At 37.4% G+C, this 72,089-nt stretch overlaps 2 pseudogenes; both read right to left on the reverse strand.

Annotated features, from left to right (window-relative positions):
* Positions 1 to 12,516: 12,516 nt before the first annotated feature.
* LOC149162887 (putative inactive purple acid phosphatase 27 pseudogene) lies at positions 12,517 to 13,847 on the reverse strand (annotated as a pseudogene).
* Positions 13,848 to 17,781: 3,934 nt separating this feature from the next.
* Positions 17,782 to 49,149, reverse strand: LOC149162888 (putative inactive purple acid phosphatase 27 pseudogene; annotated as a pseudogene).
* Positions 49,150 to 72,089: the final 22,940 nt, after the last annotated feature.

Consider the following 72,089-nt stretch of genomic DNA (forward strand, 5'->3'; position numbering starts at 1 on the left):
TCGATCGCAGCCTCAACATGAAAACCAGTAACATCATCCATGGAAACCTCAACGTTAACACCAATATCATCATTTGTGGCAACCTTAACATCATTATCAGGATAAACACTAATATCATCTTTAGTGGCATCATTGGCATCATTATCAACATCAACACCAGTATCATCATCAGTGGAAGCCTCAACATCATTATCAACATGAGCACCATTATCATTATCAATGGTAGCCTCAACATCATTATCAGTAGCAACAAATAGTACATTGCAGTAAGGAGAAGCATACCAAAGTACAAGGCCCATGTTTCTTATTTTCTTTTTCGACATTTTGATATTATCTTTATTATTAGGTCCTTAGTATTCTTTTAAGTCTAACAACGGTTGAAATTTTAAGGCACAAACTACATGGATCTATAAATTGCACAATGAAAACAACATCGACCTTAACAGTTTCATGGATTTTCATATTTTCACACAACCTTGTAGACATGGTTACAAGATTAGTATTATAGTTATAGGACTATCTATGTTGTGATTTTTATGGACCAATTTGCGTATTTGTGTTGTTTAATAATAAAAGGTCATACACAAGGATACAATTTCTTTGTCTTTTCATATTCTTTTAGGTCCCTATACTACTAGTGTATTCCCCTTATTGTTATTGTTAGTGTATCCCCCTATTGTTATTATTGGGCCCATGTATCCCTCGTGTTGTTATTTTTGTGCCCCATAAAGCCCACTATTGTTATTATTGTGCACTTATATTATTATTGTTATGTAGGCTTTGATTATATTGTGACCCCTTAGACTCCTATATATACCAAGGAGGTATTATCATTTGATCATCAAAGAATTGTTCATTTATGTAATGTAAAGGAGGCTTCCCCCTTGAAGAGGAAAATCTTTAAGTCGTTAATCTATCTTTTATTCTATTCTTTGAGTTGATTGCATAACATTTGGTATCAGAGTTTTGGATTCTAGGGTTTCTCTTATTCAAATAGGTCATCTTGGAATTTTGGCTATAACTTTTTTCTATGAGGATTCAAAAGCTAAAATTGCCAGCACGTGGAGCTGAATATTGTTGAACTTCTTGTACGAATTTCAAATCTTGGTTCGCTATATTTTCGAAGATATGATCCGAGGAACTTAGGGTTTTTGCACGCTCCAGAATTCCATCTCAAATAGGTGACCTAGGGAAAATCATCATAACTTTCTCTCCGAGCATTGTATTTGAATTTCGTAAGAATTAACAGAAGAACACGTAATGTAGTTTTATAGGTATCATTTTTAGGGTTGAAGGTTGAAACATTGACACGTGGCTATCCGTACAAGTTCGCTTTACTGAACTAACCTATAATCCAGTCATCATGGGAGATTGGGCATAAATATTTCTTGAAGAATCCAATCTCTGTCTGACTTGTGGAGTTGGAAATAAGACTCAGAGGGCTACCACAAGATGAAAATATAGATATTGAAGATCCAAAACTAAAGAGATATAATAGTTTCAATATTGAGCTCCTAAAAAGTAAGAAAAATGTGTGTATTTTTTAAAATTTTGCATAAATTTTGTTTGAAAAATAAGTTTGAAGTGATTCAAAGGGCATAGTGAAGCATCAATATCATTTTTTAATTCCAAAATCTCTCGAAACAAAAAAATGGGACACATCTAGTAAGAAACCAGAAATCTCTTCCATGACGCATGAAGAAGAGGAAGAAATACAACATGATATAACAAATTTACGAGACCAAGTGCAACAAATTTCGCTCTCGCAAAAAGTAACAAAAAATGAGTTGGAAGACATGATGAATGTTAAGATAGATGGCATAAAAATCAGAATGGGAGTTAATATAGATGGTATAAAAATGGACATGGGAGTTTTGAATGATGGTTTAAAAGCTGACATGGAAGCAATGATGAATGTCAAGATAGAGGGGTAGAAGTAAGGTTTGGAAAAGTTTCTAGAAGAAAGGCTTCCCAGAGGTGACAAAGAAATCCATGAAAATAATGATGAGGAAAAAAGGAATATGAATTATTGTTTTAGAGACTCAAATGTTGGTTTTAAGAACCACCCTATTCCAAAGATTGATATGAGGAAATTTGATGGCAAGGATCTAGTAACATGGATACTACAGATGGAGCAATATTTTGATCTCCATGATGTGTGACATACACAAAAGGTATGCATTACATCTTTCTATTTAGAACCCAATCAGTTTGTATGGTATCGATGACTTTGTTTTCATAAACCACTGGTCACTTAGTCTTTTTACGGAGAAAACGATAGTAAATTATGAGGATACAAAGAGAAACACCTTCTTTAGCCAATTGATAAATCTCAAACAAAAGGGTTCAATGGCGGAGCACATTGAGGACTTCCAAAAATTGAATAGTAGGGTAATTGATATTCCAGAGGAGCATAGGATTAATGTCTTCATAGGGACTTTGAAGGATAATATCCAACATGAGGTTTGCCTTTGGGAACTTGATTCATTAGAGAAGGCATTCAAGGTGGCAAGAAAAGTTGAAAGCAAAATTATGGCAACAAGAAGGTCTACCACTCACAACTATAAATATGGAAGTGTTGTTTCTCCTAGCTTTCCACAACCTACAAGGTTGACACCACAATAGCTAGATGAAAAAAGAGAAAGGGATTTGTTACAGTTGTGGTAGAAAATACACTAAAAGTCATAAGTGTGCTGAGAAGAAATTATTCTACATAGATTGTGAAGAGGAGGAAGAAAAGGAACAAGAAACATTAAAAGAGGAGGATATACACTAGGAAACAACCCCAAAGAATGAAGAAATGAATCTGACCATATCTTTCAATGCATTGACAAGAATTACCACTCCTCAAACTCTCTGGATAGAAGGATATATCAAGAAGAAAAAGGTAATATTGTTGATTGACTCAGGTAGTACTCATAATTTTATTCATTGTGAGATAGCCAAGGAATTGAATTGCTTCCTATATCCAACACTAGAGTGTCAAGTGATGGTTGCAAATGGAGGAACTATAAATTTCTATGGAAAGTTATATAATATCAAGCTAACCATGGGGGAATATGTATTGAATATTCCAATGCTTTCCATTCCAATAGGTGGTGTTGATGTTGTATTGGGAGTCCAATGGTTACAATCTTTGGGGACAATAGCTTTTAATTTTCAAGAACTTTTCTTGAATTTTTTTTGGGAAGGAAAGGAAGTTGAATTAAGGGGTATTACAGGGAAACCATGAAAGATAATTAGCTCTAATGGCATGAAAAAGCTTATGAAGAAAGAACAATGGGGCGTAATTGCACAATTATGCTCACTATAGGTTCAAACATCAAAATCATTTATTTCTCCACATCTCCAAAAAGTATTGGACAATCATTCCAAGGTATTTGAGACTCTCAAAGGCCTCCCACCTATTCGTGATCATCATCATGATATTCATTTAATTCCAAGAAGTGTTCCTCTAAACATTAGACCTTACAAATATCCCTATGCACAAAAGAGTGAAATAGAATATATGGTTGTAGAAATGCTAGATGCTGGTATAATTCAACCTAGTCAAAATTCTTTCTTTGCTCTAGTAGTATCGGTGCACAAGAAGGATGGATCATGGCATATGTGTCAGAATTATAGGGAGGTCAATAAGCTCACTGTTAAAGATAAATTTCCCATTCCTGTCATTCATGAATTTTTAGATGAATTACATGGAGCAATTTACTTCACCAAGCTAGATATTCACTTAAGATATCATCAAATTAGAATGAAGACTAAAGACATTGATGGGCCTCTAAATTAGACATAAATTAAGGCCCATATGACTATCATTCTGCACATTAAACCTCTCTTTTTGCATTAGATAATGTATTTTTAACTTTAATATGTTCATTAAGAAGGTTTATGTATAATTTCATATTTGTGCGTAATATTATTTATTTTTGTGGAATATTGTGACAATATTGGGAAGATTATGAAGATTTGGAGGAGGAGATAATTTAGGGACTTGCTCCCTACTATAGCGGGATCAATATTAAATAATAAATCAAGAAGATATTCTGAAATAATTGCACAAAATCTGGAGCTCCAATGATTGAGAAAATCTAGGAATGTGTTCCCTGTCATTTAATGCAGATTCATAGTATTGGGAACCCGATCCACTAATTAAGGGATTTTGGTGGGGAAGCTTCCTCCTTTCATGGGGAATGCTTCCTAATAAATTTGTATAAAAACCAAGTTGAATTTACCTCTAGGGGTGGATTTTTCTTAGTCTTCTTGTGGAGAGAACTCTATTTTTGCAGCTCCATTGTCATTTCTTGTAGGGATGTAATTGTATTGATGGAAATAATGAAGATTGGTGCTATGTTCAGCTTGTAAATATTGGTCTCCTCCAAAGGACTCTGATTTTTCTTGGGTTTGGCCATCCTAGGAGCCTCAGAGCCCTTTTGCATCATTTATTTTTCTTCCTTTCACTTCTTATTCACATGCATCTATTGTTCTTGTATTTTTTCTATTTATGCATTTAGTATTGATGATTTCTTGTTGTAGGATTGGGTTAAACGGTTGAAGTAAGTTGTTTTTCAGTATCAGAAACATCATTTCATCCTTGGAATAGCTTTGGAAGGTCATAATAATCATTGAGTTACTTAGATTAGTTTGCTTATTCCCAAATCTAGATTTCTGGAAGTCTTTTGTGGCAAATAATAGTACATTTATGCTATTTTTTATAGCATGATAACGAGCTTCAATTGAGTTGATTACACTTGCATTAGATCAAAAAACATTCTAGTTAATAACAAAAACTACCCCATTGAATTTTCACTTGATTAGGTTAGGCATTTGATAGATTTACTAGCTCACTAGTTGTCTAATTTCTAAATTTTAGACTAGTAATTTTTTGCTATTTTTTAACATGGGTTAACAGGGGTTTTTTTTTAGTGATTCCACTTGGAATGGAGACCTAATACATCCTAGTCAATAAAAAAATTTCTCCCATCCAATTTGGATTTGATTTGCTTGGTCATTCGATGAATTATAGTTTCTTGTAGTAAATTTGCAGTTTCCTGTAGTAAATCTACAGTTTCCTGTAGTAACTACAGGATCTCCTATAACAACCTTCCAACATGTATATACTTTCCTAGATTCAATCAAGAAGCTTGGTTATTGTCCCTTAGGGTTGAATAAAGACCCCTAGGCTCTAAGTTAATGATTAGGGAAGAATAAAGACCACTTAAGACTTGCCTCTTTACCCATGTAAAACATTTCAATGATTTGGGCTAATGGACAAATTTATGAAATGGATAATACAATGATGATTGCCACATCCAATGAACTCTGTTAATGGACCTAAACTCTTTTAAATGTAATGATTGACATTTACTTCATGATATTTACTTTATGAAATTAGAATAGGTTTCTTTCTTTGTTTTTTAATTCTTGCAATAGGTTAAGGTTTCCATTTCGAGCATTTCATTTTCTACAATTAGTTTAGGATATGATTTTATTACATTCACTCCATTACATCATGACATCAACAGAATGACACATTGTATGCTGCACATATAGTGCCGATACCTCTTAATTTTGTATGAACCTCATGTTGATAATTAAAGTTGGTTGCCTTGAGATTTGCAACATTCTTGTTGCAATACCAAGGCTCATCACTTTTTGGCGTCGTTGCCAGGGAGGTGTCAAAGTATGCATTGTTTTCTTCCCTAGTTAATTCATTTCTTTTACTTTCTGCATAAACAAAAAAAATTCATTAAGCATATTTCATTTCAAAAACATAAAATTGCATTGCATTAGCATTCTTATTAAAAAAAAAACCTTCTCCAACACCAACCCCCCCATTTGATCACGTGGTGCAGTAAGAGCCACATCACCATTCATTTTTGGAGGTAGAAGAAGAAGAGGTGGCCAAGAAAGAAGAAAAAATGGATGGAAATGATGACAATGAAGAAAATCCTCTTGGATTTCCCATTTAGGATACTAATTTCAGCGTGCATATGAAGAACATCCCTCCATCTTTTCTTCCAAACTTTCATGGTCTAAGGTCAGAGGATCCAGAAACTTTTCTCTTTGAATTTGAAATCCTTTGTAGATCTTATGGTTACTTATTAAACACTCAAAAACTGATATTGTTTCTGGCAACATTGAAGGATAGAGCTCTTAAATGGTTCATGAGTTTAGGGACTAATTCAATAAGATCATGGAATGGTATGAAAAATATATTTCTAGAAAAATATAAAGATCATGATCTTAAAGAAGAAATCTTTAGAATGAATAAGAAAGAAGATGAGAGCCATGAGGATCTAATAGAGAGGTTCATGTATAATGTTAAGAGTGCGAAATTACATCATTGCGGATTTGACACAGTAAAAACCCTCTTACTTAGAACAATTAGGGATGCTTGGATTGATCTCCTTGATCTAATGAGTAGAGGTGATATATACCAATTATCATTTGAAGAAATTTGAGAAACATGCAAACACATATCAAGAGGAAGGGCAATAGTAAGCAAATCAATATCAAGATGGGTAAGTCAAGCTAAACTTGGAAAATTGTTTGATGTCTTTAAAATAGAAATTCTTAGCAATCTAATCAAACAAGTAGAAATGTTAAGAATGCAAGATGAGAAAAAAGGAGATGTTGTTATTTGTGTTGTCAATGCAGAATCACATGCTATTAAATATTGTCCCTCATTACCGAGGTTGAAGGAAGTTTACCAAGAGGACAGTGGAGCAAGTCAATTGCCAATGCAACTATGTTATGTAGCTCCAAGAGGACCATGGCATCCTATTCAACCTGATATGATGCAAGAACCTAATTCACAATTTCAAGCTTATGCACATCCATCTCAAAGTAATTGGAACACACCCTTTCCTTGAAAATTGTTGAGGTATTAAAGGTGTCTTTTTAACTCCTATTTATCCTACATTAATTATCAATCCAGGTGCGATTTTATATTTCAAGAGTGTACTCAGTCTGAGGCAGTCAATTCAATCCAAGAGTAATGTTTTCCAATTTGCAGTACAATGCTTCAAATAAAGAGTAAATGGATGCTTGAAATAAAACCTACTTGTAATTTAAAAGGAACTCAATGCTCTGAAACTAAATCATTCACTTAAGAAATTAAGAGCAATTATCAGTCAAGGATGCAGTAGCAATAACTCTTTGCTTTGTCAGCTGATGTAAATGAAATCAAACATAAACAAGATCCTTAATCTGAGAACTCTGACAGTGATAGCTAATGTTCTTTGCAGTTGTTGATCTTACACTCCACACTAAAACAACTAATTGGAAATAACAAGAAATTAAATCAATAATGCTGTCAATAGAAATGGAATAAATACGCTGACTGTAATGATGCTAAAAGGCAAAACCAAATACTTGCAGAAAGGAAATGAACAACAATGTTATTTAGTAGAAATGAACAACAATATGTAATGAACAACAAAGTCAGTTTACTACAATGAACAACGAAGCTTTATAATTTAAATGAACAGCATAATAATATAGTTTGCAGAAAGTAATAATCTTATTATGATGAAAAGGAAAGGCAACACAATTCAGTACAGTTACAACAATTTATTAACTCTGGAAACAAACAACAGTAAAGTAATGCAATTTAAATGAATGAAAACCAAACCAAACCATCACATGACTGCGATTGTAAAGTAATGGTACAGATAGCAAGTGGATCCACCAGGGCCAGGCCCTTAGCTGCTAGTGAAGCACTGCTGGACTACTTCAGTATAAACGAATGGAACAGCAACTGACTTATGTATTAATCATGTGAAAATGTTACAAGTAATCGTACTCTATTTTAATCAATGAGAGTCGATAACTAGAGAAATAAAATAGCGAATTTTGAATAATGATAAGTGATCCCCCAATCTTTTAAAGTGTTGTTCCTTTTATACTGGATAGGTGGATAAAATAAGGAATAATAGATAGACCGTAAACAACGATCCCTTAGGATCTCTTATGCTCCATCCTCTAACTCCAGTTGATCCCTTTGTCTTCTTGCGCTGATGTTGCCATTTTCCATCCTTATCCTTAACTGTGCACTCTGATCCTGATCTGCTTGTCTGGATACGGCTTCCTGGTGAAGGAACAACAGTTACTTTGTTTTGTCTTTTCCTTCAAAATGGTAGTTTTCCATTTCTTCTATTTTCTGCATGGAAAAAGACAATAATTAACTAATTCGCAATAATCAATAACTCCCTAGTTTTTGCTATAATTCTTTGATATATTATCATCTTAGGAATAAAAGGAGTTATGATAAAAGGAAAAGATAAGGAAATAAATGGCAAATTCATACCTTTTCCATAGCTCAACACACCCCCTTGCTTACCCTTTTTCATGGCCTCATGAAAACCATGTAATTGGCATGCAAAGCAGTCAAAGAATAGGCTAGAGAGGGATTGTCATGCAGTGGTCGAAAACCATGATTTGTAGCTAAAACTTCAAAAATGGGCCCTGTCTACCCTTCAGGCAACTCATATATGGCCTTGTACCCTTCTGTAGGATACCAGATAATAGGGCTTCGAAACCTACAACCAAGCCAATACGGGCCTTCCCTCAAAATGAGGTTACTATAGGTAACTAGGCGATTTGCAGCTAACTTGAAGTTCTTGTAATTGAATGGCTCTCTGTCTTGTATATTCCGATTGGAAGTCTTCCATCTGAATTTAGTTGCTGCCAAGGAATTGTCTTTGATAGAGAGGAAATATTCTACCCCTTCCTGGACAATTTCTTTATGGATGGGTCCGAGGGTTTGAATCACTCCTTCCTTTTTCATTAGGCTTTTATGTTTAGCCCACAGTCGCAATGGGTTTTCGGTTCACCCCTAACCCAGAGGTCTAACCCATTTTCTTGTCTCTGAAAAGTGTTATGGGCCTTGAGCCACTTTAACTGGTTAACAACGAATGAAATAAATGCTTGAAACTGTATATCACCCACAAAAGGACTAGGATTCTTCTCCATTTCCCCTTCTAATATAAAATTATGTAAATAAAACTCACATAGTAATTGTTGAACTTTTACTCCATGGTGTTTACAACAATTTATAAAATCATCAATAGTTTTTAGTTCTATAGATTTCCCTACCTTCACAGCCTTAAATTTTAATTGTAAATATCTTTCTAACAGAAACAAGGCATAGTTTTTGGCAGGTGACCTACATGCTAGAACATCTGTATATAAAGAACAGAGAGTATCCATTTGATTCCTGACTGTTTTCAGGCTGTTTTTTACCTCTTCATTTTTTGCTTCTGCCCTTCAATATTTATCGAAGGTTTCGTTCTTTGATGCATTGATTCTCTTTAATTGTTGTTGCAATTCTTGAGATTTCTTCCAAGGGACAGTTTCTTCCTCAAACTTCTCTATAGTCCGCTGAGATTTTGCCAGATCCTCTTGGAGTTTTATTATACCAGGGTGGTTGTTTATCAAAACATCTTTGGGTTGAAGATTTATCTGGGTGTTCTTATCACAATTCTGAGTGCCCATAATCTGTGTCTCTTTATCACAGAATGTCTGGGTGGCCGTATTGCTGGAGGATAGTGCCTCTGTTTGAACATCTTTATCACAGACATATACATTTTCTATTTGGGCAGCTGCGTCTGTAACAGCTGCATGTTGTTCCTTACCATCCTGAACACGTATGGGCTCAATTTGAGTCTCTGCGGCCTTTGTATCACGAGGTTCAGTTTGTATGGCTACATCCACTGTTTTTAGGGTTCTTCTTGCGATTTTCCCCTTTTTCAGTGCCTTTATCTTCCGCCTGAGTTGTTTTACTAAATTTTTCAAGTTTCGTTGTTCCTTTCGCAGCTTCTTAATTTCACTTTTCTTCTTCTTCTCAGGAGGAACAACTATCTCCCTAACTGTCTCTATTCTTTTTGGGCTCGGTTGTTCCATTGGATTTTGCTCTTCAAGGGCTGTGCCTTTGCCCTGGCTGGTTTCCATATCCTCTGTTTGGAGCATCTCTTCAGTGTTTACATGCTTCGGACTAGGTTCCTCTAGAGGAATATCCCTAGTTTGGTTTGCCACTTCCTGAGTGGCTTATACTCCTACTTCTTCCTCATTATTTATTTCTTCTGATGAATTCTTGGTGTGGGCAAAGTGTTCCTGTGATTGCTCTGCCTCAATATTGAGGTTGAGCAGACTTTGGGGTTGGATATACTCACTCATATTGGCCAAAATTTGGGCCAATTCATCCTCCTGCAATGGGTTTCGCGGTGGACTTACGCTAGGGTTTAAAGGTAGTTCAATTCCTTCCCTCTCTTCTTCACTAGAGTGTTCAATTTCTTCTTCTAATTCTGACTCTTGGTTACCTCTCCCTTCGGTTTGTGAGGGTTGCTCGTTTTCGGAACTGAGTAATTCTAAGGGTTGGCTGCTGCTACCTTGGAGGCTCTCAAACATTCCCTTGCCTATTCTTAATTTGGAGGAGTGTCTGCGTTTCAGAGGCCTGCTTGCTGTATTGGTAGTTCTCTTTCTTTTTGGGGCTGGTAAGGCTAGTCCCCCGTCTATGGAGAACACCAATTCTTCCCAACTGGTCTGTTGTTGAGCAAGGCTGTAACTTACTATTAATCAAATTAAACAATGGTGGCTCACTACAGTATCTATATGACGAGATCTTTTTATACTCTTAGCAGCATCATGCAGCAAAAAATTTAGGTATGTAGGGAGATTTATAACACATTTCTATTTTAATACTGATAATAATTTGAGGTGGCGTGGTCTTACCACATCCTTTTTTCCGTTGCATGTAATGTAGCCCTGCACTATTCTATCTAGTTCCGTCCATGGTTCCCCTAGAGATGAAGGCTGGACTCCTTTTCCTTTAACGATCAGGTTTTGTCCCTCGTCCCGAAAGGTGGCCATGGCGGTTTGAAGTCTCAATTTCTTATATGTCCATATGGGTCTTGTTAGCGCTTGGAATTCACCTAGGCTGAGATAGACAAACTCTCAAGGCTACATCAAACCATTTCACCTCGTAGCTAGCCCTACGAGGTATGAGAAGGCTCTCTCGGGTCAGATTTGATAGATCTTTCAATATGATTAGGCTGACCAATTAAGAATAAAGATTTTAGGCTAGTAAACTGATGAGGAGGATTGATTTGAATTTTTTGGGGTTTTTAATGACGGGGTTTTTCTGGGCTGCATGGGCAAAATCACAGCTTCAAACAGAGAAATATAATGAACAACACAGGTTGACGACTGAGGCAAGGTAGGCAAGGAATTTAGCATCAAATCTAGATTTTTTAAATGGGATGGCAAGACTGGTGAGGAGCTAAGGAGGGAAAATAATACTTTGAATCCTCCTTAAACAGAAGAAAACATTGAACGTGAGCAAATTTATAGGAGGAGAATACAATACTATGAATTCCTACCTAAACACTTCCTTTGCTCAACTAGAAACGATCATGAAGTGAAATGAAACACAACAGATTACATATGAAACACAAGAAAACACTTATGCTAAATTAACAAACCACAGGAATCTCAGAAGAGCTGTGAAATTTCATTAAAAATCTCTCTCAAAGACTGTACAAGAAAGCTCTGCTACGCTCCAGCAGCTCCCAGCACTCAAAAAACTCTTCCCTCTCTACTTTACAAATGAATTTTTAATACCATAAAATCAAAATGCTGCCCAAAAACAGGGGCGCTGTTTTAACTAGCACTACAAAAATCAACAAAAAAGCGTTACATCCATTCCACAAATAGAACAATGTTCCCCTAAATCTGCTGATGATTTGGCTTATTAGGAGACAAAATCTGGAGCGAAAATCTCATGAAATCAGGATTAAGGATTGAAATAGACAAATTCGTTTCTCTTGAAATCCTATGGCTAATAAACCGGAGCGCTGATCCCATTGAATAAAGTCTGGAAATAGGCATCGAATCCTATTCTGCTGTTCTGGCACCGTTTGAATAGCGGTCACAAAGCGTTCATTGCCTGTTGATTCCTTCTCTAATGATTTTCTTTTAATACATTAAATAAGTCTCTGTTGTAAAAGAAAACAAATCAACCCAAAAACTCCTGCGCTGTCTCACCTGAATTACATAAATAGAACAGGTAATAACTTTCCCCTCGAAAATCTCTAACCAAAAAGCCTAACAATTGGAGCGCAGACTCTTATGCATCTGGTAACAGGTGTCTTCGTTTATTTTTGGCTGAAGTGAAGGGCCAGGTGTCAAAGACGTGAGCCAAATTTTCCCACGTTGCTCTAGCAGCTTAAGAGCCCGGATTAAAACTAGGCGACCAATGCCAGCTATTAAACAACGCCTATCCCAAGTATGACCACGTTCCTCTGCTTCAGCGAATATTTCTCCATACATTCACATGTATCTTCAACCAACAGAGTTTCGTTTGACTTGCACATTTGATCTCATCCAGCAATGGAACTCAACGTTCACAACATTTGATTTTATTTCAAATAACAATCTCTTCACTTCGATTAGTGTTTTGATTCATTAGCACAGAGATGGAAATTCTCGCCAAGGATTTGACCACACCTTGATCACGATTTATTTGTGCGCATATACATTCCCAACTGAACTTCTCTTGTACTCAAACAACAACGTGGAATGGTTAAAAGAAGTCAGCTTTACGAAGCCGTAATCTTGATCTTTGAAGATGCTCCAAGTAGTTTGCAGAGAAGCATAGTCAGAAAGATGACTACCTCCACCGCCAGCAACTACATGAATTGTTGCATTAAACGTTCCTGAATAATGTGACTTTTCTGTACTCACACAGTAGTTTAAATAAACAGGGCATGATCTTTCATAGTTGTGAACATGACCAAAGAAAGCAATGTCCACCTTGTATTTCTGCCAAAGTTTTTGGTAAATCTCTCTTCCCATAGGCTCTCCAAATGCTCCATGAACAGCAAGCCATGAATTTGAGGAATAACCAAGAACTCGATGTGAAATAAAGATAAGCCACGGTTGCCTTTGTCTGTCAGCAGATGCTAAACATTCCTCTATGAATTTATATTGTTCTGTTCCTTCTTGCCAATCAAGTTCTGAATCTTCAATGCAGAAATGGAACATACCATAGCCGGTGGAATACCATATCTTAGCATCATTCAATGTTGGTGCATAAAATGTGCTTTTAGCTGGTACACCACATTCTCCACCTGAATCTATATTCTTATAAAATGAACCTGAATTAGGCCAATCACGTTCATGGTTACCACTTGCTACCATATATGGAACATGTGAAGCAATGGGCTCCACTTGTGCTGTGAACTGATCCCATTCCGATATGTAGCCATTGGCATAAGATAAATCTCCAATATGAAAAACTATGTCAATATTATCCCAGTCCTCTATGAGGCGATCAGTAGTATTTAGGGTGCCTGGTTGGTAGTCGCTATATGCATTAGAACCATCACGCTTTTCCCCATGTCACCAAAAATGATTACACGCTGCAAAGGATCTTGGCCAGGATATGGAGATGCTGCAAAATAATTTAGCTGGCCCCAAATATATGACCCATTGACTAGCCTATGGCCAACCTTGTAGTAGTATTTGGTGTTTGGCCATAAATCCTTCAAGATACTTGTGTATATGAAGCTTGGGTCTCGCCAGCGAACTGTGCGTGCAGGCTGACCACACATCATGTCACGGGTGTGTGTCAATGTTCCAGCTGGTGACAATCCCAATACAGTCGTATCCACCGCCATTGCTTTCAAATCTTTCCCTTTTGGTTTCTCACTGAAAAACAGAACTTGACCTTTATCATTAATCTTCATCAAACCAAAATCAGATGCACGACTGTCCTCAATAGGGATACAAGAAATTGTAACATCAGCACCACTGTCTCTGTGTTTCGGAACAAAATCCACGTAATCCATACGATACAAATGATCTCCAAACAAGATAAGAATGTCATCGATCTCTTCGTTTTTTGCATTCTCAAAAAGTCAAGCAAATTGGCGGACGGCCTCAGTAGTACCTTGAAACCAAGTCTTTCCCAGCTCTCCAGGTCTTTGAGTGGCTGCTAAAACCTCCACAAATCCATCTCCAAAGTTTACTCCATTGCCAAAATTGTAGGCCCACGCAAGGTGTCGATTGAGAGAGGCTGAATTAAACTGTGTAAGCATATAAACCTTATTGATTCCGCTGTTGATACAATTACTCATTGGTACATCAATTAAACGGTATGCAAAACTCTGTGTTCTCAAACATCCGCAATACAATGTAGGCCATATAGTCCAGCTCTCTCATTTCATTCAACAGATTGTATGCAGCTTCGTAATTCTAAAACTTAGTGACCAGCTGAACTTTCTCACGGAGCAAACCCTTTTTGCTAACTTGGATTTCATTTGTGAAAGGCCCATACATATATGCAGTGTCAAAAAACATGATGCCTCTGATTGCTGATGATGTTTTGACTTGTGTTTGTGCTTTGGCAGAGATAAGAGCTGAGGAAGCTGCTCCCCTTTGAAGAGCTGGAGATGAATTACATAATCTAGAACAACATATTAATGATTTCTTCTTCAAAACAGGGTTTTGAAGAAGAATCAATCGCTGACATGAGACGGAGTCTAACATTGGCTCCACTTGGGATGGCAGCTGCAGCTTCCTGGAGGTCCCAAGAACCGCAGAACTTTGGGAGAGCAGACAGTGCCTTATTGGGCAATGGAGTCAACTAGTACAAATATAACCATACTCGAACAGACTTTATTTGACTTGGATTATAAACTGAAAACTTTCAAAGGACTATGACTCAAACAAACTGATTCTTGCAGAAAATAAACAAACTGAAAACCTCACACCAACCAATCTTCATCCTCGGAATTATAGCCTTCACTGCGGGCCCCAAACCAAGGCTGAGAGATCAGTTCACACTTGCTGTAGTAAAGTAAAATGATATATACAATGAAGATGACTTAGAGCAGCATTGTTCAAGCATGATATCTCTTGAGAAGCCGGCCATTCACCGATCCACCGGGACATTCATCACCATTCAACTCTTTGAGAATGAAATCATTAGGACCACGATATGCAGCAATCTTATAAGGACCTTTCCATAAATTATCAAATTTACTGTGCTTACCTTTGTCCTCGTTTCGAGCATCCCATCTCAAAACAACATCCTCTAGCTGAAAATTTTCCAACTTTGCCTTCTTATCATAGATTTTCTTGATATGTTCTTGCAGCTTTAAAGAGTTTTGGAGAACTTCTTCCCTTGTTTGCTGTAAGTGGACCATTTGATTGATTCTCCGTTGCATTGGATCCATATCTTCTCCCGTTTCTTGAAGTAATTTCGCGACCGGTACACTAAGTGATGTTGGAAAGACTGCATCAACTCCGTATACAATCTCAAATGGCGACATTCCAATGGACTTCTTTTGGCTCACCCGATCAGCCCATAATGCATTGACCAACTTCTTGTGCCAACTTTTCTTGTTAATTTCCAGCATCTTCTTGATAATGTTCACTAGTGACTTATTTGATGATTCGGCCAGCCCATTACCTTGCGGATGATAAGCGGTGGAGTGACCCAAGCTGATGTTGTACTTATAGCAGAAATCAACCATCTTATTGGACTTAAAGGCAGCTGCATTATCTGTGATTATTTTGAATGGACAGCCGAAACGTGACAAGATATTAGTTTCAAGAAAAGCGATAATTACCGAATCTGTGGCCTGCCGAGTAGGAATTGCCTCTATCCACTTTGTGAAGTAATCAGTGGCAGTCAAGATCCATCTATGCTGCCCGGACGAGCTGCAAAATCAGGGTCAAGGACTAAAGAATCGAGAGCACTTTCAGATTTAGCTTTAAACAAAGATAACTCAAAACTTTCTTCGAATTCAAGATCTTCAAAATATTCAATAACAGCAGGTGATGAATTAGATCTAACAATTGGTCTTGAAACAGAAGCCAGCTTGCTTTTACGAATAAACTAGGAAAGAAAAAACCGCTCAGCCGTATGAAAACTCTTAGCCTATCATCCAAGGCTTAGAGTTCCATAATGATACTGGGATAAAGATGTCAATGAAGTGCGGATTTCAGAAGCTCACGAAGATCGACTGAAGCAGCGTTTATCTACTAATGCTGATGTAAAACAAGAGCGTGTTCGAAGGCTACCTGGCGTATCTTCAGACTCCGTCTAAGACTTAAGAAATTACACAACAATGAGCAAATAACAAATTTGTTCTCCCCAGTATGGTCGCCAATATGTTAGCGCTTGGAATTCACCTAGGCTGAGATAGACAAACTCTCAAGGCTACATCAAACCATTTCACCTCGTAGCTAGCCCTACGAGGTATGAGAAGGCTCTCTCGGGTCAGATTTGATAGATCTTTCAATATGATTAGGCTGACCAATTAAGAATAAAGATTTTAGGCTAGTAAACTGATGAGGAGGATTGATTTGAAGTTTTTGGGGTTTTTAATGACGGGGTTTTTCTGGGCTGCATGGGCAAAATCACAGCTTCAAACAGAGAAATATAATGAACAACACAGGTTGACGACTGAGGCAAGGTAGGCAAGGAATTTAGCATCAAATCTAGATTTTTAAATGGGATGGCAAGACTGGTGAGGAGCTAAGGAGGGCAAATAATACTTTGAATCCTCCTTAAACAGAAGAAAACATTGAACGTGAGAAAATTTATAGGAGGAGCATACAATACTATGAATTCCTACCTAAACACTTCCTTTGCTCAACTAGAAACGATCATGAAGTGAAATGAAACACAACAGATTACATATGAAACACAAGAAAACACTTATGCTAAATTAACAAACCACAGGAATCTCAGAAGAGCTGTGAAATTTCATTAAAAATCTCTCTCAAAGACTGTACAAGAAAGCTCTGCTACGCTCCAGCAGCTCCCAGCACTCAAAAAACTCTTCCCTCTCTACTTTACAAATGAATTTTTAATACCATAAAATCAAAATGCTGCCCAAAAACAGGGGCGCTGTTTTAACTAGCACTACAAAAATCAACAAAAAAGCGTTACATCCATTCCACAAATAGAACAATGTTCCCCTAAATCTGCTGATGATTTGGCTTATTAGGAGACAAAATCTGGAGCGAAAATCTCATGAAATCAGGATTAAGGATTGAAATAGACAAATTCGTTTCTCTTGAAATCCTATGGCTAATAAATCGGAGCGCTGATCCCATTGAATAAAGTCTGGAAATAGGCATCGAATCCTATTCTGCTGTTCTAGCACCGTTTGAATAGCGGTCACAAAGCGTTCATTGCCTGTTGATTCCTTCTCTAATGATTTTCTTTTAATACATTAAATAAGTCTCTGTTGTAAAAGAAAACAAATCAACCCAAAAACTCCTGCGCTGTCTCACCTGAATTACATAAATAGAACAGGCAATAACTTTCCCCTCGAAAATCTCTAACCAAAAAGTCTAACAATTGGAGCGCAGACTCTTATGCATCTGGTAACAGGTGTCTTCGTTTATTTTTGGCTGAAGTGAAGGACCAGGTGTCAAAGACGTGAGCCAAATTTTCCCACGTTGCTCTAGCAGCTTAAGAGCCCGGATTAAAACTAGGCGACCAATGCCAGCTATCAAACAACGCCTATCCCAAGTATGACCACGTTCCTCTGCTTCAGCGAATATTTCTCCATACATTCACATGTATCTTCAACCAACAGAGTTTCGTTTGACTTGCACATTTGATCTCATCCAGCAATGGAACTCAACGTTCACAGCATTTGATTTTATTTCAAATAGCAATCTCTTCACTTCGATTAGTGTTTTGATTCATTAGCACAGAGATGGAAATTCTCGCCAAGGATTTGACCACACCTTGATCACGATTTATTTGTGCGCATATACATTCCCAACTGAACTTCTCTTGTACTCAAACAACAACGTGGAATGGTTAAAAGAAGTCAGCTTTACGAAGCCGTAATCTTGATCTTTGAAGATGCTCCAAGTAGTTTGCAGAGAAGCATAGTCAGAAAGATGACTACCTCCACTGCCAGCAACTACATGAATTGTTGCATTAAACGTTCCTGAATAATGTGACTTTTCTGTACTCACACAGTAGTTTAAATAAACAGGGCATGATCTTTCATAGTTGTGAACATGACCAAAGAAAGCAATGTCCACCTTGTATTTCTGCCAAAGTTTTTGGTAAATCTCTCTTCCCATAGGCTCTCCAAATGCTCCATGAACAACAAGCCATGAATTTGAGGAATAACCAAGAACTCGATGTGAAATAAAGATAAGCCACGGTTGCCTTTGTCTGTCAGCAGATGCTAAACATTCCTCTATGAATTTATATTGTTCTGTTCCTTCTTGCCAATCAAGTTCTGAATCTGCAATGCAGAAATGGAACATACCATAGCCGGTGAAATACCATATCTTAGCATCATTCAATGTTGGTGCATAAAATGTGCTTTTAGCTGGTACACCACATTCTCCACCTGAATCTATATTCTTATAAAATGAACCTGAATTAGGCTAATCACGTTCATGGTTACCACTTGCTACCATATATGGAACATGTGAAGCAATGGGCTCCACTTGTGCTGTGAACTGATCCCATTCCGATATGTAGCCATTGGCATAAGATAAATCTCCAATATGAAAAACTATGTCAATATTATCCCAGTCCTCTATGAGGCGATCAGTAGTATTTAGGGTGCCTGGTTGGTAGTCGCTATATGCATTAGAACCATCACGCTTTTCCCCATGTCACCAAAAATGATTACACGCTGCAAAGGATCTTGGCCAGGATATGGAGATGCTGCAAAATAATTTAGCTGGCCCCAAATATATGACCCATTGACTAGCCTATGGCCAACCTTGTAGTAGTATTTGGTGTTTGGCCATAAATCCTTCAAGATACTTGTGTATATGAAGCCTGGGTCTCGCCAGCCAACTGTGCGTGCAGGCTGACCACACATCATGTCACGGGTGTGTGTCAATGTTCCAGCTGGTGACAATCCCAATACAGTCGTATCCACCGCCATTGCTTTCAAATCTTTCCCTTTTGGTTTCTCACTGAAAAACAGAACTTGACCTTTATCATTAATCTTCATCAAACCAAAATCAGATGCACGATTGTTCTCAATAGGGATACAAGAAATTGTAACATCAGCACCATTGTCTCTGTGTTTCGGAACAAAATCCACGTAATCCATACGATACAAATGATCCCCAAACAAGATAAGAATGTCATCGATCTCTTCGTTTTTTGCATTCTCAAAAAGTCAAGCAAATTGGCGGACGGCCTCAGTAGTACCTTGAAACCAAGTCTTTCCCAGCTCTCCAGGTCTTTGAGTGGCTGCTAAAACCTCCACAAATCCATCTCCAAAGTTTACTCCATTGCCAAAATTGTAGGCCCACGCAAGGTGTCGATTGAGAGAGGCTGAATCAAACTGTGTAAGCATATAAACCTTATTGATTCCGCTGTTGATACAATTACTCATTGGTACATCAATTAAACGGTATGCAAAACTCTGTGTTCTCAAACATCCGCAATACAATGTAGGCCATATAGTCCAGCTCTCTCATTTCATTCAACAGATTTTATGCAGCTTCGTAATTCTAAAACTTAGTGACCAGCTGAACTTTCTCACGGAGCAAACCCTTTTTGCTAACTTGGATTTCATTTGTGAAAGGCCCATACATATCTGCAGTGTCAAAAAACATGATGCCTCTGATTGCTGATGATGTTTTGACTTGTGTTTGTGCTTTGGCAGAGATAAGAGCTGAGGAAGCTGCTCCCCTTTGAAGAGCTGGAGATGAATTACATAATCTAGAACAACATATTAATGATTTCTTCTTCAAAACAGGGTTTTGAAGAAGAATCAATCGCTGACATGAGACGGAGTCTAACAGGTCCCACTGTTGATAGTCCAGATACCTTTGCAATCACTGTATCTGTCACTGTTATTCGCCTTCCTCTTACTATGGAATGATCGTCTAGAAAATCTACAAAAATTCGATAGCCACAACTTCATGGGGTTGCTGTAGTCATGTAAAATAGGCGATCCATCCTGCTCTTACCAAAATTCCTTGTGCAACGTCAAAAATTGTTAGTACCTGTGGCTTGTTGTGTACTGATCAACCTCCCATATCGTCTAAGTTCTGCACATTGTTAATTTTACACAACAATACACAGAGATAACAATGGAACAACAAACTGTGCATATCAGATAATATCCCTTTTTTAAACATCAATACTGTTAAAACTTGCTATTAAGGGATCTGATGCAGTCTAGTAACTCTGAATAGGAAACTGACATGTATGCAGGAGTATTTTGGAAATCACCCACGCCCCCCCTTGAAATGTGATAGGTCATCCTCGACCGATTAAATGGAGGAGCAGCATATTGGATGGCAATCGTACAATATAAAAAGGAAAGGTGTACATATTTATGGCAAGATCACAAAAAGTATCGAGTTGCTGAAATCGAGGCTTATGATGAAAATTGTGAATAGATATGGAGATGCTATGTAATGATGTGAAAAAGGGAGAAGGACAGCGAATGTAGGTAAAATGATTATGCGATCCTCATCCCACTTAAACCGTTTATGATTGATTTTAAATGATATTCATGCATAAAAGGTTCAAAAAGGAATTTGGGAACATAACCTCTTTTGAAATAAATATAAAGAAATAAGAAAAGGGTCTATAATTACTATTGATGTTGAAAAATATGACTCCAATACCATCAGTAGAGCTCTCTTGCCCACAGGTGTTTATAACCTTGACAAAGTTGCTTTTTCACCCTTGGAACCATATTCCTTTATGTATGCCTAGGAAAGTGCTTTGTGATGTCAGAATGGAGCCCGTTGTGTTGGCCTGGTAACCAGTTGAATCACAATGCCATTCACCAGGAAGGAGTGAAATGTGGGCAGGCCGACTCGTGATGAGACCTCCTGTTCCAAGGACTTTTATTTTTTCTGATGTGCCTATTGAATCATATCCTTGGTGTGGTGGCCATAGTGGGAATGCCACTTCACTGCTTCCTTATGATCATGATAGGATGGCTCTTGATGAGAACCCCTATCCTTCATTTGACAAATCATAGGATTGTTAGTAATCATATAGATATATTTTTTCTTTCTCTTTTCTTTCATATAGCACTTCCTATTTATATATAGAGGATGGCTCAACACTCCTTAAGAGTAGGGATGGTGGAAGAAGTCTGAACATCTCAATAGAGGAAAGTATGCCCTTATTCTTATTCAATAATAATAATCAATGAGAATTATGAAAATTAGGGAAGAACCAACATGATAAAAATAATCAACTAATTTAAGTTTAAGTGAAGATAAAGACAACAAAGTGATATAGATAGTTGTGCCCTTTCCTTTTCCTTATCAATACAAAGCAATCTCTTTAAAGATGACAATTTTTATTTAATTTTCTTATTTCAGTAACCTCTAATTTTTGTATCTTTGCATAAATTTGTATCTTTGCCTTGGAAGGATCATGAAGAGTGAAACATTATTCACAAAAACTCTCAAAAAATATGTTGTTCTTTAAGAGAAACAACGAAAAATGCACTCAAAAAGTGTTGTTCCTTAGATGGAACAGTTGCTGTTCCTTAAGAGGAACAACAGAAAGAACATTTGCACGCAAAAATTGTAGTTCCTTTAAGAAGAACAACAAAAAAGAAAAAAAAAATTACACGCGAAACTGCTGTTCCTTAAGCAGAACATCAAGTAAAACAAGCGCAAAATAAAGTGCTGATCCTTCGGCGGAACAGCCAAAAAACACTCCAAATCGAAACTGTTGTTCCTTAGAAGGAACGATAGAAAGTAAAAAAAATAGCAAAACTGATGTTCCTTTAATGGAACAACTAAAAAAAATGCACGCGGGGTTGTTGTTCCTTAAGAGGAATGACTACTGTTCCTTAAGAGGAACAACAACTGTTCCTTAAATGGAACAACAAAAATATGAATCACACAGAGTTGTTGTTCCTTAAGAGGGATGACTGTTGTTCCTTAAGAGGAACAACAACTGTTCCTTAAGAGGGACGACTGTTGTTCCTTAAGAGGGACGACTGTTGTTCCTTAAGAGGAACAACAACTGTTCCTTCAGAGGAACAACAAAAAAAATAGAGACACACGAAGTGCTGTTCCTTAAGAGGAACAACGAAATAGAAACATGCGAAAATGCTGTTCTTTAAGAGGGACGGTTGCTGTTCCTTAAGAGGAACAACAACTGTTCCTTAAGAGGAATAATGAAAATACAGTCAGGTAGAAGTGCTGTTCCTTAAGAGGAACAACAAAATACAACACGCAGAAGTATTGTTCCTTAAGAGGAACAACAAAAATGCAAACACCAAACAGAACATACAAAAAAGCTGTTCCTTAAGAGGAACGACTGTTGTTCCTTAAGAGGAACAACAACTGTTCCTTAAGAGGACCAACCACTGTTCCTTAAGAGGAACAACAACTGTTCCTTAATAGGAATAGCACGAGAATATTAAAGAAATCATCTGTTGCTCCTTAAATGGAACGACTGCTGTTCCTTAAGAGGGACGACAACTGTTCCTTAAATGGAACAACAATAAAAATCTGTACAAAAAAACCAGTTTATACAAGCGAAAAAGAAAGAAAGAAAAGTTTATCTACAAAATTCAGAAACAAAGGAATTGTTCAGTGAATCAATGTTGAGGAGGGGTTATCTTCCTCAGCAAGAATCTGCATAGTGGAATCTTCCCGTAATTGCTGGTAAAAGGATTCATGAGTAAGCAGTTTGTGATAAAGTCCCACTCGATGACCGCTTGCTTTGAAAGCATGTCCATATCCATCAATGGTAGTTAATGTAATGGTGCCATTTTCATGCACTTTCTGTATCTCATAAGGTCCAAGCCATTGTGTCTGGAGTTTTCCAGGAAAATCCTGAAACCTGGAATCGTATAGGAGTGCCCAGTCTCCTTCGTGGAAGATTTTCTTTTTAATCAAGGCGTCATGCCATTTTGCTCTCTGTTGTTGAATTAATGCAGTGCGTTGAAGAGTTGAGAGCCTTATTTCATCTAACTCATTGATTTGCTATAATCTATTAGTCTGGGCCTCATTTAAATTCAAACCCACCTCCTGTGCTGTTCTTAATGTTTGAATTTCGAATTCGATTGGAAAGATGGGTTCTTTTTCAAATACTAATTGATATGGTGAATACCCCGTGGTGTTTCTCCACGTTGTTCCGTATGCCCACAAGGCTTCTAGCAATCTTGCAACCCAGTCACGTCTGTGTGATGCAACTATTTTTGTAAGTATTGCCTCAATTACCTTATTAGTGCTTTCTACTTGGCCATTTGCTTGTGGGTGGTATGGAGTTGTAATTTTGTGCAGAATGTGGTAATTTTTTAATGTTGCAGCGATTTTATTGCCTACAAATTGCGGTCCCCCATCTGTAATTATCTCCCTTGGGAGGCCATATCGCACAAATAATTGGAAAATAAAATGTATTATAGAATCCTCTGTAGCTCTTGGCAGTGCCTCTGCTTCAACCCATTTGGTAACATACTCTGTTGCAACCAGTATGTATGTTTTCTGATTTGATGATGGGTTAATAGGACTAATAAAATCGAGCGCCCATTGCTCAAATGGCTTAATTACTAACTGTGGGTTTAGAGGCATTTCATTAGATTGTCCAAGGCGCCCTGCCTCTGGCAGCTATCACAGGCTTGAACAAACTTTTTAGCATATTTAAAAATAGTGGGCCAGTAATAGCCTGTTTGTAGAACCTTGTGACCGGTCCTGCGGTCTGCGAAATGTTCACCACACGGCCCATCGTGGCATGCTTTCAGAATGTCAAATATTTCATCTTCTCGGATGCATCTTCTGATGTGCATATCTGCCCCTGTATGAAATAAGTAGTGCCCAATCCAAGAGAATCAGGTACTGCGCTGCACTATCTGCTTTCGTTCATTAGGCGTTAAATGCTTAGGTAATTTGCCTACTGTTAAGTAATTCGCAATGTTAGCATACCATGGTGTTCTGACAGTAACAGTGAACAAACATTCATCCGGAAATTGATTTTTGATTGCTGCTGCGTCCGCTGGCTTTGGCATTCGTGAGAGAAAATCAACTACAAGATTCTCTTTTCCAGGTCAATCCTTAATTGTGATTTCAAATTCCTACAAGAGAATCAACCATCTTGTTACTCTACCATTTGTAACTGGTTTATTTGCTAAATATTTTATGGCAGAGTGATTTGTATATAAAACTACAGGATACCAAGTTATATAATGTCTAAACTTATTTACAGCATGTATTACAACTAAAAATTCTTTTTCAGTCATAGTATAGTTTAATTCAGCAGGAGATAGATTCTTGTTAATATAATAAATTGCATATGGATTTTTATCTTTTTCCTGCCCAATAACTGCTCCAATTGCTGTGTCTGAAGCATCAAATGAAATTTGGAATGACAAATCCCAATTGGGACCCCTAAGCACCGGGGCTGTCGATACGAGCTTTTTCAGATCCTCAAAAGGACAGTCACACTTATCTATCCAAATGAAATCAACATTCCCTATTAGTGCATATAAAGGTGCAACAATTTGAGAAAAATGCTCTATAAATCTTCTATAATAACCAGAAAATCCCAGAAAACTGCGTACCTCTGTTTGTGTGGTAGGAGTAGGTATTAAAAAAATTATCTGAATTTTAGCCGGATCTACCTGTATTCCAGCTGCTGAGATATAATGACCTAATATGAGTCCCTCAATCATCATCATATGACATTTTTCATGGCTCAAGTAGAGCCTGGTGGCAATACATCGTTGCAGCACCTTTTCCAATGTTTCTAATGCTGGCTCAAAATCATCTCCATAAGGTGTGAAATCATCCATATATACTTTGAGCCCTTCATTTATTAAATCTAAAAAAACGCTGAGGATGGCCCTCTGAAATGTGGCAGGAGCATTGCATAACCCAAAGGGTAAGACTTTGTAAGCAAATTCTCCCCAAGGATAGGTAAAAGTGGTTTTATCATGATCTTCAGGGGCAATCTGAATCTGATTGTATACACTGAAGCCATCTAGGAAATAAAAGAATTTCTTTCTTGCTAATGTGTATAATACCTGATCAATGAATGGAAGGGGGAAGTGGTCTTTTTGGGTTGCTTTGTTCAATTCTCTGTAGTCTACACATATCCGCCACTTTCCATTCTTCTTTGGCACCACTACTACTGGAGAGACCCACTTGTTGTCAAATATTGGGTAAATAAAGTTTACATTTAAAAGTTTTTGTAATTCAGCATTCACAATATCCTTAAGATGAGGGTTTAATCTTCATGGGGGTTGACGAACGGGTCTAGCATCCTTTTCTCTATAAATGTGGTGGCTACACAACTGGGGATCAATGCCTTTCATATTGGGATAATCCCATGCAAAAGCTTCCTTATATTTTCTCAGTAGTTGGACCAACTTTTCTTCTTGTTCAGCAGTCAAATTTTTGTTAATGTTCAAAGTTTTTCCTAGCTCAATTTCTATTGTTTTTCTGTTGTAAATAGAGGTGGTAGGTATTGATTGATCATGAGTGTCTTTCAGGGGATCTTCTTCTACATCATTATCGAATGCTGCCTCAAGCATGTGACATTGTAAATGGGTCTGGTTTCTGGTTGGTTAAGCAAGCTATTAATAATGTCGTCCTTTGTTTGGTCTTTAAATTCGAGGGCATATTCAATGGTTAATGGTGATCTAATATTTTCTATCAGGTATGATATAGGTTGTTTCTTTGTTTTAATTATTGTGAGGCTTGGCTGGGCTAGAGGGTATAAGGCTAAATTCTTGGCATTACTCCCTCTTACTATAGTCATGTTGCCTTGTCGACAACCAATGTAAGCGTCAGCAATTGCCAGCCAGGGTCTACCTAAAATTAAACGATGTCAATCTAGTCAGTTTTTGGGATTAATAATCAGAAAGTCTGCAGGGTATTCCCAGGAATCTACAAATACCATTACATCATGTAGTGTACCTTTTGGTCTGACTACCGATCGGTCAACCAACTCCAAAAAGTTGTGGTTGGGTCTAATGATGTAATGCCAAGCTTTTGACAAGTGGTGGTTGTTAAAATGTTTATTGCAGCTCCTAAATCAACCAAGGCATTTGGGAAGGAGCATCCATTGATTTGCACCGTGACTATAGGATTCCCTGGGTCCTCATATTTTACAAGTGCTTCTCTTCCTGATAGTAAGTCAGATAGGGTGTCGACTACTTGGACAATTGGGTTAGTTGTTATTCTCCTCTTGGGCTTTTTTATACATAATTCTTTAATGGTTATTATGTAAATTGGGATATCTTGGATAGCTTGGAGGAGAGGAATTTTTATACACAAATTTCTTAGTTCTCCCAAAAAATCAAAATCAGGATGTTTTATTGGGCGCGGTATGATTAATCGTTCTGGGAATGGAGGAGAAGAGTTGGTTGCTTGTTCATGAGTTTGTTGTCTAACCACATTCTCTTCTTGTAGTGTTTGTTCTAAAGGTAACGAGTTTTAAACTTGATCATTTTTGTCTCCCTCTGTTTCTATAATGCACCCAGATCTTAATTGAATGTCGTTGCACTCCCTTAACTCGGTTTCTAGTTTTGGTCCTTCAATTATTTGAATAGATTGAACTAGTCTATTGTTGGGGTTCGAGTTCGGTTGGGATGGGGTTGTGGTCTTAAGTTGGTCTGGGGATTTTGTTGCAATGTATAAGGTGCTGGAAGTGTACGTTGAGGGAGAGGAATCGTTCTAGTTGGCTGATTTATCGGTCTCTGCCAGTTTGACTACCAAGTTTGAATCTACGAGGTGGAGGGTGACCATTGTGTTGGATATGCATTGTTTTTCCAAAATGGTGGACAATAAGGAAAGTTTGGCCAGTTGGTTTGATTTGGCCATGATGATATGGGAAATGGCTGTTGTGACTAGTTAGGGAAAGGTGGCTGATTCTGCCACATTCCATTATATTGCTGAGCATTATACTGAGGAGACTGAAAAAAAGAGGATGGATCAACAGGCATACCTGTTTGTCGTGGCTGCCACTGACGGCGCTGATTGAGTAGGTAAACCGGTTCTGTTTCTTCTTTTGCTTTCTTGTAAATTGCTTTCAATCCCGGGAGTGAGGGGTAGCTTTCTGTGGAGTGATATTTCGTGCAGATGGTGCAAAATTGGACTGTATCCAATGGACACTCTTTGTGGCTATGTTTCTTTCTGCATCTGGGAAGAATATTGCCAAATTTTGCTCTACTTCTGCTTGTTTTTATCTAGCTTGCATGATGTCGAACTGCATTGACAGAGTCCCTAGAATATCAATTTTGAAATCTTCTAGTAGATTGCTAATTTCTGCACGGGTTATACCTCCACTGGGGACCTTACTATCCCTTGTGATCATGTCACGTTCTGCTGGCTTTAGTCTTGTGCTGCCTCTCGAACTCTTGATACACAAATTAATGATGTCAGCAAAATTTTCCTGATATATGTCACCTTTGCCCATAATATTTAATGTTTCAACCCATTGTTCTTTCATCCCTTTAATTAATGTAGTTTTTAACACATTGTCTAGCAAGGGTAAAGATGCATAAGGAGATCTCTAGAGATTTTATTGAAAGTGTTCTACATATTCCTCCAGTGTTTCATTAGGTCTTGCTGTCATTTGAAATATTTCATCCTTTAATTCTCTGGACCTATAATAATCCTGATATTTCTTTAGAAAAGCACCTTTCATCTGATCCCAATCATTTATAACACCTCCACCTAACCCCATAAACCATCATAAAGCTGCTCCTTTTAATGTGGAGGGAAATAGTTTTAGTTTTTGGGATCAGTGGTATAGTCATACCCCCAACATAATACATCCAATTCAGAATGCATCTGGATCTTTCGATGTTAGGCCATGGAATGTAGGAATATGCTGGAGAGGAATGGCCTTCATAGGTGCATTAACTATAGTGTCCACAATGGGATATTGCAGTGTAGAGGTTTGAGGTGTTTGCTGGTTCTGGGCCATTTCATCAAATATGTGCCAATATCCTTCTGGGATTTCTAGGGAGTTGTTCCTAGGCTGACTAGAAGGAGTAGGAATGACCTTGACAACACTTCCTTGGTTTGGGATAATGAGCGGTCCTTGCTGAACTATTATCTGGGGGGATCTTGGCTCTTCAGGTTCTTCTGCTTTGTTTTGGATGATCTTGACAACACTCCCCTTATCTGGGCTGCTGAGTGTTTGAACTATTTCGAGAGGGGATTTTGGATCTTTTATTTCCCTTGTTTCTCCTCCTCCTTCGCAGAGATTACTAAAGTTCCCTTCTTGAAAAGAAATTGGGCGAGAATTCTCAATTTCTTGAAAATCTTGCTCAGTCTCTTCTGTTTTGCTATGCACCTCAGCAAAGGCTACAGATGGTGAACCTGTGGCCCGAAGGGAGCCAGTAGGTTGTCTAGAAGCAACTTTTCTAGGGCCCACTGATGGCTGAGATACAACTTGCTTAACGATATCGTCTATGAAGGTTGATCGACCAAGGGTCATCGGTCCCTTAGCTTTGTCAGGTTTGGGTAGCAGTTTTGGAGTATTTTCAATTTTTTTCTTCTTAGTCATACACACAACTCAAATGTTTATTTCTACCCACAAAAAAATTAACAAATCTATTGGAAAGCGGGTGGGGGAGCAGGGCTGTTACATGCTCCGTACGCAGGTTCTTACCTTTTGTTTTTAATACCCAATTCTTTCCTAGCAGGCACTCACCAGATGCACACTACTCTCTAAAAAAGAAATGGCTACACTCTCCCCGGCAACGACGCCAAAATGTTGAGGTATAAAAGGTGTCTTTTTAACTCCTATTTATCCTACATTAATTATCAATCCAGGTGTGATTTTCTATTTCAAGAGTGTACTCAGTCTGAGGCGGTCAATTCAATCCAAGAGTAATGTTTTCCAATTTGCAGTACAATGCTTCAAATACAAGAGTAAATGGATGCTTGAAATAAAACCTACTTGCAATTTAAAAGAAACTCAATGCTCTGAAACTAAATCATTCACTTAAGAAATTAACAACAATTATCAATCAAGGATGCAGTAGCAATAACTCTTTCCTTTGTCAACTGATGTAAATGAAATCAAACATAAACAAGATCCTCAATCTGAGAACTCTGACAGTGATAGCCAATGTTCTTTACAATTGTTGATCATACACCACACTAAAACAACTAATTGGAAATAGCAAGAAATTAAATCAACAATGCTGCCAATAGAAATGGAATAAATACGTTGACTGTAATAATGCTAAAAGGCAAAACCAAATACTTGTAGAAAGGAAATGAACAACAATGCTATTTAGTAGAAATGAACAACAATCTGTAATGAACAACAAAGTCAGTTTACTGGAATGAACAACGAAGCTTTATAATTGAAATGAACAACATAACAATATAGTTTGCAGAAAGTAATAATATTATTATGATGAAAAGGAACGACAATGCAATTCAATTACAGTTACAACAATTTATAAACTTTGGAAACAAACAACAGTAAAGTAATGCGATTTAAATGAATGAAAACCAAACCAAACCATCACACGACTGCGATTGTAAAGTAATGGTACAGATAGCAAGTGGATCCACCAGGGCCGGGCCCTTAGCCGCTAGTGAAGCACTGCTGGACTACTTCAGTATAAATGAACAGAACAACAACCAACTTATGTATTAATCATGTGAAAATGTTACAGGTAATCGTACTCTATTTTAATCAACGAGAGTCGATGATCAGAGAAATACAATAGCAAATTCTGAATAATGATAAGTGATCCTCCAATATTTACAAGCGCTATCCCTTTTATACTAGACAGGCGGATAAAATAAGGAATAACAGATAGACTGTAAAACAACGATCCCTTAGGATCAAGAGATCCTGAGGGATATGCTCCATCCTCTAACTCCAGTTGATCCCTTTGTCTTCTTGCGCTGATGCTGCGATTTTCCATCCTTATCCTTAACTGTGTGCTCCGATCCTGATCTGCTTGTCTGGATATGGCTTCCTGGTGAAGGAACAACAATTACTCTATTTTGTCTTTTCCTTCAAAATGGTAGTTTTCCATTTCTTCTATTTTCTGCATGGAAAAAGACAATAATTAACTAATTCGCAATAATCAATAACTCCCTAGTTTTTGCTATAATTCTTTGATATATTATCATCTTAGGAATAAAAGGAGTTATGATAAAAGGAAAAGATAAGGAAATAAATGACAAATTCATACCTTTTCCATAGCTCAACAAAAACCTTGGCCATCTCAACCCCAAAACCAATCTTGGCAACAAGGTTGGCAAGGAACTTATGGGATCCATCCACAATATCCTCAATATTTTCCTCAATATCCTCCATACCCAACTCTATTTTATCCCTACCATTCGCCTCCACCACAACCACATCCATCTCAAATATCCACTCCCACTCAACTACCTGTACCACCATTTTTGAACCCACACAATGAAGTAGCTTAGCCCACTTACAATGTTGAGGTACAAAACTTCCAAACATCTCCTCTTGATCTAAATGGTATTCATCTTAGCTCAGGAAGAGTATCACAAAAAATATATTCTCTTGATATCATTGAAGGACCACATCCAAAAGAAGAAGATTCAAATGAGAAGACAAAAGGATCTTGGGCTACACTTGATGAAGATCAGACATTAGAATCAAAGATTGAGAAAGTTCCCTCATGTTCACCATTAGATCCTCTATGTGTTCAAGAGAATAATCAGCAAAAAGAAGAAGATCTGAATTTCATGGAAGAAGAAGACATCCAAGATGATCCAAATCAGCAAGTGGACCAGGAGCATCACAACTATATTGAAATATGGTTCCAACAAAGTGTCAAGTTGCAGCAACCCACTCTTCTTCAACAATTCTTGATCTCATCTCAATCAAAGAAGTTGGTCTCTCATATTCAGGTACCTATCAAAGCATATATTTCAAGCCTACACATCAGTTTATCTGTCATCTCGATGTGCACTTGGCTTCATTGGAAGTATTCCTACACTTGAAAATGATTTTGTTTTTCAAGTAGAGTAGGATAGGAAAAGAAATAAAAAATGAAAAATAAGAGAAAAAGGTAAAATCTCAAGTGAAAACCTCCTTTGAGGCGCCTGAGATTGGCTCATTGATTGAAAACTTCCATGAGGCGGTCAATGGGTTGGGAAAAAAGAGAAAAAATGAGAAAGAAAAGATCCTAGGTGAAAACCTCCTTTGAGACACATAGGAAAACCTACTAGTTGCAAACCTCATTGAGGTGGATAGTAGGCCTAGAAGAAAAAGAAGAAGAAAAAATAAAAATCTTTGCTCCATCTATCTCTCTCTCATGAATGCAGGTGCTCTCCAACCTTTGCAAGCAACAAAAACAAGTTAGCCACCAAAAGAAAAGTTGATCACAAGCCTAGTCAATAGAAGTCAAATTTTGACTTTATCCTCCTAGGCTCAAATGCTCCAATAGGACCAAGGCCATGCCAATCCATCACCCTCATCTATTTTCACTATCTACTTATCATTCCCAAGATTTTACCACTCGGTTTCCTCACTATCCTGAAATACTACAGAAGATCTTGTAGTTACTACAGGAAACAAAAATAAATTGAGTAGAAATTGTTTTTGTCACATCTTGAAAATCATGTATCTATTTGCCAAGTTGTTTCAGGGGGAGATGCATATGGATGATGGTAACATGCCCAAGTAATTTCAGCAAATTCTAGTGCATAGTTTTTGAGAAATCGACCTCCATCACCTACAATCATTTTTTAATTTTCTCGATATTCGTGCATCCATTTGCAAAGTTGTTTCATGAGGAAATGAATATGGATGATTGTAACATGCTCAAGCAATTTCAGCAAATTCCAGTGCACAATTTGTGAGAAATCGACCTCGACCACCTACAACCATTTTTAATTTTTCCCTAGATTCGTGCATCCATTGGCCAAATTTTTTTATGGGGAGGTGCATAAGGATGATGGAAACATGCTCAAAAACTTTCAGGTCACTCCAGTATACCATTTTGGAGATATGGATTTAAACAAGCTACTACATGGTTTCCTGTAGTTACTATAGGAACTACTACAAGATGTCTTAGTTTTTTTTACAGGAAACTAGATGAAGGCTATAGGAAGGTAGGGACGGTGAAATTAAGTGTTGGGAAGGGGTATGATAGTTGTGAAAAGTGTGGGGAAGGTGAACATCAACCATGGCCAAGCCCATCACTCCAAGAAGGTCGAATTTGACTAAGATAGCTTGCCCATGGTAACTGGAAGACAAAGGTTTAGAATCACCAAGCTATGAAGACTTGTGCAGACGCAAACAAATGAAATTATCACCTCCAGGGGACCATGGATCGATCATTAACTCAACAACAACATGCATGCCTCTCCAACAACCATCGAGTAGGTAGATGTATGCAATATTCTTGACCTCTTCTCTTGAGCATATTATAATTAGAAATTTGTTGTCAACGCATGAGAGGTGAGGTTTTATAAATCTAATGATGGGTCAACAGTCTTAGCCACCCTCAACTAGTTAATTGCAGCTAACTCCCTCACTCATGCAATGTGGAAAAGAGAAATTAGGAAGGGTGATGATTTTGAGGAGTGAGGACAACAGTTAAAAGAGGAAATTTGTGCAAATGCCTAGTCACCACAACACTCCAAGCCCTCCATCCACTTCATATCCATTATCTATCCATCATTCATCTATCCCATTTCATAAGAAAAAAATAATATTTTTCAAGAACAAACTCTACACTCTGTATCACCCTGAAAATTTCTGGGGAAAAAAACACATAGAGCACATCCTCTCCATTTTCACAAACCCACACTACTCCCTTTGGCCCTATCATCATCCTCCAAACCCTCTACATCATTTCTCATCTCTCCCATACAATTATAGGACCCTGAAAGAGAAGGAATGACTGCTACAGGAAGGCAGAATGTTGCTACAAGAAGGAAGAAAGGAACAAATTGTGCTAAAACCCAAAATGGTAGTGCCTAAGAGAGACCTAATCAAAATAGATAACTCCAAGGCCATTAGGCAATCATCTAGGCCACAAAAGAGAAGAAGAAGGCAACAAAAGGCAAGAAGGCATTCACCATCAAAATAGAACTCAAACTGCAATGATGAAAATAGGTTTTCCAAGAGGTCTCTAATGTCTTTCTATCTTTTTTCCAAGGCCTAAAATATGTTATAGAAAGGGGAGAAAGGCATGGAAGTCAAGTTGAGGGCCTACCCTAGGCTCAGACTATCATTTCTGCTCAAAACAGGTTTAAATAGGCTGCTACAGGGTTTCCTGTAGTTACTACAGGAATTGCTACAGGGTTTCTTGTAGTTACTACAAGAATTACTACAGGATGTCCTAGTTCTCATCTAAAGGTGTTTTGAAGGTTTCATAGGTGTCCAAATGGTGGAAAATGTAGTAGGAGGTTGGAAAAGGATGTGGAAGACCTTGCCAAACTGAAAAATATTCAAGAACCCATCTTGAATAAGGGGAAGAAGGCAGACTAATGGTCTCAAGAAACACTGTGATTTTTCTATGCACAAACAATTTTGGAAAAATGAGTGAAAATGGAATGAAGGTTTCAAGGGAGAGGATATGAATGAAATGGATCTACAAGCCAACATAGTTCACTTGCAAAGAGGAAAGTTATGTTTTTTTGCTTGAAAGACTATTAAACAATCATGAAAAGAACAACTACATTTTTGTGCTTGTCCTTGTAGAACTTACAACCAAGATTCTTAAGAGAAAGGACTGAAGAATGCACAAGAGAGAGGTCACCAAGGCCATGAATGAGGTACAATAAGGTCACTAAGTTGCTCAGAGGATGAGCAATACTTTTAGCAGGGGGTACGATGGGCCTCTAAATTAGACATAAATTAAGGCCCATCTGAGCATCATTCAACACATTAAACCTCTCTTATTGCATTAGATAATGTATTTTTAGCTTTAATATGTTCATTAGGAAGGTTTATGGATAATTGCATATTTATGCTTAATATTATTTATTTTTGGGGAATATTGTGAGAATATTGGGAAGATTATGAAGATTTGGAGGAGATAATTTAGGGAATTCCTCCCTACTATAAGAGGATCAATATTAAATAATAAATCAAGAAGATATTCTGAAATAATTTCACAAATTCTGGAGCTCCAATGATTGAGAAAATCTAGGAATGTGTTCCCTGTCATTTAATGCAGATTCCTAGTATTGGGAACCCCGCTCCACTAATTAAGGGATTTTGGTGGGGAAAGCTTCCTCGTTTCATAGGGAATATGTTCTAATAATTTTCTATAAGTACCAAGTCGAATATGCCTCTAGGGGTGGATTTTTCTTAGTCTTCTTGTGGATATCTCTCTTATTTTTTTAGCTCCGTTGTCATTTCTTGCAGGGATGTAATTGTATTGATGGAAATAATGAAGATTGGTGACATCTTCAACTTATAAATCTTGGTCTCCTCCATAGGACACTGAATTTCCTTGGGCTTGGCCATCCCAGGAGCCTCATAACCCTTTTGTATCATTTAATTTTCTTCCTTTCACTTCTTATTCACATGCAACTCTTGTTCTTGTCTTTTTCTATTTCTACATTTAGTATTGATGATTTTTTGTTGCAGGATTGGATTAAATGGTTGAATTAAGTTCTTTTACAGAATCACAAGCATCATTTCATCCTTGGAAAACATTTAGAAGGTCATAGTAATCATTGAGTTACTTGGCCTAGTTTGTTTATTCCCAAATCTAGATTTCTCGAAGTCCTTTGTGGCAAATAACAGTAAATTTATGCTATTTTTTAGAGCATGCTAACGAAATTCAATCGAGTTGATTCCAATTGCATTAGATCACAATTTTTTTTTAGTTAATAATAAAAATTACCTCATTGCATTTTCACTTGATCATATTAGGAATTTGATAGATTTACTAGCTCATTAGTTCCTGAATTTCTAGATTTTAGACTAGTAATTTTTTTATTATTTTTTAGCATGGGATAACAAAGGTTTTTTTGAGTGATTCCACTTGGAATGGAGACCTAAGACATCCTAGTCAATAACAAAATTTGTCCTATATAATTTGGATTTGATTTTCTTGGTCATTCGATGAATTATAGTTTCCTGTAGTAAATCTGCAGTTTCCTGTAGTAACTACAGGATATCCTGTAGCAGCCTTCCAACATGTATATACTTTCCCAGATTCACTCAAGAATTTTGCTTATATTCACTTAGGGTTGAATCAAGACCCCTAGGCTCTAAATCAATGATTAGGGAAGACTAAATACCACTTAGGACTTGCCTCTTTACCCATGCAAAACATTTTAGCGATTTGGGCTAATGGACATATTTATGAAATGGATAATACAATGATGATTACCACATCCAATGAACTCTATTAACAGACCTAAACTCTTTGAAATGTAATGAATGACATTTAATTCATGAGATTTACTTTATGCAATTAGAATAGGTTTCTTTCCTTGTATTTTCTTTCTTGCAATAGGTTAAGGTTTCCATTTTGAGCATTTCATTTTTTGCAATTAGTTTAGGATCTGATTTTATTACATTCACTCCATTACATCATGAAATCAAAGGAAGGACACATTATATGTTGCACATATAGTGTCGATACCTCTTAAGTTTGTATGAACCCTGGGTTGATAATTAAAGTTGGTAGCCTTGGGAGTTGCAACATTCTTGTTGCAATACGGAGGCTTAGAGGACATTATGAAAACAACATTCAGAACTCATGAGGGTCATTATGAATTTTTAGTCATGCCTTGTGGCCTTACTAATGCAACTTCAAAATTTTAAGGTTTTATGAATTCCATTTTCAAACCCTTATAAAATTTGTGCTAGTATTTTTTGATGATATACTAATATATAGCAAGTCTTGGAAGGATCATGTTCAACATGTTGACAGGGTGCTCAAACTATTGGAGGAGAAACAATTATATGCAAAAACCTCCAAATGTTTCTTTGGAGTACAGGAGCTGGAATATTTGGGTCATATTCTATATCATGAGGGTGTTAAGGTATCCCTAAGAAAATTAAATCCATTAAGGAATGGAAAATTCCCACAACCATAAAGCATCTTCGATGATTTCTCGGGTTTACAGGGTATTATCGAAGGTTTGTTAAGAATTATGGGAGAATAGTAGCACCTCTAATAACATTACTGAAGAAAGACGCATTTTCTTGGACTCCACAAGCAACTAAGGCCTTTGAACACCTTAAAGAGGCAATGTGCCAAGAACTGGTCTTAGTTATGCCTGACTTCAAAAAAACCTTTATTGTGGAATATGATGCCTCAAGAAATGGAATTGATGTTGTTTTAATGAAAGAAGGAAGACCCATTGTTTTTGAAAGTCATACAATCAAAGGAAAGTATTTACACAAACCTATTTATGAGAAGGAAATGTTGGCAATACTATCATGCACTAAAGCAATGGAGACCTTACTTAATGGGAAGACACTTCAAGGTAAAAACAAATCATGATAATATTAAATAATTTTTGGAACAAAGATTATCGTCAGAAGAGCAGCAAAAATGAGTCACAGAGATGCTGGGTCATGACTTTGAAATCATCTACAAAAAAGGGAAGCAAAATGTTGTTGCAAAAACACTCTCAAGAAAAGACAAGGATGTGGAAGCATTGCTTTGTTCCATTTCTATTATCCAACCTGATTGGATAATTGAAGCAAGGGATGAATGCAATAATGACGAAGAGGTGTGGAAACTCATTCAAAAGTTACAGGAAGAACCCAATACATCTGATACATTTAGCTGGAAAAATGATTCATTATAGTACAAAGATCGCTTATATATTTGTAAGAATTCCCAACTCAAGCAAAATATTCTTTTGGAATTGCACATCTCCCCCTTTGGAGGGCACTCAAGATTTTAAAAAACTTACCACAGGGTTAGAAGGAATTTTTTTGGGATGGCCTTAATTTGATATTCAAAAGTTTGTGGCAAACTGTTTGGTTTTCCAAAAAAATAAAGTTGATGCAATTAAGATTCTGGGTCTGTTACAACCTTTAGCCATTCCAAGTCAACATTGGGAGGAGGTCTCAAGGGATTTTATCACAGGTTTACCCAAGTCTAAAGGAAAGAGTGTCATCATGGTGGTAGTTGATAGACTTACCAAGTATTCACACTTTTTTGCATTATCTCATCCTTTTAAAGCAAGTACAGTTGCTACTGCATTTATGGAAACAATTCAAAAGCTACATGGAAACCCAAAGATTATTGTAAGTGACAAAGATCCCATTTTCACTGAAATTTTTTAGATGGAACTATTTTCTTTTCTTGGTACTCAATTAGCTCATAGGTCATCTTATCATCCTCAATCTGACGAGAAAACTGAGATAGTGAACAAATGTTTGGAAGGATATCTACTTTGCTTTGTATCTGATAAACAAACACAATGGGTCAAGTGGTTACCTTTAGTTGAATGGTGGTATAACACTTCCTTCCATACTGTAGAAAATATTACCCCATTTATGCCACTTTATGGATATCATCCACCATCCATCACATCATCTTTAAGAGAAAATTATAAGGTTCAAGTAGTGGAAGATCACATCAAGCATCAACAACAAGTTCTACAACTCTTAAAGGATAACCTCACTCTAGCAAAGAATCGAATGAAACAATAGGTAGATCAACATTGTAATGAAAGAAACTTTGATGTAGACGATTGGGTAATTTTACGACTATAACCATACAAACAAATGTCCCTCAAGCAAGCTAAGAAGGATAATAAATTATCACCCAAGTATGGTGGTACTTACAAGGTGTTGCAAAAGATTGGTACTATGGCATACAAATTGGAGCCGCTTGCATCTTCCTGAGTACACCTAGTTTTTCATGTTTGATGGTTAAATAAGGTTATCGGTGACAAGCTCCCAGTTCAAACACTATTGCCAGAGCTTGAAGAAGAAGGAAAAATCATATTTCAACCTGAAGTAGTCAGGGAAACAAGAACCTGACAACTATGGAACTGATTAATTTAAGAATATCTCATTAAGTGGAAGAACTTACCCACTGAAGATACCACATGGGGGGATGAGAATTTTATACAGAAGCATCCATAACTACTCAAACATTCATGAAAACAATTTTTTGAAGGAGAGGAGCATATTAGGTCCCGATACTACTAATGTATTCCCCTTATTGTTATTGTTAGTGTAACCCCCTATTGTTATTGTTGTGCCCCATAGAAGCCCACTATTGTTATTGTTGTGCCCTCACAATGTTATTATTATGTAGGCTCTTGTTATATTGTGACCCCTTAGAATCCTATATATACATTAGAATCCTATCTATACCAAGGAGGTCTTTTTTTTTCTTCGCTATTCTTTGAGCTGGTTGCATGACATATTCTTCGAGGTCTTGTTCACAGAATGAGCCTTCTAATATCTAAGCATCTAGGACCAAAGATGGTATTAATGCTTCTTAGTCTCCAGATTCTTCTACAGTTCATCTCAACACTCCATTGGTCACATAAACCAGGTTTCTTTTGCATGGTCATTACAAGGACATTGTGGTATGAAGGTAACTCCAAGTGAGCCAATATTTGTATAAAGTTATTTGATGTGTTTTAAACTTAGATAATTTGACAATATAATGTTTGGTCCCGTTGTCGCTAAATATTGCACCTGCAGCACAAGTACAACAAAAGGCAAATAAAGCTCCCTAGAGACAGCCTATGGGTTGATTGTAGACCAGTGCCTAAGACATCTTAAATAGAGGAGTGCTTGTAAGATGGTATGAGAGGGGTTTGCAGCACTCCAATTGTCACGAAATGAAGATGGTGGTAAGAGGGTTTGGTTCAATATGCCTTTAATGAGGGAGATTCAATCCAACTCATGAATCCAAATGTTGGGGGTATATGGAGCAATCTCAAAGAGAAATGGTTTCTTCTTTTGGTGGCCTACACATGGAAATGAGAGAGCTTGAATTAAAGTTGAAGTGGTGGTGGAGAGGGGAGGAGAAGGAGGAAATTAGGTCCAGAGGGCCGCAATGAACATAGTCCTCAGCCACTGCATTTTAGCAGAAACATGAAAGAGTAGGAAAGTGGAATGAAAACAATAGGGGGAGCTGGTGTAAAGCTTCAGGATGCATATTAATGGGTATCAATCTCTGTCTCAATAGTTGAGGTCAGTCTGAGCCACCACAGGTACTGTAAGATACTCACAGACACAAGTAAATCTGAAGGATGACAGTTACTGCATGCATAAAGATAACAAAAGTAATTATGTGGTCTCGCACAGGTACTCTCTTCTATTTAGTAGTGAAGACAAATCCATTTATTAGCCAAAAACATGACAGTTGCCTTAACATTGTTTTAAGGAAGAAATACACAATGAAATGAAGTTACAAGAAGGAAAACTTACTGCACATCAACCAAGTTTGGAATCAACAGAGGAATTGCCTTTAATCTTAAAGGTCCAATAACCAATCCGTACATCCAGTAATGAAATCAGTGAAGCCCTCCCATGAATACAGCTAATTGAGCCCAAATCGGCTTCACAGAGATCAGCCCTCGCGGGTTTGAGAATTTCTTCCACCTCGCGAAACCAAAACCACTACATAATATTTCTTCCCCCTTTTTATAAGAAGAGAGGGGTACTATCATTATAGTTTACAAAAAGATCTAATTCCAAGCCCCAATTCTCATACTAGACTAGCTGTCTTAGCTCTATGACAGGCTCTATTGCCCCCAAAAAGATTACAATGGGATCAAATCCCTTTCTTGAAGAAATACAGAAATAAATGCACAAAGAAGGAGAATCAAGAGAGAAAGGAGGAGGTTTCCCCTTGCTGCTTCAGTGGAGGCCTTGGAAGGAGCCACGTCCCTGCTGTCATAGACTCTTTTCGACTATTTTGAGGCAATTCATTTATACATCAGCTGACTTAAGTCAATTTTTCTATTAAAATGCCTTCGACACCCACTGATAGAGGCATGTTGCAGGCCATCTTCCTTTAAATGTGCCCATAATCCTTGTAAAACACCCAGTGGCTGACTCATTTGTCTTTCAAAGGCTTTGTGCAGTGTTATCGGCGTATCGTGGGCTTTTAACTATTTGAACAAGTGAACAAGCAGGATGTTAAATCATTCAAATAGGTGAATCGGCGGGTGCTTTCAATTGAGTCTTAGGCCCTCCTTGTTTCATCCCCTTTTATGAATTTCCCCATAGGAACACAGACGGAGACCGGGGGATTTCCCTTAAATTGCTTAAGGCCTTCAATCAAAGCATGGTGGGCCTTTTGATTTTTATCGCAATAAGTCCCTTATCGGCCGATTTCCCGAACCCGAAAATTTTATAGGTTGTCGTTTATAATATATCGCGTCCGAGACCCTTCCTCATCGCATCGAAATCACCGATAAACCCGAGATCCAATGTCATTGATCACTGATAACCTGTTGACGTCATTTATGGCATCATCACTGGCATGTGTCACCCTGTGAGTGGTGCCACGTGGCACTCGGAAACAACCCAATAGGACCCTAAAAATTCCAAAAATGAGTGACATGTGTCCCATTGCCACATTATCATCCATACGTGCCATGTCATTGCTGACGTCAACCACCACGTCAGCTCCAAGGACCAATCAGAAGCTGCCATGTGGCCCCCTAGAGGAGAGAGAAAAAGGTCGGTCGGGCCTGGGTTTTGCCATGATTTTTTTTGTTAATGAATTTCTCGGCCCCCTAGTGATATTACAATGTATCACAATTGACCCCCCGACGATATTAAATATTACACTGTATCGCAATCGGCCGATAACCATGGTGCTCTGACCCATCAATGCTGATATATGATATCGGTGATCGACGGATCACAATTCTGCAATCGCCAATGTTCTTTGATTCCAGGTCCCTGCCGATATTGATATGTTGAAAATAGCAACAAGAAATGTTAAAAATAGAATCCAAAATATTCCAATTTTAATTTGTCCTTGAATTAAAATTGTGAATTAAATTCGAATTTAGTCTCACCAGCTACTTGAAAAATAATTAATTAATTCATTTTGAGTTAATTAGTTGGAGAAATTCAATTTAGAAGTCTTTCTGAATTCATGCAACAATTATCCCTTAAATTAAGGAGATTATCCCTTAATTAAGGAGATAAGGTTGAGTTATATTTGAGTTGTAATTAGTTAGCTCAATTTACTGAGTTAAGTCTAGTTAAATTAGTTCCAAACTATTTGAGGAACTAATTGTGAGTTCAGTCAGTTAATGCATGCATGCATCCAACTAGTGTACTCCAAATAACTGAAGATTCTCTCATCAGAAACTCATGCATGTCTATTTAGAGAAAGACCCAGTTGAGCTAAATGTCAAGGACAGGTTACTATCAGTTGCATGTGTTTCCTATAAAGGAAACTCATCCATGTAGTCAAGGTAAGGTTCCTTGAGGATTGCGCAGTTCTGATAGTGTGTTAGAGCAGTGTTCCACTGGGTGAAGGAGATCAGCCCAGAGGAACTGCGCAAGGAAATAAGAGCTTGGAGGGCAGAGGAGAAGGCTTGTGAGAAGCTTTGATTGCCTGTGAGCATCCAGGAGTATTGTACTGAGAGCTGGTTAGCAGTGGGAGCTAAGGCTTTGTGTAATTCTGAGATATTTCCACCTTGTATGATAATACAGATAGTTGGGTTTTTAGCTGAGGATTTTCCCTGAGTATTTTCTGTGTTTCATGTGCATTGATTCTTCTTCTTCTTCTGGTTATATGTGTTCAACTCTGATTCAACTCGATCTTTAAGCTTCCGCAAGTTTGATAGTAGAAGTAGATTATAGTATTTTTCTTTGGTATATTGCATTATCGAGTTAATCTACAGTCAGATTTTCTACATAGGTCTCAGAGAGGTAGATTTGTAGATAATTTGCAAGAAATTATACATGGTATCAGAGAAAAGGTTATCGGAGTTGTGAACAATATACTGAGAAGAGAATTTGAAGTTTGAATTTCGGGGTTGCAGGTGCAAATGGAATTCATCTCATACTTCAAGGCTGGTCAATGGCGTTCTATGGCTTGGGACTCGAGTAGCCTTGGATGGCAACTCAAATTACATAGCATGGAAAGATCACATGGAGGCTGTATTAGAAGAGAACGGCTTGAAGGATTTCATTGATCAAGAAATCCCAAAGCCAAGTTCAACTAATGCACAAGAGTTGGCTGAATGGAAGAACTATGTGGCGAGGGCGAGACAGATCATCCTTGAAGGAGTTCGAGACCATATTGTCTTGAGTCTCGATAGGAAGGATACTCCATATTCAATGTGAAAGACATTGAAGGACCTCTACCAGAATAGTAGCGACCAGAGGAAATTGGCGCTCAGGGACAAGCTTCGAAGAATCAAGATGGAGAACGATGATACTATTTCCACATATCTGAACAAGCTCATCACCTATAGAGATGAGCTTGGTAGTGTGGGAATAACTACTGCCGATGATGATATGGTGAGCCTCGCTCTCCTTGGCCTTCCAAAGAGCTGAAATAATTACCAGGACTCTGTGAATGGAAGGGAGAAACTGCCGGATTAGGAACGACTGTGGTCGGATCTCATGCAGGAGGAGATCGGGAGGAGCACACGAGATGGTTCTTCATCCAAGGATGATGATGAAGAAAATGCGGCCTTAGCAAGTAAGGCAAGGAAAGGGAAGGGGAAGGATTCCCATTCCAAATCGAATTCTTCTCATGGAGGGAAGAAGGTTGACAAGTCTAAAGTGAGATGCCTTAATTGTCACGAGATGGGTTATTATGTGACTAATTTCCCATCAAAGAAGTCTAAGAAGGGATCCTCAGATGGATCGGAAGGTTGGGCATTAGCCTCTCAGTTCGAAATGGACTTCACCCTCATTGCATGCATGGTGTCATCAATGATGGGTTGTGTTTGGTATCTTGACAGTGGAGCCTCATTCCACATGATTGACAATAAAAGTTTATTCAGTACCTTGGAGGAGAAAGACCTCAAGATGCACATAGAGATGGGTGACAACGAAAGGTCTAGTGTTTCAGGAGTGGGCACGGTTGCTTTTTAGAGGGAGCATGGAGCTTCTATCACCTTGACAGATGTGAAGTATGTGCCTGGATTGAAGAAGAACTTGGTATCGGTCGCGATGTTGGAGGACAAAGGCTACGATGTTGTCTTTAGTAAGGGAAAGATTTTCCTTAGACACATCACCACATGACAGGTGAAACAGTTCGGTTCACGAGTCAAGAACCTGTATGCTCTTGAGGTTCAAGATGCATGCAAAGCCTTGAAGAGCAAGGCAAATGTTAGAGACTTGGTGGTTGAGAGGGAGAGTAAATTACCTCTCAACATGCAGTCCCAAAAGAAGTCTCAGACAATTATGGAGGAGCCACAAAGTACGTAGTAGCGGGAGGAATCAGTGGGATTGATGCAGTCAGAGATCAAAGTGACAGAGGCTAGAGCAGTCAGATATTAAAGAGCACAGAGAAGGATTGACAATAGTGCAGAAAGGCTGAGTCAACAGAAGTGCAGAGTTTTCAGTTGACAGAGGCAATAACAGTCAGAGACTTTGATGACAGAGGCATCATTCTGATTCAAGTTGGATGTTTCTTGTTTCTAGAGTTGTTGGAGAAACAACACTAGAGAGAAGTGTTGCATGCATAACATTCCAAAGGTTTAGGATCGGGATCGAGTTGAATTCCTTTCTTGTTGAGAGGGAGTGTTGAAAATAACAAAAAGAAATGTTAAAAATAGAATCCATAATATTCCAATTTTAATTTGTCCTTGAACTAAAATTGTGAATTAAATTCGAATTTAGTCTCACCGACTGCTTGAAAGATATTTAATTAATTCATCTTGAGTTAATTAGTTGGAGAAATTCAAGTTAGAAGTCTTTCTGAAGTCATGCAACAGTTATCCCTTAAATTAAGGAGATTATCCCTTAATTAAGGAGATAAGATAGTTATATTTGAGTTGTAATTAGTTAGCTCAGTTTAATGAGTTAAGTCCAGTTAAATTAGTTCCAAACTGTTTGAGGAACTAATTGTGAGTTCAGTCAATTAATGCATGCGTGCATCCAACTAGTGTACTCCAGATAACTGAAGATTCTCTCATCAGAAACTCATGCATGTCTATTTAGAGAAAGACCCAGTTGCGCTAAATGTCAAGGACAATCTACTATTAGTTGCATGTATTTTCCTATAAAGGAAACTCATCCATGCAGTCAAGGTAAGGTTCCTTGAGGATTGCGCAGTTCTGACAGTGTGTTAGAGCAGTGTTCCACTGGGTGAAGGAGATCATCCCAGAGGAACTGCGCAAGGAAATCGGAGCTTGGAGGGCAAAGGAGAAGGCTTGTGAGAAGCTTTGATTGCCTGTGAGCATCCAGGAGGATTGTACTGAGAGCTCGTTAGTAGTGGGAGCTAAGGCTTTCTGTAATTATGAGACATTTCCACCTTGTATGATAATACAGATAATGGGGTTTTTAGCTGAGGCTTTCCCCTGAGTATTTTCTGTGTTTCATGTACATTGATTCTTCTTCTTCTGGTTATATGTGTTCAGCTCTGATTCAACTCGATCTTTAAGCTTTCACAAGTTTGATAGTAGAATTAGATTATAGTATTTTGCTTTGGTATATTGCATTATCAAGTTAATCTATAGTCAGATTTTCTACATAGGTCTCAGAGAGGTGGATTTGTGGAGAATTTGCAGGAAATTCTACACGATATACGATTTCGATGAATTGTCCCAAGTCCCGATTGCGTCTTTTCTTCAACACTTACCCATTTTTGGGTTTTTTGAACTTTGTAAAGGGATTCTTCAATAGGTCCTAACTTCTGATCCATGAACCCTTTTTTTGACTTCTATATACCACCAAAAATATCTTTATGAGCACTACACACTGTAGAGGGTCCCATCTAGTTCTGATAGCTTTTGTGGCTCAAAATTTGGCATCAAACATCACTTCTATTTGGATTTTGAAGCCATTGGTGACTGAAAAAGCAGTGAGTGACAACAAGTCCCATACCTATACACATTATTTTCCTTTACCACCTTATACAATCATTTGATAATGTTGTTTGATCTCTACATACCATGACACATTTCTTTCATCATTGTTTTACTTGCATGGATCATCATTGATTTGCATGCACAATATATTGATCGTGCCTCAACATAATTTTACGACACTATTTCCTTCTCTCTTGTTTGAAATATCGTCTTGCCCCCTATTTAGAATATTATTGTGTCCCATATTTCACCTTCACCCCGACTAAGAGTAGATTCCAGAGAGATTGAGCCTTTGACACTGAATTTATAGGATGGGAAAGCTCGGGCCAATAAGGTAGGAGCCTTGGTTGTTGATGGCCCTAGAAGGTTTCCCTGAGTATAATGTGAATAAGCCAATTCTTCAAGCCACAAGATGGCTTCCATTTCTTAGAAAATTCAATGGTATGATGATGCCATAATGATGGCATTTTCCCATGGATTTCATGGTGATTTATCTCAAATCAATGATTTGGTAATGGCAGTGACAAAGGATTTAGTGGCTCAAGTGATCCGAGTTGACTCAACTCTCGGATTTAACCAAGATATTTTACTTCCATGATGTAGTTAGAATTGCAATTTATAAGAGCATAAACGAACATATATGCATGCTTAATCAAATGGAAACACAATAACAATCAACAAATCATAGACATGAGACATTGATAATGGAGTTCATCTAGTGTGGACTATGCCTCCGAGCCCGGTGTCAAGATGGTGTTGGCTGCTTCATTCAATGCTGGAAATGGTGAAGATGTACATGGACTATGTTTTCTATCATACAAGGATATTTTCCCTCTACATGATTGGAAAAGTCTCTCCACGAGACGTTCCGCTACAAGAATTATCACACACAACAGACCTCCTACCAGCATGACATAAACTTACACATGGTGACAATGAGTATCTCGACATCATGGCATCAAAAGGATCTCAAACAAAACACCCATGGTGACAGTGAGTATCCCGCCATCATGGAAACAAAGGGATCTCAGTCAAAACATACATAACAATCCATGATGAATACATCTCACATGAAATAGACACAAAGATTCCGCATCATACATCAAGCAGGAAGCGAAACAACATAATACATATCACAACAAATGATCAAAGAAGTACATGACAACAACAATTCATATACCTCAAATCTGATGTTGACTGAAGAATGGAATACTCAGCTGCTTGATTTGAATGTGCCATCAAAATCGTGGCGTTGAATGGCATAGAATCGACTGTCCACACTCTGAAACCTGACACCGTCACTCCAATCTAGAAAATGGCCGAAAAATGAAAGGCTCAGCTGCAAACCACCGGATTTTTTTTCGTCGAAAGGTGTAAAATCGACTATCCATTTTCTGAATTTTGACACCGGCAAAATATGGGCTTATAGGAATCTTTTAGATTCCCTCGCGATTCTCCAAAGATTCCATCCTCTGGGTTCACTGGAGATCTAAAACTCAAATAAGAAAATTGATCTCTCCATTGAGATCCTTGCGAAATTCTGAGAAGAATGAGTATAAAGTTGGTTGCATTCTGAATCTGGCAGATTTCAGCCTTAGAGGAATCTGGAAGATTCCCTCAAGATTCTCAAAGATTCTCTTCCATTGGGAATCTACAGATCCGCTGCTCAAAAGGTAAATCCAACCTCACCACTACGTTTCCTGTGAAAATCTGAGAAGAATGACTGTAAACTTGATTACATTATGATAAAATGATTTTTTACCTCCCCATGGAATCTCAAAGATTCCTCACAGCGTCAAAAGATTCTTGTCTCGGAATTCGTGCCACATGGTTTCGACTCTTGGTTCCGCCTTGGGCTACTGTGCGGTGCTCCATGTTCTATCGGTTCTCCATTTGTTCTGCTTTCTGTTCTACACACACCGTGCAAAATGACTTGAAGGGCTTTTATATACAAATGAGCGACATATTTTTCCAAGTGTACCCACTTAGTTGTGTTGGTTAGGGTGGAGTGTTGGAGGTGAAAAGGTTAGGGGATCAAATCCCGCACCTGCCCAAAATTGGAATGCATGTATTATTTTGGCGCTTTAATTAAATGGAAAACTGTTATAAAGGATAACCGTTTGGGGCACACAGTTTTGTTGTTTTGATGTAACCGTTTAAATGTTTTTTTGGAGCGCGGTTTGGGTTGGGCCGCCCGTGGAGTAGGCCGAACAAGTGGCTGGGCGGGTTCGATTCCCACCAGCCCATAACTATTATGGGTTATGTTTGTTGGAGGGGGTGTGGGCCCGGTGGACCCGCCCATCCCAAGTTTAAACACATTTTGTTATGTGGGTTAGGGTCAGCAGGGGTCATGGCTTGTTAGTCCTTTTTTTAAATTAATTTTTGTTTTGGGTCCAATGGAGGTGGTGGGGATCATGGCCTGCCACCTTTTTAATATTTATTTTTTTGTTTTTACAACAATAGTAGTTTTTTTCAAATTTTTCGAAATTAAGGGATATTGGTTAATTTAAAGAGGCCACAATTTTGCCTATTTTCGGGAGCTAAGTTCCCACGCCAGTTGACGGTGAATTTGTAGGACACCTAAACCTAGCCCACAACCAAACTTTGACCAAAAATTTGACTAGATATTTCTCCCTCATACGAGCTTGGATTTGAGTGCCGTTTGCACCGTTAGAATTAGGGCGACGAGCACTTTGATCTGGTGCTAGACTGGGAGTGATCTAACCACTTTCAATTTTGACCATTTTTGAGTTCTCTTGGACTTCTACATGTGTCTAGAGCCACCTGGATCAATCCTCCCCACCGAGGAGCTTTTGGTCCTCCAAAAGCATGAAAATAAAATGCAACTTCTTTGTTTTTTGTCTGCACTTACAAGTGTCTGATAAGTTACCCTTCCTTCTCCTTCACCTTGTCCTTCAGAGTCATAAGCGATGATCCGCCACCTGCAACCTCTGCAAACATGTAGTACATTGTTTTTGCAAATTACATGCTTGATTGACATGACCAACTGATGACCCAAGCATCCCCATTCTTGCCACGAGTTTATAACACATACTCGGTGGTCAAGTTTTACATCAAAATGGAAATAATACCCCAACTATTAAAACAAGGCCAAAATATCATTGTTGCTTCAACAAGTGATGGAAAACAGATCATCACTGCAACACATGATTTACAAAAATAAGGCCAAACACTATTGTTGCTTTAACAAGTGATGGAAAACGCGACATCACTTTCACAGTTTAACATACAACACAAAATAAGACCAGACATCATTGTTGCTTAACAACTTCAATACACATAGAATATTTGTCACTAAAATAATAATAATTTTAAGCCATTGATGAAAATATACATTTTGCATATATAATAAAAAAATAAACATTTCCGTTCTTTTACCCTAAAAGGGTCATGTCAAATAACTGATTTTTATGGGAAAAATAAATAGAAAAAAGATGAAAAAATAAATTTTTTTATGATTATTTATTTACTTTAATTTATTTATGAATTTTATGTTTAAAAATAATAATATATGAAGTTTGTTTTTCCAAAAAAAATGATTCAAATAAAATTTCAAGCAAAAATATTAAAAACATGTAAAAAACTAAATAAAAAATAAAAAATAATTTGTTTAAAATAAAATAAAATAAAACAACCCAAAAAAATAATTTAAAACAATTTTTTTTTGTAAATCAACTTGTTATATTAGAAAAGTACATAGATTACAAAAATTTTGCTCGTGCAGACACCGGGCTGCCAAACTACATTGCAAGACCCCACAATATTACCATAAGAGACCACCATACGACCCCGAGCACACCACGCAGGGTGGCAGAACAAAAAGGGGTTTTGACTCAGACCAATTAACTAAACAAACACCTAACTAAAGCAGCAAACAGAGATCACTATCGACATACCAACTAAACTAGGTAGAGAGCACCAATGACCACCCAAATTACAAAAAACCAGCCAAGGCAAAAGCCAATCCATTTACTTCTTGAGCAAAATATGTTTATTGGAAGCTTCCGGAGCTGATTTAGTCATCGAATTGCTTGCCTGCACAGGCGTGGGATGATTGCTCTGAAAGTTGCCCGCGTGATCGTCCCTTCTATTCTCAACCAGCCTAGCATCCTGCTCAATGGTTTGCCTTAGGAGCTTAATTAGAACCGTGAGCTTCTTCGCACTTATCTTGAAATACAAGCTCTCTAGGATAGCCATGTGTTCCTTAGACATCGCCTCAATATTATGCTGGATTTGACGTAGTTGGTCCGCATAGCTTCCCTGCATATTTTGGGCTTTGGCTAACATAGTTTTCATCCTCCAACTTTCAGCTTGCGTTCTTACAAATTGGGTGGTGCGTGTGGTTACAGAGCCTGGATCCTGGATCCAGTCCACCTCCTTCTCAAGTTCTTGCTCTTTCAGTTTCCTTTCCTCTTCAGTGACCTTAGCCTCCAGGTCTTCAATCTTCCGCTTGTCCTTTCGCGAAGTGCGGGTCTCATATGCCTCCCTGTCTTTCTTTAGGTCCCTATTGGCAGAGGCATTTCAGCTTCCTTCCCCTGTCATGATCTCACTAACACACACAAGATAGCTTTGAGTTCTGCCGGCGAAAGAGACGGGTTCAAGCTTACAACGCGATAAAACAATGTTTTTGCCCCTGCCTGTTGCTGTAACTATATAGATGTCGAAGGAGGAGTTACCGACAGAAGACCGTTCCTTCCCCTTTAGCTTGCATGTCTTGTCATCATTACTTCTGTGCGGTGACAGTTTGTTTTGGTTATGTCTCGAATTCTTTCCCTTGCTGTCACCTCTTCTCTCCTCCTCCAGATCATGCCAAGTGTCCCATTGCTTGACGGGGCGTCGGCGGCACAAATCCTTAGTAATCATATCTGGGATGAGACTCCCTTCCTCCTGCTTGAGCATTGAATGCTCCTGATCTGCTTGTCCTTCCTTAATAGTGCCTGCGATACGCACAAATCTCTTCATGGAATGACAAGGTTTTAGATTACCGACCCAACAACCTCATATTTCGTTGGCCAAATCCTGCCTTAACAGCAAGGTACACTTCTCTTTTAATTCGGGGCATGCGACGTCCTGCCAACGGCTGTCCCACATGATAGTTGGGTGCTCAATTCCATAATTCACCAGATGGTCCGCAACCATATTGGCTTTACGTCGCACAACCTGAAAAATCAAGCCTTTTAGCTCCCCCAGATGTTCTGCTATGTTTTCAGTCACCTTGGCAAGTCTCCAGTGTTTTGTTACCTTGCTTGCTTTTGTTCCCGCATATAACTTTCTTGCCGCTGTTATCGCCAGCTGAGAATCTCCCTCAACCACCGTTGCGCCAACCTGAATCTTTCTGAGAATTCTGAGACCTTGCTCCATGGCAGCGAACTCCATCTCGTTGTTTGTTCCTTCTCCTAAGGCTCTGCTGTAGATATGTTGAATCTCACCTGCACTATTCCTAATGATGCCCCCGATACTTGCCAGACCTGGATTGCCTCTTGACGCTCCATCTAAAACAAAATTTAAAAACATTAAAAAAAAAACAAAAAAAATTAAACCTAAAAAAATTCAAAAAGAAAAACAATAGTAAAAAAAGAAAATAAAGCAAGAAACATAATTAAAAAAAAAAAAAAAAAACTATATTTAAAAAATAAATAAAATCATTACAATTGTTAAAAAAATAAAAATAATAGACAACATATTAAAAGATAAATTTTAAAAATTTAATAAAATATAAAATTTATTGAAAAAAATACTATGACAAAAGGCAAAAATTAAAAAATTAAAACAAAATCTCAGTTTCACAATCTTTGTTACAACACTGACCTTCCTAGCCTTTTAAAATGTCAAAATTATAGCGAACTTGGGAGGCTTCTCTCCAAGCTTTTTGAGCATAGGAATAAAATCTGAAATCAAAATAAATAATTTGTTTCTTTAGGTCCAATAGACCAATGTTTGGTCTCAGCGGACGTTAACCACCACCACCATCATCATCATCATCATAAAAAAGAAATAACATCAATTTAAAAAGGAAAAAGAAAAACATAAAAAACATAAAAAATTAAACTAAAAATAAAAATAAAATTAAAAATACATTAAAATTAAAAAAAAGTTGTTTGACCAACCCCATCTGCGATGCCAAAGGGCCACTAGCATGGTGACATAATCAACACCACCCTTTTAGCGCCGCGATTGGGGCACTGGGTTGATTCCTGGAATCAACCCCCGCCCAAGCCACCGTGCACATTGCCTTGGACGGGATTGATTTTAAAAATCGACCCACTGCCCCGACTATGGAGCCAAAGGCCCCCTGGAGGGCGGTGCCACTCTTGTTGCCTGCCAAAAACCCTTTAGTGTTGCAGCTGAGGCTGGTCCGTTGAGATGTTTTTATTTTTTTTCCTTTTGTTTTTTCTTATATATATATATATATTTTTTTTTTTAAATTTATTTGTTTTAATGTTTTTTGGCTTTTTCTAATTTTTTAAAATGTTTTTTTTCTTATTTTAAAAAATATTTTTTAATGTTTTTTTTGTTTGTTTTATATATATATATATGTTTTTGTTTTTTTTTTTTTTTTTTTTTTTTTTTTTTTTTTAATTTAATATTTTTAAGGTTATATTTAATATTTTTTTTAATCTATGTTTTTATAATTTTTAATGATTTATAATTTTTTAAATATATTTTAAAATTGTGTGGAAGATATATATATATATATATATATATTAATTTTTCAATTTTTTTTTTTTTTTTTGCCCTTTTTAATATATATATATATATATATTTTAATTTTTCAATTTTTTTTTGTCTTTTTAGTATATATATATATATATATATATATATATATATATATATATATATATATATATATATTTTATTTTTACTTTTTTAATGTCTCAATTTTATTTCACCCTTTTTCCTCTTCTTATTTTTTCTCCAAGAGTTAAGGTTTCTATGAGTAGAGCAATTTTGGTTTGACATTTACAGATCCATCACAATTATTTTTTTTAGAGGATGTTTCAAGCTAGCAAATGTGATTTTGTTTTGTTTTCTTATATAATTTTCATTTATTTAGTTTTTTACATTTTTTGGTTGCATGGTTTGTGTCGATGTTGGACTAGTAACCCGACCCCACTATGGGCCAATTCGATAGTTGATTTTTAAGTTTTCGTTACAATGGATCAAATCTGTGTCCACTATGTGTCAATTTGATGGTTGAATTTTAAATTTTCATTGCGATGGGTAAAGCATTGCCCCCACTGTGTCAATTTGATGTTTGATTTTTAAGTTTTTATTGCAATGTGTCAAGTTGCCTTAGGCTAAGATTTTAAAAGAGTTATGTTTTTAGCACTTGGTATAATGACTCTTTGAGTCGCCTTAGGCTAAGATTTTAAAAGAGTTATGTTTTTAGCACTTGGTATAATGACTCTTTGATTTAGGTACTCATTTTTAAGGTTTTTTTTTTTTTTAGTTATGATATTTGATCTCAAAATATGTTGAAATTAAAGGTATTTATAGTCATGATATTTAGATTTAATGCCATGACTGAACAATATTGAAATTTTAAGGTTTTTCAGAGTCGTGATATATTATCTTTAACACATGGATGAACAATGTCGAAATTTTAAGGTTTCTCAGAGTCATGATATTTATCTTTAACACCATGATTGAAAAATGTCTAAATTTCAAGGTTTTTCAGAGTCGTGATATTTATCTTTAATGTCATGGTTGAAAAATGTCAAAATTTTAAGCTTTTTCAGAGTCATGATATTTATCTTTAACACAGTGATTGAAAATTGTTGGATTGTTTTAGGTCTTTTGAAGTTGTGATATTTTAACTTTAACGTTATTGCCACAAACTATTTGAATTTTAAGGTTTTTCTGGGTCATGATATTTTATATTTAATGCTATGTTTAAAACAATTAGAATTTTAAGGCTTTTTAGAGTCATGATACTTTATCATTAATGCCATGGATGAAAATTATTAAAATTTTAAGGCTTTTCAGAGACGTGATATTTTATATTTAATGCCATGCCTAAAAATTGTTGAAGTTTTAAGGTTTTTCGGAGTCATGATACTTTATCTTTAATTCCATTGCTAAAAAAATGTTGAAAATTTACTGCGAATAATAATAATAATAATAAGGGTATTTTTTCATGATTTTTGCACAAAAAATTGTGGTTTTACTACCATTTTAAAATTTAAATGTTAAAAAAAGCGAACGTAAAAAAAATGTTGTTACAATATACAACTTTTCGATTTTGGGCTCTTTTTTCATGTTTTCTGGCTAGAGTTCTCGTTTTGAGGTTATAGTTTTCATTAAGTCGGTAACTATACCATGAAGAATTTCATAACACTATCCCATCCTTATTATCTAATCTGTAAACTTCGTGGATATTCCATTGGACAGTTCATCACAACAAATTTGATAATACTATATTAAAAATCCGAGATTCTACACTATTACAGGTTTATTTAATTTCTAGATTTGTAAAATTAACTATAATTAGTACATGCATGTAAAATTAATTCAAGCAGAAAAGTAGAGAACGACAAAATAATCTCACACACACATAATACACAAGATATGCTCTCTGGGAAACCCTTCTGGGAGAAAACCCAGCTGGAAGGTGAGGCCGCTTTACGCTCTTTCTCTGTATAGAAATATGGCTGCAGATACAAAGAAGTAATTTCTATGGCCTGTGAGCTGCTACAATGCATAGATCCTCTGCGTTCTCTACTTCCTATCTCTCCTGGCTATCTTTGCTCAACTATGGAACAAAATGCTCTCGAAAGAATGGAATGCCTCTTCCTCCTAGTGGCCCGGTTATAACACAACCCGATAGCCTACTGGTGGTTAAGTTTGACTACATCAACTCTTAAATAGAGTTACAAAATAGAATCTTATAGAGTCTTTTACACCAAAAACATGTGGCTAGCCCATTTTCCATGAATAACGGGGGCTAACGCGACATCATCTTGAACTATAGGTGTGAAAACAAGAAGGTCAAATTCTGAGTGGCATAACTTTTGCATACGAACTCCGATTGACGCGATTCTTGTGCCGTTGGAAATCTCTGTGTGTAGAATAGCATGAAACTGTGTGGTGTTTTAGCAACAAAGTTTTACCCCCAAAAAAAATCGTTTGATGCCTCAAAACGCTCCTAGAAGGTTCCAGACCCCGTTTCGCCAAACTGGGTCCCACCAATAAAAATGGTCTGGTGCGCTGATTCCTCCACTTTTCCCACTCGAAATGCATCGAGATGGATGAAAAGAAATATAATGATCCAATTCAGATCATTATCCTTCAATTTTCTTTAAGATAATAAGTCACACAACCCTGTCATGGGCTTTCTCATTTTTTAAAATCAAAGCATTTCCATTGCTCTAATGGAAAACCACATAATGGAAAACCACATAGGCACACTTACCAATAGCCTTTCCTCTTCCATGAAGAAATCTAATATAGACACCTACTTCACTCAGTTTCTAGGTGAGTACTCGTACCAACTTTATTTAAGGAAATTATCATCCCTGTAAGGCATACATCTTCATATATGGTTTGCATACCATAACTTTACCTTGCTGGAAACCGACTTACCTCCTTCTCCATAGTCACATTAACCTTCAAGCCATTACCATGCATTATACAATTTACTCAAGGGTACTTTCAAATATGCTCCACATACCTTTATATTCTCATACACGAGCATACTTGTTTGTATTACCTCACACATGATTCCCCCACTTAGATTTTAAACAAATATAGTTTGTAAGAGTCTAATTTTCTACTTATTCATACCATAATCAAAATTATGACTCTTCTTGCCATGAGTTTCCTTCTCTTGCACATATGCATCCATAAGTAACATGTGCCACACAACCTTTCATTGAGGCAACCTAGGTAGTGCCAAATCTTCCCGAAACATATGATTCAAGTAGCTCTTGCTTTCTTAACAACTTAGTTAATACATGTTAAGCCCTATATAAGCCCTGTGTTAACCCTAAAATTCTTTATTAAACCCAAAATATTGAATGATTACATTTCTACTATTATATTATTATGTAGGCTAGAACCTCTCATGGTCTCATTTTATTATAATTGTACCCTTTGTCTTCTATATATATATACTAAGGAGACCTAGTCCTATGGTCATCAAATATTGCATTGTACATTATATTCATTGTAAAATAAAGTTTCCCATTGAAGAGGAACATATTTATTGGTTTCTTAACATTTTTAAAGCACAAGGTTCATAACATTTGGTATCATAGCTCATGATCCTAAGGTTTTGATACTGCAAACAAGTCATCATGCCATTTTTGCTATAACCTTTTTTCTATGAGATTTTTGATAGTGAAACTTACAAAAGATTGATTAAAGATCTCAAGTAACATATGGTTAAAATTTAAGTTCTTTGTTTTTTATATTTTCATATATGTGTGTGTGTGTGTGTTCAAAGGAAGTTAGGGTTTCTTAATGCTCCTGAAAATAACTTCAAACATGCTAGTTCATAATTTTCTATATATATTTTTTCTTGGAGGTTTCAAAAATTCAAGCTTGGAACATATTGAGGATAAATATCAATGGAAATATATTTCAAATTTCAGATCTTGGTTCAATATAATTTTGGATATATCCTTTAAGGAATTTAAGGTTCCTGAATACTCGTGAAATCAATTTCCAACATGTCAGTTTGGAATTTTTGCAATATTTTTTTTCCTAGGAGGTTTTAGATAGTGAAACTTGACCATATAATGAGATAGTTTGGGTAATATCTAGTTCAAATTTTGGTTTGTTATACTTTTGGATTTATACCCTATGGAATTCAGGGTCCGTCAACAATCCCGAAATAAATTTTAAACAGGCCGGCTTGCTATTTTTTCTATATCTTCTTTTATGAGACTTTTTAGACCGTGAAATAGTAAGGAATTTATGAGACATATATAAGTACCTCAGTTACAAATTTCAAAATTATATTTGAATAACTAGACACATGGCACACTATACAAGTTTCCTCATGGGAGAGGCCAAAAATCAATGAGTTTCGGGAAAGTTGTCATAACTATCACTTCACATCAAATTTTGGTCAAACTTGTGGTAAAATACATATCATAGTATTACATACCAAAGTTTCATATCTAAAAGAACTCAAATAACAAATATATATCAGGAAAAACTTCATCCATTCAAATATTATCCAAATTAATGTATGTAACTTACAAGTGACTTACTTGTTGATTAGAATATCCCATTTTTTCGGTGACTAAAAGTTTTGATAAAGAGGAGTATTATTATTATTTTCCAACTGTTGGCATTATGGTATGGATGGTTCTAGCTAGCTAATGTTGGCATTGGTTTCATGATGGAAGATAGCATATGTTGGCATTGATCTAAACCCTATGTAGTATAACTTATGTATTGATGCCATACTTGTAGTATGGTTGCAGCTAGTTAAGTTGGCATTCATGTCAACCTTGATGGTTATATGATGGCAATGTGTGGTTGATGGTTCCTCATGTGCTAGTGGTGTTTATGTTCTTTTTCATGACCTAGTGCATGAACTAGAGGATGACTTGTTGCATTTGTGTGTTTTTTTGATGATGATGTTGCAGAGGTGCTACAGAGAGTGTTCAAATGTCTTGCATCTTGTGCGGGTGTCAAAGGAGAGTAGATGACTTGTTGAAAGTCATGTCAACCCTTGTTTGTTCGATTATAGGTCAAATTGACAGTGGAACTTTGGAGACATGTTTGATTCATTTGCAGAGGTGTCATAGAGCTTAGCAAAGGTCTGGAGGAAGTTTGACATGTTTTGGAGAAATTTTGACAGGTGCAGGGGGTTTTACAGGTGAAGGAGATGTTGGAAAATATATGGAAGAGATGTATTACTAGATGAAGGTCATCTATTGTAGGAGATGAGATTTATGAGTTTTATTCTTTGTTTAGGGACTCATGCTTAGTGTCATGATGAAAAATTGCTTGTGGGAGATGAGCAAAATGTCCTAGACATCCTCCTGAAGTTGGGATGGAAAATACCTTGAGGAAGGAGACGTAATGAGGGGTAACACAGGCTGCTAGTGGTACATAGAGCATTACTAAGACTGGAAATGGCTTGGAAAAGAGATTTATAACGTTGGACATGGATTAGAGAGAATGATTACTTTGTTTTGAAGTGTTTTTCCTCTAGATTCCTCGCACACATCGGATGTATTTTGACCTGTAAATTCATGGGAGATTCTATACTAATTTAAAAAGGCTGGGAATGGTTTGAAAAAGTCTTCCAATGAATGTGAACATCTTAAGCGCACAAGTAGTGGTGATAATGGCTTGATTTCGTCAACTTTGTGCACTCTTGATCCTAGTCCAAATGTGTATTTTGGCCTATATGTTTCATATATACTTCACTTTGGAGCTAAGTAATGGTTGGTTGAGTGATTGGGTGAGTGAGAGAAGGATGTATAGAAGAGGAATGTTTCAGACCAAGTTTTGAGAAGGATTGCTTCAGTGTATGAGTGCCAATGACTACAGAATGAGCAGATCAAATTGTTGAAGCAGAGTATTGATGCAGAACTTCAGATTGCAGATCAAAGCTGTAGAGAAATGCAACACATTTTGTTGGTAGAGATAGGGGTCTTGGTATAACTCCAAGTTTGTGACTCTCACATTTGTTTTGCAAGTGTTGCTGGTGCATTTGGAAGATAACTATAATGTTTATGCTGTTGATTGTATTATGCAAAATTTATATTTTGGAGTGAGGGTTTGATGTCATGGTTGAATGTGAGTTATGTTTTTGTTGTTAGTTGATTATGTTATTCATATTTGATCCACACATTGTGACCACTATTTTGTTGGTGTAGAAAGCATATGTTTGTGGTGATTTTTGATGATATTTGATAGAGAGTCTTGCTACTGAAGATTACGTTGCAGCGTTGAATAAAAGTTGAGTAGAGTGTATTGGATCTATTTTGAAAATATATGAGACTAGGTTCACATAGTGTAAAGGAGTGGTGACTTCATGAGATTGGATCAATGATTCTATAACATTTGTGAAAGGAACATTTTCTCCATCCAATGGGATTTGGATAGTCCAATTGGATTTGGACGAGGATCGTTGATCGTGGTGGCTTTTAGTGGATGGTTATCCATAGATCTGTGTGAGAACATAGTCTTTCGAGCTGATCAGTAGAATTGAGTTTCCTGTCTGATGGGAGTCAAATGATTGTACATGAGATTGAGTATACTAGTTGATGGGAGTCAACAAATCTATGTAAATGACCATTTCTTGACATAACATAGATTCGGAGTAGTGCAACAACATCAAGGGTGGTTTTTCTCCCGAAAAGGGTTTCCAACAAATATCTTGTGTCTCATTTGTGATGACGTGTTTATGCTTTGATGTATTGATCATTATTTCTCACATGGTTTTTTTGGTTCAGTTGCTTACATAGTTACATGTTTATTGTTTATTCATATGCATTGGCTGCTAACATATTGTGAGGTGCTGTAAATTTATGTGTGATTTAGTTGAGAAGTTGAAATTAGTAAAAATCATATATAGATCACACTACAGATTCACTCCCCCCGAGTAGTGCTCAGGGTTTCCAACAATTGGTATCAAAGTGAGGCTCTTGATTGCAGCTTAATCACTGGAGAGTAGATCATAGGATTATGGCCAAGAACAAGAGGAAATAATCTCAGAAAAAGAAGGGCCTTCAAAAACAAGAAGCTCAACCATAAGAGTCTCATCTTCCTAGTGTAAATGTTTCAACCAATAACGTGCGAAAATAAGAACATCATGAATCCAAAGGTATAAATATTAATGATTTTCAGTTAAGTTATAATTTTGATGATTCATATTTTGTTCATCATGCTGAAGTGATTAGTGAAGATGAGAATGCTATTAAGGTTCTTAGAGTTGATATTTCTAGACTAACAACTGCATGTAAGGATCAAGAAAAACTATTGCATATCTGTGATGATAAGGAGGCCAAGCTTAAGGAAGATATTATTAGTTTAAAGATTAAATTGGAAATATCAGAAAGAGTTGAGGAAGGCATGGGGAAGTAGTACAAAGAGAAGGAAGATTAGTGTGAGAGATTAGAAGCTAAAGTGATGTCCTTGAGAAAGCAATGGAAGATGGAGAAGAGCATCGTGGCCTTGGATAGTTTGCTTGAGATTTAGAGATCATCATTGGATAAATTTGGTCTTGGATTTCAAAAGGGTGAGTCTAGTTTGCATGTAGGTAAAAACACCAAAGTAGAACAAAAGAACATGTAATGAATAATGTCAGCAACAAGAGTAGCAAAGAAAGAAACCAACAACAAATAAATCAGTAGAATCAGCAGAAGCCAAGAATAAAACCTCAAGGAGCACCTACTTTTAGAAGATCATTTTCCCCAAGAGAGGATCATGGTAGATATGTAAAATTTCAAAGGAACCAAAGTCCCTTTGTTCCCTTCATGCATAAGGTAGAATGTTACAACTGTCACAAGTTTGGGCATGTTGTAGCTAATTGCAGGAGCATAACATATAGATCTAATCAACAGAGCTTGCAGTAGTATCAAAAACCAAGGATATTGGACAATAGGTATAATCATGCTTTTTATGGTTATTGTTATTCATGTAACTTGTTTGGCCATAAGGCAATTGATTGCAGATCTAACCCATGGAGGAGAGGCACATTATGTACAAGGTATAGATCTAGCATAAGTAGTAAGAGAAATGGTCCTCTTGCTTCATATCTTGGCAATGTGGAGTGCTATACATGCCATAATTTTGGCCATATGGAAAGAGACTACATGCTGCCCCGTTATTCAAGGAAAAACCAACAAGAGTAGCAACAAACAAGAGGACATAGTAGAAAATCAGTGAAGGAAGAAAAGAAGCATCCAAATACCATGTGGAGAAAGAAGGAGCAACAACTCTTCAAATCATGAAGAGCATCGCCTCCTGCAGTCCATGATTATTTCTTGCATATTTATAGAGGACTACATAGTTCATGAGGCGCATAACCTCAGGGGGAGTGTATGGTAGCATTGTGATAGTTTGATGAGTACAAGTCGTTGCAACAACATATGATGAGTTCATTTGAGACTCATGCACATTCAGGTCCACGGGATCAACATATATATTGGAGGTATATTGAGCTCAAGGGGTGCTATGCATGGTATGATATTTGCCTGGATTGTTTGGCATATTCTTCATTATTTTCACTCAGTTATTTGTAGTTGTTTTACATATGTTTTTTGAGTGAAAGTAGCACATTTTTCATCCATATATGCATGATTTTTCTCTGCACTAAAATTTAATTGAAAAGTTGTACAACCATGCATATATGAGTTCATTGCTTCAACCATGTATAAAGGTGACTTGAGATATGGACAATCCATGTGTAGGTTATTATATGCAGTTTATTACAACCATGTATTTACCATTGTTTCATCATTTCACATTGGTTGAGTGTCTGTTACAGATCCATTTGGGCACATCAACCCCAACTTACAGATCGATATTATTAGGGCCCATCAACCCCTAATGCAGTTGTTACATGCCCTAAAGAAGTTAAACATTAGAATGCCTCACTTCCCAAGAAGTTCCATCACCGAAAAAAATCTAAAAACTGCCTCTAAGAAGATCAGCGTAGGTAGGCATTCATTAGGGTGCACTGCAATGCATACCATACTGTTAGGATATTCCGACACATAGGAAATAGTTAAGTACAACTTGGTCTAGTGTAGAGTTAGGTATAGAGTTAGGTAAAGTGTGTTTCTTTACCGTTTTACATTTTGTAACTTACAATCCGACGGTCACGATATGTAGTGATCCGACGGTTCATTCTCTCCTCGGTATTACCGACACTTGATCCGTGGCTTGACACCCGATTGGTCCATGAATTCTATTTAAAGCGCTTGGAGGGTCATTTGTAGGGTAATCCGTGCATGAGAGAAACATATGTAAATTTTCATTCTTTTATTAATAAATTGCCTGAAGTGGCCGCGTTGGCTCAGGCCGTGGACTGTTTCCCTCTTTGAGGGTTTTAACCACGTCAAAATATTGGTGTATTGATCTGCGATCTGGTTGTGAGTGGTGTCCTTTTGGTGTTCTGTCTGAGGAACTTACCCTGTAAATTCCTACATGGTATCAGAGCTATTTGAGGGCCGCATCCGTTGGTGATCCAAATCTGAAGCCGGTAGAACTGCATCCGACTGCCGTTTCCTAGATCTGCTGTTTCTGACTGCTTTCGGGCCGAGAGGACTGCTCTGTTGTGTTCAGAGCATCTGTTCCAGTGAGGAACCCCTTTCGTTTCACGTGAAAAGGTTTCCGGTAGCCCTAGCTGCGTCATTTTTAAGATCTGGAGGTATACAGTGTTTATTTGCAGTTTACTGTTATTTTCTCTCTGCTTATTTTGGTTTCGGTTTATTTAGCCTTTTTATTACCGGATCTATACCTTTCATTTATACGTATGCTCTTTGCCCTGCGACTCTGTGCGATCTGGGCAAATCAGAAATAGAAAGGAAGGATTTTTCTCATGCGTATGCTCTTTTCCCTGCGCCTTAGGGTGATCTCGGAAAATCAGAAAAATTGAAAAAAAATATTTAGTTTCCGGCCAAAGCTAACTTTGACCCGCAAGGTTCATTTTTGAAAATATTTAGTTTTTCGGCTAAAGCTAACTTCGAGCCATAAGGTTCGTTTTCTTTGCATGTCCGTGTTGGGTTTTGTGTTTTGTGTTTTGTAGGGAAAAAGAGCTTTCTCAAGGCAAGCACGCAACCCAAAGCACCCCCCCCCCCTCTCTCTCTCTCTATCTCTCTCTCTCAAATTTTTTGTATAGATCAATTGGTTCAAAGCTATTTTAAGAGAGTAGAGGTCTTGGGTTCAAGTCTCCATTTTGTGGGGGCGGACTTTTTCATTTCCGCACATTCCTGCACTTCGTCGGCAACTTCAACAACTTTTTTTCAAAAAGCCATAACTTCTTCATCCGGAAGCCGTTTTCAGAGCCGTTTTTTTTAAAACCAACCTAATTTTTCGAGATCTATCCATTGGAACACTTATTTTCAGCATCTTTAGCTTCAGGTTCCATTGAAATGGAAAGTCAATACCAAGTTACCCTTGACAACACCAACTACTTCCAATGGTTGGCTTACATTGAGGATTTACTTAGAAGTAAAGGTCTCTTCAGAATAGCCTCAGGCCAAGAAAAGAAACCGAAGGATGAAGATAAGGCTGCTAAATGGGAAAATAGGCAAGATCAAGCACGTGGACTGATAGGGATGTCTATTTCTCCAGATCTTAGATTCCATATTGCAAAAATTGATTTTCCTGATGAAGCAATGAAACAAATCAATAAAGTTTTTGGCATTAAAAATGAAATTAGAGCCCATCAACTTGAAAATGAGTTGCTTACATTGGACCCTAATAATTTTTCTTGCATTGAAGATTTCTTGTCCAAGTTCAAGACCCTTAGATATCTTTTGGAAGGTGTTAAAGTTAAGAAAGAAGATAGTAATCTTATCTATTCCATTCTTACAAAGTTGGGACCAGCCTACTCTGTGTTTGTTTCCACCTTCCATTCTACAAGAGAAGCCTTCATTTCTCAAGGAACAGACTACAAATCCCCTTCCTTTGACTCTTTTTGTGATTCTTTAATAAGAGAACAAGAAAAACTCTTACACCTTGGTCTTCTTAATCTTGGAAACTCTTCCAAGAAAGCGTTAGCCGCCCAGAAGCAACCAAATTCAAAGAATCCCAAGAAGTCATATCCTAAAAAGAATGGTCCTAAACCAAACAAGGGTCCTAAGCAATTTCAGCCCCAAAATGAAAAATCATTTCAACAAAATGATAAGACAAATAAAAACAAAGGGAAGAAGACTGATAGACATTGCAATTTTTGTAATCGAGATGGCCACTTAGAATCAAAATGCTTTAAGAAGATGGAAGCCTTGGAAGCAGCAATGAAGAAGCGTAACATCCATTTGGGGCAATCTTGAACTTCAACCTCATTTTCAGGAATGGCACTTTCTGCATGTGGTTGTCAAGCATCTCGGTCTGGCTATGCATTAAATGTATCTTCTTCTTCTCATTCTCATGAGTGGCTCATTGATTCTGGAGCTTCTTATCACATGGCCAAAAACAAAGCCATGTTTTCTTCTTTAAATGATTGTAACACCAAAAATATATATGTTGGTGATGATAGATCTCTTAATGTTGTAGGGACTGGAACTGTTCATCTAGACAATGGTCAGTTTAATGATGTATTATGTGTTCCAACCTTATCTTGCAACCTTCTATCTGTATATCAGATAACTCATTCAGGTGAAGGTAAAATCGTTGAATTTTCACCTCATGATGTTTTAATCAAGGACTTAAGAGATCCTAAACAGATTTTGGCTACTGGCATTGCTGATGATTCCACAAGGTTCTATAAGTTTCACAACTTTGGGTCATCAAATCTTCCCTCAGTATTTGTTGCTCATAACGATGAAGTGAGCAAAATTTGGCATGAGCGATTTGGTCACTTAAACTATCGCTCCCTTCAGCATCTATGTAAAGAAAATATGGTGACAGGTCTTCCTATGGTATCTTGCAGAGATGGTGTTTGTTCCAGATGTGTACTCAGAAAACATCATTGGGACAGTTTTGAAAAACGTGCCTCTTGGCACGCCTCAACCCCTTTACAGCTTGTGCATAGTGATTTATGTGGTCCACTTCCAGTTGTGTCATTCTCTGGCTGCAAGTATTTCTTAACTTTCAATGATGATTTCTCCAGACGCACTTGGGTATACTTCTTAAAACTCAAGAGTGAAGTATTTAACACTTTTTTGGCCTTCAAGGCCTTTGTTGAAAAACAATCTGGACATCAAATTCTTAAGTTAAGATTTGATAATGGCGGAGAATATGTTAAAAACACATTCATCAACTATTGCACTGAGAATGGAATTCAAATGCAACATACTGTTCCATATACTCCACAACAAAATGGTGTAGCTGAAAGGAAGAATCGCACCTTAAAGGAAATGGCTAATTGTATGCTACAATCTAAAGGACTTGGTCTTAGTTTTTGGGCAGAAGCAATTAACTGTGCAAATTACATAATAAATCGCACTCCTACTAAGGCTTTAAAGAATATCACTCTAGAAGAAGCATGGAGCTCAATCAAACCAGATGTAAGTCACTTTCGTGTTTTTGGAAGTGAAGTGTGGGCCCATATTCCAGATGAAAAGCATAAAGCTTTAGAACCTAAGAGTGAAAAATGTACTTTTGTTGGATATTCTGAAGATGTCAAAGGTTATAGACTTATTCCATTTAAGTCCAAAAATGTTATCATTAGAAGAGATGTAAAATTTGATGAAAATATATCGGCCTGCGAGCCTAGTCCGGCGGTTGTGCCACCTCTCCCTATCTCTTCTACTTTTGAAAACATTTCTTCTTCAGATGATGAAAGTGAGGATGACAATTCTCCCCCACCATCTCAGGATCCTCCTTCAGCTCCTGAGCTTCCAAAATGGGTTCGTGCTACTCGAGATGCAGCAGGTGATCTTGCCGGTGATCCTATAGATCAGCGACATACACGTTCTCAGTTCGAGAGAGCCTCTTCTTTACTGGCTCAAGCTCCAGTAAGTTATGATCCTGACACCTTTGCAGAGGCTTCAGGCCATCCAGATTGGGAAGAAGCTATGAATGAAGAATATCATTCATTATTGGCAAATGATACATGGGATCTTGTTCCTCTACCAAAGGGACGAAAACTTGTCAGATGCAAATGGGTTTACAGAACCAAGTATGGACCAGATGGGAAAGTTGATAAACATAAAGCTCGTTGTTGGTATCATCCCAAGACCCATTTTTCCTCCTAAAACATATCATTTACCCATTCCTTTTCATCATATATCCCTTAGAATCCTTGGAAATTGGTTAGTTAATAGTCTTATAGTTATTAAAATGCATTGAAATTGATTTAGGAAGTTTATGTTGAAGAATTAGAAGTTTTTGGTGAAATGGTTACAGGAAGTTCCAACATCCTGTAATTAGCTCATTGTTTGACATGTGGCACAACAGCTGGGCTAGAACGAAAGGCATGGATGAAAAGTAGAATGTCCAAGCATGGACAAACATCTATCCTACAGCCGAATCGACCCTCCTACATGCGCGGTCAACTCAGGTCAAAGCATGGCACACTGGCAACAAAGGCAGAAACAACAGCTCATTCTAATTTGATTTAGTTTTTGTTCTTTTTGAAATCAGTTAGGATAGAAACATTTTGAAAAGATCGATGTAATAAAAGCGGCAACAGCCAAATTCCGAATGTACATTCATTATCAAAATGACATGGTTGTGCTAGACATATGTAAATACAGTCCGAGTAATGGATGTAATGTTTTTTAATCGTTGTATCATTCTGAAGCAGAGTTTTTGAACTTAATACTAAGAATCCAGTTACAGTTACGACTTGTGTCTCGTGCATTGATTTGATAGCCGGTCGAATATAGTCCAGTGTACCTCTGGAACGAGGACGGGCCTTGCATTCAACCGGTATACTGTTCTTTTCATTTTATTCGCACTTAGGGTATTATATGGTTTGCACAGTAGTTACGATTGATCGGATTTCGATTTCAATAGGTATTATATGGTTTGCATAGTAGTTACAATTAATTGGGTTTCAATTTCAATAGTTCTTGATTTCCATCGAATGTATATGGTTTGTGTTTGTGGTAATGCCTGAACAGTCATCACTGAGATCTTGAAGTGCGTCCTGTAAGGGATTCGATTCCCGTGTTGTCTTTTAAAAGCACTGTCATGAACTTTGTTTTCATTTCAAAATCCATTTATGATCTCTGTATATTTTGATATTGTATAAATATTAGTGAATGCTGGGTGTTTACTGAACAAGGGTTTTATGTGTAATGTCTTTGTAAGGAGATTGAGATCATTGTTGTAGTGATACACAGTGTTTAGTTTCAGTGTGTAATTTGGTAAATGCATTTAATGATAGTATTGTAATCAGGTATATTAGCAGAGTGACCTGAGTGTTTGGATGATAGGTGACATACCCCAGTCTTCCGTAAAGAAGCCCTGTGACCTACATCATAACCACTTAGCCGACAATCCTTTATGTCTATATACTTTAGACGCATGCCTCTAAGCTTACGCATCCTGGTCGATAATAAATATAGTCTAGTCTAGTACCCTAGCTAGAACACTACATTTTGGGGCCGTTGCCGGGGAGGCGTACTTAGAGGATTCAGACAAAAAGAAAAAAAATTTCAACACACAAAAATAAACAAAAACACAGTTAGAAATCATGTTCATTTATGCCTAGATTTAGAGACAATCAAGGGAGATTTGTAAAAACCCCCCACCATCTAAAAACTATCCCATCATCATCAGGAGCAGACTCTCTAGGGAATACAACACCAGCTGAGGAAGTTATCCAAACATTGGCAGAAAAATTTTATTCAGGACAGAAACTTACTCTTATTGAGAGGGAAACTTTATTCACACATAAATCGCAGAAGAAGCACTTTCCTAGACCTTCTACACAAGGAGAAAGTAGTACAGTTACCGAACAATCTTCCTTCCTCCTTTTTCCACCAAGTGACACTGACACAGAGAGACCAATTAGAATGGCTGAGGAAGGATCTGGATCAGTACCACGCCAAGGAGATGAAGAGGAGTCAACTTTTAAGTTCCCTATACATGAACCACAGGAGGATGAGGAGATCAAAATGAAAAACATACCCCCATCCGTGCTACCAAATTTCTATGGTATGGCTTCGGAGGATCCAGACTCATTCTTGTTCGAGTTTGACATTGTATGTCGAACTTATGGCTATACAAATGATGCCCATAGGCTTAGATTGTTCCCAGCCACATTAAAGGCATCAGCCTTAAAATGGTTCATGGGGCTTGGTGAGCATGCTATAGTTGATTGGGATGGTATGAGGAGAATATTTCTTAGGAAATATCAGCCTTATTGCAGATCCAAAGACTCTAAAGATGATATCTTTAGAATGAGTCAACAAGAGGATGAAACCTTAGAGGAATATTTAGGACGGTTTGTTTACAACTTACAAAAATCTAAACACCGAACTATGCCTCCTGATCTGGTCCGCACAATATTCTTGAAAGGTATCCGAGAGGAATACATGGATGATCTCAACTTGATGGGCAAAGGTGACATTTCTGCCTTACCCTTTGAAGAAATCACTGAGTTGTGCAAAAAGTATTCAAGGAGTAAAGCTAAAATGGGAAAGAGAAGCCTGTCATCAAGGGTCACAAAATCTGCCTCTGCAAGTGTCACAAGGGCCGAAATAGGGAATCTTTTAGAAGAGTTTAAAACAGATCTGTTAAGCACTCTAGGGAACCAAATTGACACTTTAAAAGCCAAGAAGAAACAAGAAGATGAAGATCATATCATGGCTATCTTCTGCCCAAAATGCCGGAAGAAACATGCATTAAAAGATTGCCCTCTAGAGAACATCCAAGTTTGTGCTTTCTGTACTGAACATCATGATATGTTTAACTGTCCTAAAGTTAAAGTTTTGCAGAACTGTAATATGGCAGCCAATACAGAGATGGAAAACGTGTATTACATGGGCACAAAGTGACCATGGCAGCCAAGGCTAGCAACCCAAGGTATGTTTCCAAATCAAAATCTGTAGTTTCCTATGAATGATCAGATGTATGCACAAAACTCATGGAATGTACCCGTGCCATGGCAGCACCAAAACCAACCACAACACCAATGGAGACCATCTCAACAGTAATCCCAATCTTATCATACATATCCTCAATCATACCCACCTTACTCACAACCATATCAACCATACCAATAGCCGTATCCATCACATTCTCAACCATATCAGCAGTATCCTCAGCAAGTTGTCTATCAGCCCCAAACTCCTCAACAAGCACTGCCTGCTCCTCCACCAATAAATGCACCACAACTGCAATTTCCAGCTAACTCACAACCTCCCAGACCCACTCAAATTCCTGCTCAAACTGTCCCAAATCTGAATAATAGAGCAGAAAGGCCAGCCTACAATGTAGAAGAAGGAACCTCATATTCCACACTGCCTTTGCAAAACATTAATTTGAGGTCTGGTAGGGTGCTCCACAAAGATTCTTCAATAACAGATAAGCAAGAAGAAAACTCAGAAAAGGAAAATGAAATGACAAATCCAACAAAACCAAACAATGATACCAAAGATAAACAGATGCAACCACTGCATCCACCTTTTCCAAACCGATTGGTCCAAATAAAACCACCACTGTCTATACCACAATTTGATGTCTTAGATGAACTTAAAAATGTCTACATAAAAATTCCACTGCTGCAAGCTATAAAAGACATTCCTATCTATACCAAAGCCATCAAAGACATGTGCCTCAAGAAGCCTGCTAGAAAAAGGATTGATCCTCAAACCATTCATGTTTTAGGAAATTTAGCAGGCCTTATGACCAATACCATCTCCATGGAGAAGTATGTTGATCCTGGCATCCCCAAAGTGACCACCATCATTAACAACATATGGATTCCAAACAATTTGATAGATCTTGGAGCCGCAATCAATGTCATGACTCTTGAAACCATGAGAACACTCCAGCTCATAAATTTGCAACATACCACGATTGTTCTAGAACTAGCTGATAGGTCCAAAGTCATTCCTGAAGGGATTTTGGAAGACATCATTGTCTCACTGGACTCTTGGGAGTATCCAGTGGATTTCCTAGTCCTTCAACCCAAATCCAATTTAGGAGGACACCCTATCATCCTAGGTAGACCATGGTTAGTGACTGCTGATGCATTCATAGGATGTCGATCAGGCAACATGATCATTTCAAGAGGTACCGAAAGAAAACAACTCACCCTTTATCCATCGGCACAATCACCAGCAGTAACACACAATTTGTGGCTTGATGATAAATTTAATGATGAAGAAGAAGTACAATCTATTTTTAGCATTGACCAAATCTATGATTTCCAGGAAGACAATAATGATTTGGTAGAATTATTCCTTTCTCAACCTGATATGTCTGAAAATTTGAGAAATGAACAATATCATGCTGCAGATGTACCTTTGGCCCAAAACTTTCAAGAAACATGCACCATCCAATCTTTGCAAACTACATTTCACGACATTTTTCCAGTTCAATCCATCACCAATACACAGAGTCAGATCATAGAGATTAGTCCAGGGAAAACTCTGAACATAGGCAATCACCTAGACTCATCTCAACAAGAGAAATTGATTAAAATCTTGAGAAAATACCAAAAGCCTTTGCTTGGGACTACACCGATATGCATGGGATTCACCCCGACACATGAACTCACCATATCTATACAGACAGCACCATTAAACCAGTGAGGCAACCACAGAGAAGAATGAACCCCATGCTCCAAGATATTGTCAGAGAAGAATTGCAAAAACTTTTGAGAGTTAACTTTATATATCCTATTTCTGACAGTCAGTGGGTATCCCCATTGGTTATAGTGCCCAAGAAAAATGGTAAGTGGCACATTTGTGTTGATTACAGACAGCTGAACAAAGCAACACTCAAAGATTACTTCCCACTGCCATTTATTGACCAAGTGTTAGACACCCTAGCTGGCAAATCATCATTTTCTTTTCTTGATGGTTTCAGTGGCTACAACCAGATCAGGATAGCCTCTGAAGACCAGGACAAAACCACATTCACCTGTCCTTGGGGCACCTATGCCTACAATGTTTTGCCATTTGGACTTTGTAACGCTCCAGCTACATTTCAGAGAGCTGTGTTAGCTATTTTCGCTGATTTAATTCATGATTGTGTTGAAGTCTACATGGATGATTTTTCAGTATATGGCAATTCATTTGAACATGCATTAGAAAATCTTGAGAGAGTTTTGAAAAGATGTATTGAAGCTAACCTGTCCCTCAGCAATGAAAAGTGCTTTATGATGTTAAACGAAGGGATAGTGTTAGGCCACTATATTTATTTTCAAGGCATCCAGGTTGACCCAGCCAAGATCCAGATCATTGTTGATTTTCCAATTCCACAGAATCAAAGAGAGGTAAGAAGTTTCCTTGGGTATGCAAGCTATTACCACAGATTTATTGAAAATTTTAGTAAGATAGCTTTACCTTTGTTTAAACTTCTAACCAAAGATGTACTTTTCAACTGGAATGAGAATTGCCAACAAGCATTCGAACAACTCAAAAAGAAACTATCTACCGCACCAGTCTTGAGAGGGCCTAATTGGAGCCTACCATTTCATATCTTTACAGATGCATCCGACACTGCAGTAGGTGCATCCTTAGGCCAAAAAGAGGAATCTTGTACTTATGCCATTTATTTCATTAGTAAAAATCTAACACCTGCAGAGTTAAACTACACAGTTACAGAAAAGGAAACACTTGCCATCATTTATGCTGTGAATAAATTCCGACATTACATAACTGGTTATGAGGTCTTTGTACATACTGATCATTCGGCCATTAGACATTTAATGAATAAACCAATAACTAGTGGCAGAGTTACCAGATGGCTACTATTGTTACAGGAATTTAACATCACAGTGTTAGATAGACCATGCAAAGAGAACCAGGTGGCAGATTTTCTCTCTAGACTGCAAAATCCAGGTGAGGTTGTTCCAGTTGAAGATTCTTTTCCAGATGAAAACTTATTTGCAATTTCCATAGTAACTCCTTGGTATGCTGATTTGGCCAATTATTTGTCTACAGGAAGGACACCTCCACACTTTACTACGAAGGAAAGGAAGAGACTAGTCAAACAAAGTGCTAGATATTCATGGCTTAATGGCGATTTATTTTACACCGGTTATGATATGATTATTAGGAGATGTGTAAGAAATGATGAGGTAATTGATATTTTAAAATCTTGCCATGATGAACCGTGTGGTGGGCATTTTGCAGCGAAGCGGACAGCATTCAAAGTTCTTACTCTTGGATACTACTGGCCATCCATTTTCAAGGATGCCAAGAAGTATGTAAAGAGTTGTGACAACTGCCAAAGAATGGGCAGGCCCACAACTACCGATGAGATGCCCCTTCAGCCCCAAGTTCACTTAGAGCCATTTGATAAGTGGGCTCTAGACTTTATAGGACCCATTAACCCAACCTCCAATGGTAAGAAGTACATCTTAGTATGTATTGATTACGTCACAAAGTGGGCTGAAGCAAAAGCACTGGTTAGAGCAACCGAACACACAGTAGTCAATTTCCTTTTTGAGGAGATTTTTGTGAGGTATGGAGTACCAAGGGAAATTGTGACTGATTAAGGTACTTAATTCACCTCAAAGTTAGTGAAGGACATCACAGACAAATACCAAATCAAGCATAGGAAAAGTACCCCTTACCATCCACAGGCCAATGGGCAGGTGGAATCAACAAACAAAACCTTGGAAGGCATCATTACTTAAACTGTTGCAATGAATAGGAAAAATTGGGAAGAGAAGCTCAAAGATGCACTCTGGGCTTACAGGATTACCTGGAAAGATACTACAGGATTTACACCATATCAGTTGGTGTACGGCAAAGAGGTAATGCTTCCTATTGAGTTCCAAATACATACTTTTAAACTGGCTGCAGATTTACAAATTGATTTGGACCAAGCACAAAAAGAAAGAATTCAGCAGTTGAACCAGCTGGATGAGATGAGGCAGCAAGCAGAGGAAACCACAATCCTCATGCAAAAACAAAGGAAGCAGTGGCATGATGCACATATTAAGAAGAAGCAGTTCAAGGAAGGTGACTGGGATTTACTTTTTGACTCAAAATTCAGAGACCATAAAGCCAAGTTCACCACCCATTGGATGGGCCCCTATGAAATTGTTCAGGCTTATGACAATGGTTCAGTCAAGCTCAAAACTATTGATGGAGAAGGTCACTCCTTCACTGTTAATGGTCATCGCCTGAAACTATACACCAAGCCCATCAGCAAGCAAGATTTTCTCCATACACTATCTCAGCAAAGGGAGGTTGAGGTATTGCAGCCCTCAGCTGCAGTATCACTACCTTAGTTTCATTTCCTTTCAATTTCAGAGTCAAAAAGAAAAAAAAAAAAAAAAAATAATAATAAAAAAATTAATATAAAACAAAAACTAAATATATATATATATATATATATATATATATATATATATATATATATATATATATATATATATATCTATA

Source organism: Pinus tabuliformis, chromosome 5_2 (genome assembly GCF_031772625.1).
Source record: "Pinus tabuliformis cultivar Carrire ecotype Pingquan chromosome 5_2, CPIR1, whole genome shotgun sequence".
Classification (NCBI taxonomy): Eukaryota; Viridiplantae; Streptophyta; class Pinopsida; order Pinales; family Pinaceae; genus Pinus; species Pinus tabuliformis.